Raw genomic sequence first — 72089 nt, 5'->3', positions numbered from 1 at the left:
TTCAGAGAGTCCAGGTGGTTGAGTATCAGATTGTTCCATCTCATTTCCCTTTGAAGTTGCTGTAGGTGATCCAGAAGTCTGTTTTTGAGGCTTGTTTACATGTCTTCTCATTTTCACTGGGGGTGGGGGTGGGGGTGGGGGTGGGGGGTGCATGGGTGGGTGCTTCTGGGGCCCTGTACAGCTCACCTTCTCTTCCCTAGGAGCTTGGGATGGCCACAGGGGAACTTCCTTCTGGGTTCTGGGACCGGGTCACCTTCTCTGCCCTAGGAGCTTGGGATGGTGGCAGGGGAGCTTCCTTCTGGGTGCTGGGACCAGCTCACCTTCTCTGCCCTAGGAGCTTGGGATGGCCCCAGTTCTTTTTTTATTTCTTATTTTGAGACAAGGTCTTGCTATGTCACTAAATATCCCAGGCTTGGCTCCAATGTATGTAAGATCCTCCTGTCTCACTTTTCCAGAATGCTGGAATTAAAAGCATGAGCCACTGTGCCTAGCTTGTTTTCAATTTTTCAACAGACACAGAATGGAAAATAACCAAGATCCCCACAGGAGAGCAGGTTGGGATAAGTTCTGTCCATCTCTGTTATCACTTTGGTGCTGACCAGTGCCATCTGTGTTTGCTCAGGGTTGCTACCATTGTGTGTGTAGCCTGCTTTTCTTCTCCCTGCTCATCAGCACAAATCACAAATTTAATTATGGCACTGTACAGTAAGCACACAGCAGCATAACTGTGACAATTTCTGCCAGACTTGTGAGCTCCTTCCTTGATTTGTTCACATCTACAAATGTTTGTAATGTGAGATCCACTGGTATCTGTGAAAGTTGGCAACTCAAATGTTAGTAGGTTGGGGCCTTCTTGTACAGATTTCCCACCAGGCTATCCCCCCAGGCACCTCCATTCAGCTCCTTGGTTTAGTGATCCAGTACTCCCATTTGAGCATTCACTCAAATCTTGCTTTTTCTGTTTTTGCTTTGGTTTGTTACTAAAGTTAGCACTGGTACTCATAATGCTATGCTCTTATCAAATGAAAAAGAAAACAAGGGGACTTAAACAGTTCTCAGCTTGAATGATTTCTTTCATGGCATCCTTTTCAAAATCCCATGCCTTCCAGCAGGTCTGGACAAAGTTGTGGAGTCATTTTCCCCTCAGGAGCCCACTTTTGCTTCCCTCATCTTGTTTTTTTACCCTTAAAAAGCCCATTTGACCAGATCACCAGGTCTCCCTGGGCACCATGAGGAATGCATATTCCTGGACCTTGCCCCTCTGGAATTGCCACCCTCCAGGTGATCCTGAGGTGCTCTAACCTCCTGCAGGGCAACTGGTGTCTGTGACTTGCTCCCTCTTTTTGCCTCTTGCTTGCTCAAGGTCCCTATCAGCCATTTACAACTTTGCAAAGACTCTTGCAGTAGATTTCCCTAAACATCCCTAAGTGAGGATTTTTGCACAGCTCTGGGAGTTCTATGGTCACATACTGCAGACTGGAGCTCAGGACATTCTTAGAGTAGGTGCAGGTAAGACCAGACTATGGAGGCCCACAAGAAGTGCCCCTTAACTCCCTGGAGGAGCTGCTCCTCAGAAAGGAGCCCCTCTATAGAATGCAGCCAGTCCAGGTGCCCTTCATGGGCACCCCAGCTCTCATAGGCATAGGCACTTTATTTCACTTGGCTGGATTTGATGTTGTAATAGGAATAGGGCCTGGGAGGTGCTCACAAAGATGTGAATTGCAGTTCCACAACCATCTGACATGATAGGCTGAGTTGTATGAGTAAAATTTTGTATTTATGTCATCCTGAGCCAGGAAAAGATTTTTACTGCTTTTGCTGGTTCAAGTCTTAAAATACCCTTGCCATGCTTGCCAGGCTGAAAGCTGTCCTGATTAGCTCTTTGTCCCCTCATCAGGCAAGGGTCTCTCTGAGTACTTTCTGAGCAGCAGTATCTGGAAGCTAACAAAAAGTGTTCTCACTACAGGAACGTGTCTGGCCAGACCGGAAAGGGACAAAAGTTAAGAGCAGAGGCTGCTTGCTCCTTGTGGGCTGGCAAGAACCCTGGGGTTTTCTCTGTCCCTGTGGCCCTACTCTGTGGGGTCCCGAGGGAGGCCATGGTACGGTGGGAAAAATGAAGGCCCACTGTGACCAGCAGGGAGGTATGAACATATTTAACCTCACTTGTAAATCTGGAAGAGCCCCTACTGAAGATAAGATACTCCTGCAAATTGTCAAGCAGGTCTGTGAAGGAGTGGGCCAGCATCTCTGGCCTTAGGGCCAGGGTCCCACCCTGGAGGACTGCTTGGCCTACTTGACGTACATTTGTTTGGGATCTACCTGATGTGGAGTCTTACCTTGCAGCAGGAAGAGCTTCCTAGAGAAGGTCCTGTGTTGGCCAAATTAAAAAGGTTAATCTTAGAAGATATTTTAGGCTTATGGGACACGTTTCAAAAGGTTCAAAAGGCTCAGCCAGGGCCAGGGATTTAGCTCACTGGCCCCATGTCTGCCTCACAACATTCACTCAGTGTGGTGGATAGTTTGTGCAGGTGTGAATGTGCATAGCTTCCTTCCCACAAGTCCACTGTCAACACTTGTTTTGAATACAGTTTTGCTCATCAGGTCATCTGGAGCTGCTCCATCCTTTTGTTGGTTTGACAGTATTCTATTTTATACCTGCATAATTTAGCAAGTCCTTGATTGATGGAGAAATAGGTTGGTCCAAGTATTTTTCTTTTCTAATTCATTAATTATTAAGATTAGAATTGCTAAAAAAACCAATGAAATAAAATTTAAAAAAAAGATTAGAATTGCTGAAACAACTTTTGATAGACTTTCTGTGTCCTCCATAGGGATGGTATCTTCTTCTGCTGGGGCTGTTAGTGAGTCTATTCCTCTACATTTTTGCCATCACATAGTAATTTTGTTTTCTGATTTTTTATTTTTGCCATCCCTCTAAGTTATGTTAATAAAAGTTGGTATTTCATTGCTAACTTAATATTTATTTGCAAATAATGAGGTTGTTTATCTTTGTATATGTCTATAAGCCATTCTTTTTTGGTGAATGACCTGCGTTATAATTGACTGAAGATTCTTGTACACCTGAGGTTTTCAGATGGTTTCTTGATTTGCCTTTTACCTTTTGACCTTATATGTCATTCTTTTGGTCTTTCAGAAATTTCTTTAATCTTTTAATCATACAAATGTGTTCTTTCTAGGGCTGGGGATTTAGCTCAGTGGCATTGCGTCTGCCTCATAAGTGCAAGGTCCTGAGTTCAATCCCCGGTACCCCCACCCCACCCCAAAATCACAAATGTGTTCTTTCCTTTTACAGCTTCTAGATTTTATGTCCTACATTATAAGGACTTCCCCTCCATTGCTACTTACACAACATCCATATTTTCCTTCAGTCTTTTTCTGGTCTCATCTTTTGCTTAAGTATTCTACCCCACTGAGATTTTTTTTGGGTGTAACATATGAGTCAGAGTCCTGCTGCCCATCCCTGGGCTGTCCAGGTGTGTGAATCCAATTGTTGGAGGGTGTTATGACTTGTATCTAGATGTTCCCTCAAATCCTCTTGTGCTCATAGGTAGGGCTTTTTGGAGCTGGCTGGATCTAGAGTGTGAGATACTGGGATTAAAGGTGTGTGGTACTAAATTAGTCCACTGATTGGAAGCCCTATAGTTCTGGGTGTGGACGAATGGATTTACTGAAGACAGAAGCCCCACTCTGGATGTGGGTGGGACTACCCAAAGGGCTTGCAGCCTATATGGAATAAAAGGGAAAAGCAGGCTTGCTGCTTGCTGCCTTCTGCCTACCTTGTCATGGACTGTTTCTTCTCTATGATGCCCCTCTGTCATACCAACCTGCCTTGGAGCCAGTTGCCCATGGACTGACATCTCTATAGACTGTGAGCTAAAATAAACTTTTCCTCCTTTAACTTGTAGGTGTTGGGTATTTGGTCCCAGCAAGGAGAAAGCAACTAAGACAGAGGGTCAGTTCTCCCTCCACTGCCTTTGTTATACTCACCCTAGCATGGGCTTGGAGAAGGTTTGGATTAGTCAGGCCCGGAGCAGCCAGCATGACAAAGGCACTTGTGGTATAGCAGAACTCTGGTGTTATGTGAGGGAATTAAGAAGTTGAAGCTCAAAGTTTTGCTCTATACTAAAGGGACTAATCTTGGAATTTATTCTAATGTATTCAAATCAGATTGGTCTTTCAGAAAATCATACAAGTTTCAGTGTGGGCAAAGAATCCTGTATCACTGGTGCTTTGTACAAATTTCTTAAGTCTCTCCCTGTCTCCAAGAACAAAATCATAAAGTATAATGTTAGTAAATTTTCCATTGCTGTTACCAGTAGCCAAAAAAAAAAAAATCAATTTAGAGGAAGAAAGATTTATTTTGGCTCATGGTTTCAGAGGTTTCAGTTTATGGTTAGCTGGTTCCACTGCTTTTAGGCAATGGTGAGGCCTAACCCCATGGTGGAGGGTATGGCAAAGGAAAGCTGCTCATCCCATGGCAGCTAGGAAGCAGAGACAGGGAGAAACCAGAGGAAGGGGTCTGGGAACAGATAGATATATACTTCAAAGGCCCATCCCCAGTGACCTATTTCCTACTATTGGGGCCCACCTCCTAATAGCTCATTTGGCTATGAACTCATTGATACATTATCCATTGATGAGGTCAGAGCCCTCATTAATCTAATCACTTCTCTACGCCCTACTTCTGAACACTGCTGCAATGGGGATCAAGCCCTCATTCATGAGTCTTTGGAGAAACACTTCATATTTAAGGCATAACAGGTGTGAAATAATGTGGCTATGGAGGTGGAGGAGAACATGGGGACATAACCTACAGAGGTGTTGGGAGGGGTTCAGCATGAGGGTAGAAATTGGGTCAGACTGAATTTTGTGAGGCCCAGTAAGGTTGGACAGATCCAGTACAGGAAACTTAGAGCTTTTCCTGTCAAAGTGTCTCGTTTTCTTGAAATAGGCAGATCCTTTCTTTCTCAAATTGCAAAGCATAATGTTAATAGAATGAAAAATCTGTAAGGCACCCATACACACTTCAGCCTTCTGTCACTGCCTCTCTGAATGTTGTCATGGTGGTAGCATTTGGAAATACTTTGGACAGATTGCTGTTTCTTGTTCTTTTTTAAAATGGATGAAGACATAATCATTGAATTTACCAGTTTTTTTCCTCAGCTAATATTTTTGGAATGGTTTTATATAATCTTTACTGAATATTTTGTATATTGACTCTTTTAACCCTGTTTACAGCTTGGTTTGACTTAAGAAGAGTATAACATACACACTGGGTTTTTGTTTGACTTTGCTTGAGAGTGGTTTGATAAATAAAGGAAAAGGAATGGTTATATAAAAATCGAACATGGAATCACAGCTTTAGGTTGGGTGGAGGTCCTAATCCATCCATATGGGTGACTGAGCCCAAAATTCATTCATTGGAGAATAAAAAATATGTATGCCATAAGAAAGCATCTCGTTACATTTCTAGTAAATAAAAGTGAGCAAAATATGTTGTGGAAATGAACATTTTAAAGTGGTTTTAAAATATGGGTATCAAGAAATATAGTGGCATGTTAAGTAATCTGGAATAGCTTTTCTATGAACATAATAATATAGGAAAGATGTAACTCCCAACCTGCTAGATGTCAGATGTGCTGAGTTCATGTTCCCTGAAATTGAAGAATGAATTCCAAAGGACAAAGGAAGTTAAGAGTAGGAAAGGTTTATTAAGGAATACGACTAGCTCCTGAAGGATAGGAGGGGTCCTGAGTGGGTTGTCACAGCAGCCCTTTGTCAGGGGTAATTTACACAGCAAAGTTACAAAATGGGTACAACATAGGTCAAATTATAATCAACCAGTAAGATTACAAGTATAGCCACTTAGCTAATATTGATCCAATAGGGAAGGGGGGAATGTAGCAAGGGTATATGGTTGACATCATTAACCTTGGCTTATCTATGACTTCTAAAACAGGAACTTTTTTGAGAAGGGATGACTCCACCTGTTCCACCCATTTGGGTGTCTGATGCATATTTAGACTTAATGGACTGGATGGTACTAGTTACAGTAAAGTCCCAAGTTCTGCTTATCCCTTAGGGAAGTATGCAAGTCTGGCCTTTGTGACTTTATCTTGCTTTCTTGCCTTCTTCAGGAGCACCTCCAGCTACAATTCTGATATCTTTATTTTCAATGACTTTCTTGAGAAACCCTCTCTGAATTTATATTAATTTCTATCTAATTCAGCTGCCTATAATAGTAAGGTTAGGAAGAATTATTAAAATCTCCAAAGAGGGTTTGGGATTTAGCTCAGTGGTTCCACCCACTGCCTCCCAAGCACAAGGTCCAGAGTTCGATCCCTGGTACCAAAAAAAAAAAAAAAATCTCCAAATAAATGTCATATTTTGAAACCAAACTTTCTTTTCAGAGGGCCTCCATTCTGTATTAAGTAAAAAATTATTTGCCAAGCTTGGGCATGGTGGCACACATCTGTAAACCTAGCACTCTGGGTGGCTGAAGCAGGAAGATCAAAGTTTGAGCCCAATCTGGGCAGTTTAATGAGATATGCTCTCAAAATTAAAAATAAAAAAGAGGGACTGGGGATTTAGCTCAGTGGTTCTGCTGCCTGCCTTGCAAGCACAAGGTCCCAAGTTTGATCCCTCGTACCAAAAAATAAAATAAAAAATAAAATAAAAAAAGGACCAGGGTTATAGCTCAGTGTGATATAGTCCTAGACTAAATCCCAACTCAAAAAGTTAGCTAAGACAGATAATTCTAAGGAAGATATTTTTGTAGCTGTGCTCAGAATATTTGTGGAACATTAACTGATATAAAGTGGATTTTTATGTTAGATGTTGGAATATAGCATAATTATTCCTTACCACAAATTATAATGTTTCTCACTGGCATTACATTGAGCCAACCCCACTATTGTATTAAATATAAAAACCTTAAATACTTCAAGAAGGTAGTTCTGGAAATGATAAAATTTATAAGACTAAGTCTTAGGTTGTCATAAGTATTACAATACAAAGTCTTAAATTTAAATGAAAAAGCAAGAACTTTGTGTTAGGGCAAACCGAGGCATAACCAAGACCACCAGAGCAGGCAAAAATGAACCAAGTGAGGTTTCATTTTCAGCCTGGGTCCAGGCTAGTCAAAGGCAACAAAGCTGTTGACCCTGGGGGCTTGGGTGATGGGACACTTTATAGGGGAATTTGGGTAGGGGAGGGGTAGTGCCAGAAGGTGTGGAAATTTTTGTCCTAGAGTGGAGGAAGCCTTTTGTTCTGGTGGGGAGGAAGTCTGGTGGTCTCCAGGGGTATTTGGACCCACAGATGTTGCTGAGTGGGGCTGGCTGCTTATCTTGAACCCAAACACAGGCCTTGGCTTCCTGTTACCCTTTGCCCCTTGCAGGATGTGTAACTCCATTGCCTGGGAAGTTCTTCTCTTCTGCCTGGGTTGGGGTCTGACAGTTTGGACTGTGAGCTTTGTGAATGCATTGCCCATAGCCAGAAAAGGCTGAGGGCTGGTAGCTTTGACTTCATGGCTTGAGGTGCTGCAACATGGATGGAAGCACAGGTACACATTGCTGTCCCTGATGTGCTGGGGCTTCCTCTGCTGATGGTTTCAGGTGGTCATGACAAGATTGGGCTCATGGGTGAGCTATGTATGCCCACTAGCCCAGGCCAGTTACAAACACCCTTTACTATCCCAGAGGTATGGTTTTGGTTGCTGGAAGATTTGAAGTTCATTCTATAGATTGAGATGTTTAGAGAAAAAAAGTAGACCCTGGTGTTGTGCCCAGATCGTGAGGTCCCCAAAGACCACCAAGGAGCCGATTCTGATGCAAACACATGAGGGTCGTTTATTCAAGCTCGAGCAGGGACTCTCATCTGACACCGACGCAGCGGGTCAGGATTGAGAGCCCCGACTCTAAAACACCAGGGGTTTTTATAGAGGTTACAGCAAGGGGCGGGGTTTCAAAAAGGCGCAGGGTTTCAAATCACATGCAAATCACACGATTGGCTAGCATTTAGCAAATTTTGAAAGTTTAAACCTAATTGGTTGGGCCTTGCGCGCTGAACTGCAAACAGCTGCTCAAGTCATCAAAAAGAACATCTGGGATACTGGGGTATTGGGGTAACTACTGATTAGCTGTTGCCGGCCATCGAGAAGAGCATCTGGGACATTGAGGCAGCTACTGATTAGCTGTTGCTAGGCTAGTTGCTAGGGAACTGCTGAACATTATCACAGGCAGGTGGCCAAAGTGCATCTTGTGGTTTTTCTTGGAACTAGAATTTATGTCCAGGCCACCTTTACTCTAAAAAGGGGCCAAAATTTTAAAATAGAGTCACTCAGGTCTCACATTCCCCCCTTCTCATGAGACTATTGAGGCCCAATCATGGGTCTCGGAGGGTTAACTCTATTGGGTTTTCTGATATAAGTTGATACTGTGACCTGAGAGCCAATATTTGCACTGCACTGACACGTTCTTTAATGAATGAAGCCAATTTGTTAAGTAAGCAAGGTCCAAATATCAAGAGAAGCAGCAAAATAAGCAGAGGACCAAACAGAGTAGAAATCAGGGCGGTCAGCCATGGTGAGGAGTTAAATAGTGACTCAAACCATCCCCGGGCCAGTTCGCGTTCACGTTTTCATTCAGCTAGGCCCTCTCTGACTTTTGCCATGGACTCTTTGACCGCACTTGAATGATCTATATAGAAAGAACATTCTTCCCCCAGGGCGGCACAGAGCCCTCCCTGTTGTAGGAAGACCAAGTCTAAGCCCCTTTTATTTTGAAGCACTACCTCTGTCAGGGAGGACAGTGACTCCTGTAAGTGAGAGATCGAACTCTCGAGTCTCTCAATGTCTAAATCAATGGCTGTTCTTAAATCATTATAATGCTTGTTTTGCAAAATCAAGGAGGAGACCCCCTGCCCCAGCTCCGGCTAGGCCTAGACCTAAGAGCACTGTCAAAGTGATGGCTGTTATGGGCTCCCGTTTAATCCTAGTTGGGGCTTTACCTAAGTATGGGGCATAAATATCTTCTTCAGGGTGATAGATCAGCCTGGGAACTAATTGTACTAATATACAAAAGTCACTAATCTGGTTGAGCACTGTTTTATGTGCACAAGGGGTGAGCCCCATGCAGCAGGCCCACCATCCATGGGGGCGGGGGCGGGTATAACGTATCTTCTAGAATCAGGCCAGAGAGTCTGGCTACAAAGGTGTTGGTGAGTAGTCGGGATGTTACCAATACAAGTGCCGCTCCCAACTATGGATTGTAGAGTCAGTCTACCTGTCCCCTTCTGTTGCCACCTGCATTGACTAGCATTTTCTGATTTAGTAAGGTTTCCAGGGAAAGCTATTCCTTCATAGTAGGGGGGCTTGATATCATAGCATAGCCAACAAGATTGAGTAAGATCAGGTCGAGAGGCATTTAGGGTTTTAAAAGTCTGGACCATAAGCTCCCAGAGAGGGTCGTTTGGGACCTGGACCTGGTTTTGTCTACTCTGGGCAGTAGGCAGAAGGGGCAGAGTAGTGGTAGGAGGCAGAGGAGTAGTAGTAGTAGTCGTGGTAGTAGTTGGGGGAGGAGGCAGGGTAGTAGAAGGAGGCTTTAGCGCTGGGAAGATTGGTACAGGTAGGGGCCCAATAGGGCAAGACCATAGTGGCTTTTCTATTAGCCAGAGGGTGAATAAGAGCTCGGGGTCATTGCTTGGTGTCTTAAGGTGGAGACCCCAGGTCCTGCCTGTTTCCCACCCAGAGGCCTGTTGGAGTGAATTCTAGCCGTATCAGGGAGTTTCCGGGAACCCGAGCCAAGGAAATAAGGTCCGGTCCCTTTTTTGGTTTCCACAATTCTCTCCACTGTGTAGCTGGATTTCCTATGACCATGGTCTCACAGCCCCAACTGGCACAGAAGTAAGTCTCGGGACCCCCACGTGTGGCGGTTCTCCCACCCCCTGGGCACACATAAAATATCCTCCAAAGGCAACCCGGGTATACATCTGCCGACTTTTGGGTATGTGTCCAAGAATCCTCGGCCAGTTGACAGAGATCAAATGTTAAGCTCTCAGGGAACCAGGGGACTCTAGGTCCCACGGTTGAGGCCAAAGTCAAGTGGAGCCCAGTCTCAGTATTGATAATTACCCAAGTCCGATTGAAGGGGACATGGGGATTTGTAGCTGTCGCTTGGGCGCAGCAGGTTATGGCGACCGCCCAAATCAGGAGCGTTTGAATCTGAGTTTGAGGGGGTTGTTGTTGTCTCTGGATACCTGCCATGATGGGATAAAGTCTTTTAAAACGGCATGTGGCTCTGTGGGGTGAACGTGAGTGTAATGTATCCAAGAGGCTATCCCGTCGACTTTGAGAGTGGTGGGCGTGGTCAGGACAGTAACATAGGGTCCCTTCCAACGAGGTTCGAGGTTTTTCTGTTGATATCTCAGGATGAAGACCCAGTCCCCTGGCCAGTAGCGATGGGGCTCGGGGGGTGGCCCGGACTCGTACAGGGCTTTCAGTTTAGGCCAGATGTTCTCATGAACATGCTGGAGGCTTTTTAAAGAGGACAACAATTTTTGGTCATCAAATTCAACAAGTACATTTGATTGGAGGTTGGGGATGATGGGAGGGGGTATTCCAAACATAATCTCAAAGGGATTCAGTCTCATCTTATAGGGTGAATTGCATACCCTATAGAGGGCAAAGGGGAGGAGAGCCACCCAGTCACTGCCAGTCTCTAAGGCTAATTAGTTAAGGTCTCTTTTAGGATCCTGTTCATTCTCTCTACCTGTCCTGAACTTTGGGGCCTATATGTGCAATGCAATTTCCAATTTGCCCCCAGAACTTGGGCTAAACCCTGACTCACCTTGGAGATGAAAGCAGGTCCATTGTCTGACCCTAGCATTATTGGGAAACCATACCTTGGCAAGATGTCTTCTAGCAGTTTTTTTTGTCACAATCTGTGCTGTCTCATGTTTGGTAGGAAAAGCTTCTGTCCATCCTGAGAAAGTGTGTACAAAGACTAGCAAGTATTTGTAACCATATTTTCCAGATCTTACCTCAGTAAAGTCTAATTCCCAGTGTGCACCAGGTCGGTCTCCTTTCAACCTGTTACCAGGGTTAGCCTTATTTGAAGTAGCATTGGTCAGTTGGCAGGCCTTGCAAGTAGCAACAATACGCTCAATTTTGGAGTTGGCATCTCAAATCTTGATTTCAGGATGTCTTAGGAGGTCCTGCATCTTGTGGACACCCATGTGGGTGGATTGGTGCATTTTGGAAAGAACCTGTTTTCCCAAGGCCTCAAGCAGAATGATTTTACAGTCAGATGATGTCTACCATCCTTTGAGGCACTGGGTCATGGGCAGTTGTTTTATCCAATTTAAGTCTGCCTCGGTGTACTGAGGTTTTCCTGGCAGAGCAGTGCCCCCCAGGTCAGGCAGTTGAGTGGTCAGCGTCAGATCAGCCTCTAGGGCTATTTTTCAAGCTGTCTGGTCAGCCAAATTATTTCCTCGGGCAATTGGAGTATTGTTCTTTTGGTGCCCGGGACAGTGGACAATAGCCAATTTCTTTGGTAGCCATAGGGCCGCCAGTAGGGCAAGAATTTCCTCTTTGTTTTTAATAGTCTTTCCTTCAGCCATTAACAGTCCTCTTTCCCTGTATATGGCCCCATGTATGTGAGTGGTGGCAAAAGCATACCTGCTGTCTGTGTACACATTTAGCTTTTGGCCCTTTCCCAGAGTCAGTGCCTTAGTTAGCGCTATGAGCTCTGCTCTCTGTGCTGACGTTCCAGTGGGCAAGGGCTCAGCCCAAACGACCTCAGTTTCAGTGACCACAGCCTCCCCTGCATACCTTTGGCCATTCTGGACAAAACTGCTCCCATAGGTGTACCAGGTGTCTTCAGCATCTGGCCACAGTTGGTCCTTTAGGTCCTCTCGGGTCCCGTGTACCTGAGCCAAGATGCCAGCACAGTCATGCAGCGGGGCTTCCAGGTCTGGGTCAGGCAGTAATGTGGCCAGGTTTAGGGTGGCCGGGGTCTGGAAGACAACTCGGGTCGGGTTTAAGAGCAGGCCCTGATAGTGGGTGAGGTAGGCATTGCTGAGCCATCTATCTGGAGGCTGTTTTAGAACCCTTTCAATGGTGTGGGGGGTGGTCACATACAGTTCTTGGCCTAAGGCCAACTTATCAGCATCTTTGACCATCAGAGCCATTGCAGCGATCATCCTCAGGCATGGGGGCCATCCAGCCGCAACAGGATCAAGTTTCTTGGACAAGTATGCTACTGGTCGGCGCCATGAGCCCAGATGTTGGACTAGGATGCTCTTGGCAACTCCTTTGCTCTCATCAATGTAAAGGTGGAAGGGCTTAGTAATATCGGGCAAGCCCAAGGTTGGTGCTGACAACAAGGCAGCCTTAATTTGATCAAAGGATTTTTGTAGTTTATCTGTCCATTGAAAGGCCTGATTGTCTCTAGTTGCCTCATAAAGGGGCCTCGCAAGCTCTGCGAACTCCAGTATCCATAAGCGGCAGAAGCCAGCTGATCCCAGGAATTCTCTAACCTTCCGAGGGGAATCTGGTATGGATATCTTAAGAACTGTCTCTTTTCTAGCGTCTGACAGCCATCTTTGCCCCTTTTTAAGCATATACCCCAGGTAGGTTACCTCGGGTTTGCAGATTTGGGCCTTTCTGGCAGACGCCCAGTATCCCAGTTCCCCTATGACTGTTAAGAGTTTCTTGGTTCCATCTAGGCAGTCTTCCTGCGTTTCAGCTGCTATAAGGAGGTCATCTACATATTGTAACAGAGTCAATTGGGGGTTTCGGAGGCAGAACTCACCCAGGTCTTCATGTAGGGCCTCTTCAAAGATGGTGGGAGAATTTTTGAACCCCTGAGGTAATCGGGTCCAGGTCAACTGTCCATTGAGGCCTTGTTTGGGGTCACTCCATTCAAATGCAAAAATATGTTGGCTTTTGGGTGCCAGCGGAAGGCTAAAGAAGGCATCCTTGAGATCCAAGACCATGTACCATTGATGGCTCGGGGGAAGTGAGCTCAGAAGGGTGTATGGATTAGGAACCGTAGGGTGGATATCTGCGACCCTTTTGTTTACCTCATTGAGGTCCTGTACTGGTCAACAGTCATCTGAGTGGGGTTTCCGCACCGACAACAAGGGGGTGTTCCAGGCCGATTGACAGGGCCTTAGAATACCCTGAGCAAGGAACCTCCTGATGTGTGGAGTTATTCCTTTGCGGGCCTCTAAGGTCATGAGATATTGGCTAACTCATGCAGGGTCTGCTCCCGACTTTATCTCTATGAACACAGGTGTCCTGTGTGCGGCCAGCCCCATGCCCCCAGTCTCAGCCCATGCTCACGGGAACATGGCAAGCCATTGTTCCACATCAGGATCAGGAGGGGGCTGTCTCTGATGTAACAGATACTTGTCCTCAAGGCTCATAGTTAACACTTGGATGGGCTTTCCCTCTTGATTAAGGACCTCCATGCCCCTGGGCTGAAAATGGATTTGGGCTCCTAGTTTAGTGAGCAAGTCTCTCCCAAGTAAAGGGTAGGGGAAATCTGGTATAATCATAAATGAGTGGGTTACCCGGCCCACTCCCAAGTCTACTGTTCTTTGGGTAGTCCATGAATATTTTTTCATGCCTGTGGCTCCTTGGACCCAGGAGGTTTTGTCAGATATGTGGCCATGTGGTTTAAGCAGGACTGAATGTTGAGCACCAGTATCTACCAGGAACTCAATGGGCTCCCCCTCCACTTTAAGGGTTACCCTGGGCTCGGGGAGGGGCGCCGAGCCCCATCCCCCCTAATCACTTAGTTCGTCCATGGCCAGGACAGAGGCCTTTGAGTGGTTTTTCTGCTGTTTTTTGGGGCACTCCTTAGCCCAGTGGCCTTCCTCTTTGCAGTAAGCACATTGATTTTTCCCCAACTGGGGGCATTCCCTGCATTCCCCCTTACCTGCTCCTTCTGCTGCAATTTTTTTCAGGTGACGTTCATGTTCCCTCGTCTCTCCCGCTGTGGCGGCCAGAAGGATCCAAGCCAGGTTTCGGGTCTGGCAGTTGTCAGTTCTCACCTGTCTTTCCTCTGTGGTTTCCCGGTTGTTATACACTCTCTCTGCCACTGCCACTAAGTCCTGAATACTCTTTTCCCCTAGTATGTCTACTTTCTGTAAATTTCTCTTAATATCTAGCACTGCCTGGTTGACAAAATGTGTTATTACAGCTGCCTTTGTCTCATTTGTTTCTGGGTCCATAGGAGTATACCTATGGAATGCTTCCTGAATTCGTTCTAGGAAGGCAGCAGGGCTTTTGTTTGGCCCCTGTTGTACATCCCCTATCTTAGCCAAATTGGTGGGCTTTCGAGCCGCTGCTTTGAGGCCTCCCAATAGAGCCTGGTGATAGACCTGGAGCCTCTCCTTACCTTCTGCTGTGTTGAAGTCCCAATTGGGCCGGGACAAAGGAAAAGAAGTGTCAATAGTGTCAACATTAGCGGTGGGTTGACCATTGCCACCAGGAACCAATTTCCTGGCTTCATTTTGGATTCTCTCTTGCTCCTCTGTGGTAAACAGGATCTGGAGGAGCTGCTGACAATCATCCCAAGTGGGCTGATGAGTAAACAAAACAGTTTCTAGTAGGTTAATCAAATCCCTAGGGTTATCAGAGAATTTGGTGTGTTGAGTACGCCAGTTATAAAGGTCACTGGTAGCGAAGGGCCAGTAATGATGAGGCTGGTTACCATGCTCATCAGGGGGCCCTATTGCTCTCAGCAGGAAAACAGTAGAGTCCGCCGGCCCTGCCAGCGAGATGGCATGCTGGTGGCGAGTGTTCTGGGTGGGGCCATCCCCGCTGCCGGCACCCGGTGCAGGCCCTTCCTCCCCAGCTCTGGCTGGGACCGGGAACTCTCTCCCCACCTGTTGTTGCAGGGGAGTAGAGAGAGTGTTGTAAGGGGGTGGGGAAAGGAGATCTTCCTTGGTTCCTCCTTGGAGGACTGGGTAAAGCGGCACGGTTTTGGTCCACCTTTTCCCATCACGCTCTCTGGGAGTCTTCTCACAGGCTGTCAGGATTACCTCCGGCTGCTGTTTCTGTGGAGGCAGAAAGGGCTTGACCCATGGGGGTGGGTCACAGATTAGACTCTCCCAAGTGACAATGTAGGGGACCTGATCAGGATGTCCGGTGTCGGGACAGAAAACAGCTACATGGACCCTCCGTGTGATCTGTAAATCAAAAGTTCCCTCAGGGAGCCATCCCTTCTCAAAGGAAGGCCACTCCGAGCTACACAGGGTGACAAGTCTAGACTTTTTTATTTCTAAATTTAGACTATGAGCGCGCTCTCTAACCTCTCTAAAGTGGTCCGTCATGAGAGACGGGGGGTAGTCACAGTCTGTCCCATTGTCTCAGTCCAAGTCACCACAATAAACAGACAAACAAACACAACAGCAGAACAAAAAGCAAGACAAAACTGTCCTCTGCCCGATCGGAGGCAACACCGAAAATGGGACGACAGCCTCACACCGTACCGCGGGAGCAACCCGCACCGTCCCCCTAGGAGTCTCACAGACTCGTACTCATGGGGCACTTCTGTCCCCTCCAGACTCATGGGGCACTTCTGTCTCCCCCAGAAAGATCCAGAACGTCTTCCAGGAATCCCAGGTTGGTGGCCCTCGCAGCGCGTTTGCCTAGACCGTCTGCCGACCTATTCAGAATGGGCCCCCCGGGATTGCAGACAAACAAGGAGACACCAGACACTCACCGGCCAGTGTCGACCCTCCAGTACGGAGATCCTGGGGTCTTGGGGATCCCGGATGAGCCCTCAAATGTTGTGCCCAGATCGTGAGGTCCCCAAAGACCACCAAGGAGCCAATTCCAATGCAAACACATGAGGGTCGTTTATTCAAGCTGGAGCAGGGACTCTCATCTGACACCGACGCAGCAGGTCAGGATTGAGAGCCCCGACTCTAAAACACCAGGGGTTTTTATAGAGGTTACAGCAAGGGGCGGGGTTTCAAAAAGGCACAGGGTTTCAAATCACACGCAAATCACACGATTGGCTAGCATTTAGCAAATTTTGAAAGTTTAAACCTAATTGGTTGGGCCTTGCGCGCTGAACTGCAAACAGCTGCTCAAGTCATCAAAAAGAACATCTGGGATACTGGGGTATTGGGGTAACTACTGATTAGCTGTTGCCGGCCATCAAGAAGAGTATCTGGGACATTGAGGCAGCTACTGATTAGCTGTTGCTAGGCTAGTTGCTAGGGAACTGCTGAACATTATCACAGGCAGGTGGCCAAAGTGCATCTTGTGGTTTTTCTTGGAACTAGAATTTATGTCCAGGCCACCTTACTCTAAGATGGGGCCAAATTTTAAAATGGAGTCACTCAGGTCTCACACCTGGCTGTGGGGAGTTTGTGAATTCAGTAATGGGGATCCCATCTACAGATTCATTAGGGCATTTTCTTGGGCTGGCCATAAAGTCATGAGGTATGCATCTCATTAAGTATCTTGTGCTCAAAAGTTAAAGTGTTGGCATTACTCTCTGCTGTAGTAGCCCTACATGCTTATCAACCTTTCTTTGTTCTGAACAAAGCCCCATACAAAGCAGAGCCCAGAGTTGTTTTGTGTCAAACCTCTGGCCATAGCCACCTCTGTCTGAGGTGTACTTCTGATATAGGGGGAAGAGATGCAACTCTCAAACCTACTAGATATCTGAAATGCAAGTTTGTGTTCTCTAAAATCAAAGAATGAATTCTAGGAACAACGAAGGTTAAGAGTAGATAAAATTTACTAAAAGAAAGAAAGCTTCTGTCTATGAGAGACAGAAGGAGGACCAGAAAGTGGGTTGACCACCCACCCCACTTTTCAGAGATGTTTTATACAGCAAAGCCATGTGGTGAAGTGGGTACAAAATGGATAAAACTATAAGCCCAATGGAAACAATGGAACAAAGTGGACATGATGTGGGACAAAACCAAACCAACCAATAAGATTACAAGTACAGTCACACAGGTAATATTGATTAAATGGGAATCCACTGGGGAAACAAGTCATGTAGCAAGCCTAAAAGGAACTGAACAAAGATTTTCGGTGGAAAGGGGTGGGTCAGGGATCTTTCTTGGAAGATCTTTGTCTCCCACCCCAGTGACTGATAACTATGTAGAATATCAATCATTACTATCATGCTATTCATCCTACATAGGTGTGGTAGTTTCTCTCCTTTTACAATTCTAGGCTTCAGTGAATATGTCTTGTTTGTCCTCCTTGTTGGCTCCTTGACTGTCCTCCATGTTGGATCCTCCTAGGCTGGCCTTGTCTAACTGCCTACAAGACATCTAATTAATTTACCTATTTGCAATACTTCTTCATGTGTGCCAGACGTGTGCAATCTGTTCTATGGTGTGTAGGGAACAGGGAAAGGGCACGTGACTAGGACCTCTGCAATAAGTCCTAGTCTCCTGTGAGCCACAGCAGCACAAGGCAAATTACAGGAAAGGTAGAAAAATGAGACTTTGAGAGGAAGCTGAGCTTCGGGTCTGATCAGTGCTGCTCTGGGCAGCAAAGACGAAAGCCCCCAGTTTACTGCACCTTTTATTCAGTACATCGGGAGAAACAAATGTAACAAATGACTTGCAGAGAGTTCAGTACATCAGCATAAACAAAGTGTAACAATCCAAGAACAATGAGGAACTGAGTAGATGAAGATTTTGTTCCTCCCAGGATGTCTTCAGCTGGTGTAATCTTGTCCTGGAGCATCACAGCATCACCTGGTCATTGAGGTCTCAGTTGTGACTGGGGGCCAAAATGGAATTATGTCTCAAAATGCCATAGCTGGCCTGTAAGCAGGAGAACTAGGCCTAATCAAATGGTATTTCCCTAAAATTATGTAGCATTGCTCCCGACAATGGTGGAGCTGCCTTTCTTAACCCTCAGCGCCTATCCTGGGACTGCCATGGGGAGTGGCTTGTCAGAAATGTGGTCCCTCAGCTTAGGCCTGGCCTCTCTTTTGCCTGTCCCTGCCAGTGTTGCTACCTTCTCATGATTGCTGTAATCCAGCCTTTCAAGAAAGATGGAGGAAACCCTCAGAGAGGGATTTGAGTTGCTGTTTTAAGCATGAAGATTGTATGTCTCCTGAGGGCTGAGAATGAAATGGTAGCCCTAAGTAACATTTCTGACTTTGGAGGATGTCTGCTGCCTTTTGCTACAAATGTGTGGGAGGCACTGGGGATGATATTAGCCTTGTTTTTTTTCTTTATTCCATGCTGGGGATAGAACCCAGGGGCTCAGGTATGCTAGGCAAGTGCGTTACCACTGAGCCACACCTGCAATCTGATAATGTTCTTTATTTTGAAGTATTCCTCAAATTTGTAGAGTTGCTGAAAGTATTCCCAATAGAGAATCATGTTGTAAAATTTCTAAATGAAAACTTGTTTCATTTGAATCACCAAAAGTAGACCCTGATCAGAGTTGTTGTGTACCTAGTATTGTAGACAACTAAGTTAATTAGATATGTTGTAGGCAGTTAGAAAGGGCCAGACCCTGGAGGGAGTCAATACAGAAGATAATTGAGGCCTGTTTGCTGAAGGCCAGGATTCAAAAAGAGGATTGACACCCTCATACTTCCCCTAGGGATGAATAGAGGTGATTGATATTCTAAATAGGTATCAATCACCTTGGTGGGGACCAAAACCTTCCCAGCCCATTTCTTCCTGGAAATCCTTGCTTGGTCCATACGTGCTTGCTACATGACTTGCTTCCCCATTTGATCCCCTTTTAATCGATATTACTTAAGCGACTATACTTGTAATCTGATTGGTTGATTATGGTTTTGTCCCATCTCATACCCTCCTTGTGATTTTCCACTGGATTTTACTATTTGACTATAGTTTTGTCCTACTTTGTACTCACCTCACCTTGTGGCTTTGCTCCATAAAAACTCCCTGAGAAGCCAGGTCCCGGGCAATCCATGTTCTGGGTGTCCCTTCCTGTCCCTCTCAGGCAGGAGCTGTCTTTCTCTCAAATATTCCCTACTCTTAACCTACGTTGTTCCTAGAATTCATTCTTTGATTTTAGAGAACAAGAATTTGGTGTTTCGGATATCTAGCAGGTTGGGAATTAACACATTTCCCTTATTTGGACTATTTGGAGGTCCACATATCATATGCCCTATATCACTAGGACATCACCATCAGCACTGTCAGGGACACACTGGTGGCCATCATGGCTTCCTATCAGAGCTCCTGAGGGGAAGCATCTTATACTACCTACTTTACTCTCCCAGTGCTTGAGGTTAGCTCTGGGGACAGATGTGGCCTTGGCCTCGGGCACTTTTGCTTCCAGAACAACACTGCCCTCTGCTGGTGGATACTCTGCAGCTCCTTCATGTCTTGAGAGGAAGCCAAAAGCCCTTCCACTTCAGCGTGGATTCAGGCCTCCAGCCTGACCTTCACATGACCCAGGCCCATTCTTCACATACCAAAGCTTTGTAATAAGAATTACAATAAAATCACTCCAGGTGAATCATCACCCTTGGATATCTGTCTCAGTTTGTTCAGGCTGCTATAACAAATTAGGTAATTTGTAAACAGAAATTTCTTTCTCAGAGCTCTACATGAAGCCCAGTGTTGTGGTGGTGATATAGGAAATAATACTGGAGATGAAATATGAAATATTATATCTCCCAACCTGTTAGCTGTCTGATACACTGAGCTCATGTTCTCTAAAAATCAAAGATTGAATTCCAGGAACAATGGAGGTTAAGGGTGTCAGGTAAAAGCCGAAGACCAAGACCAGTCCAGGCCACAACAAGCCTTTATTAGGGGAATAGATCTGCCGGGCTGTCTCTGAACAAAGGAGAGACAAAAGCAATATGGTCGGATAAGGGAGAGTCTTTTATAGAGACTGGGGTGGGGTTTGTAGGGGCTGAGGTGGGGTTGAATGAGGTAGTGACTACGGAATGGAGGAGCTGGTGATGTCACTAGGTGGTAGGAGGTGAACGAGTATTAGGTTACTCTCTAGGTGGGAACAGGGGCATGCTGGGAAGAATGGTTTGTTCTTTGGTGGGAGCAACCATCTTGGCATGATGTCACACAGGGGAGGGGGCAAGGGATGATAAGAAGAGGGCAGCTACTATACATAATAGCTGCTGAGGTAGTGGGAGACCTATCAAAGGGTAGGAAGATATTTATTGATAGGACAGCTCCTGAGGGGCAGGAGGTGGATCTGAGTAGTTAGCTTCACAGAGGAGTTTTAGAGAGTGAAACCCACGTGGGTACGATGTGGGCCACGGCCATGATCAACTAATAAAGTTACGAGTACAGTCACTTAGGTAGTGGTGGTCCAGTTGGGAAACAAGTCACGTAATGAGTGTGGATGGAAAGAACAAAGACTTCTCTTAGGAAATGGTAGGTCCAGAGGTCTCTGTTCACCCACCAGGTGGCTGATGTCTATCTAAACTTCATTAGGCCCAGTGTTTGTTCTTTGAGAAAGTATGCAGGTCTGGTCATCTTGTCTTTTTCTTGAGGCCTGGTTTCCTACTGATGTGTCTCCATCTGCAGCTGCGGTGTGCTTCACCTTTGTCCTGTCTCTTTCTTGAGGACCTAGCCCTATCTGACTGCCTATAATATTTTTACCTAATTCATCTGTCTATAATAGTGGGGTGGCATGTATATACTGCTCTTCATCTGGAACATGCAACTACCAGCATTTTAAACTTTCAGCTTCAATAATGAATTAAAGAGACAGATTTTAAAATAAAGGAAGATAGTTTATTTGGAAAAGAATGGGAAAAGGGAAGATAGCTACTCTGGAAAAGGTGATATATATATAAATATATATAGGCATCAGAAAGGAATACTTGTGGGTTTCTGTCCTCAGCTCCTTTTTATTTAGGACTAGTGATTTCTCCCATCCCCATGTGTGCACCTAGAAGTTGTTACCATCTGATTGGCTCTCTAGCTATCTTTGATCTTAACCTGGGCACCTCTGCCTATATTTTTTTGGGCTGTTTGATTCCTTCCTGCCCTTTTGCGATGGATAAGCATGGGGAGGAGAAGCCTCATAGAAGGGCAATTTAGAGTTACAAATTAAGTAAAGGGGACATGTGTATCTGGTGCAGAGTTATAATGATGCCAAAGTGAGAATATACAAATAAGTATATATGTATAGGTGTGGGTGTGTTTTATATATTGAATAAGAGTGCTTAGGTGGCTGCCCTTGTCTTGTTTGTATTTTAAATAATTAATTAATTTATTTATTTTGGTACCAGGGATCTAACTTGGGAGCTTACGCTTTCCAGGCAGGCGACGGAAACACTGAGCTAAATCTGGGGCCCTCTTTGTATTTTATAGGGTGGGGCTGGTTACCCTGGCCTTTCATGATCCTGGGTACATCACTATTTTGCCTATCATCTCTTTCTGCCAAATTCTTACATTAATTGTGTTACCTGGTGCCTTTCTGGGTCTGGTTTCTCTCTCTCTTTTTTTTCATTAAGTTTATTGGTACATTTTAGGTATACGACACAGTTACATTCATCATTGGGAACTTGTACCTTTACATGATATATCTTTTTTTTTTTTTTTTTTGGTACCGGGGATTGAACTCGGGTCCTTGTGCTTGCACAGCAGGCGGCGAAACCACTGAGCTAAATCCCCACCCCAATATATCTTGGTTCTTATTTTTTCCCCATTCCCCTGCCCTCCCTTCAACCTGGTTTCTCTCTCTTTGTCTGTCTTTCTCATTACTGGAGTCTAACTACAGAGGCAAAAGCTGCCTTTAGTAAGATTTCCTATTAATTTTTTAAATAAAGCTTAATAAGATCCTACTTTATTCTTTTCCTGCCTGTGAATCCCCAGCCCTACACCAAGATTGAGGCACCAGCAGATTTAAGTGTCTGGTGAGGGCCAGCATTCATTTCCAAGATGTCATCTTGCTGCTGTGTTCTCCAAGGGAACAAATGCTGCATTCTTATATGGTAGAAGGCAAGAGGGCAGCAAGGGATCTAGATGGTTCCCTCCAGTCCTTTCCCCAAGTAGCTCATCCTACCTGTGAGGGCTCTGGCTTCGTTACTTGTTCACCTGTTCACACTGGTGATTGTTCCAACACATGAATTTGGGGCCATTCAAACTACAGCAGCAGCTTTTTACTTACAGAATGAATTCAGGAAAAAAAATTCCATGATTTTGACACTACTTTTGAAATATTCCAATATGTTTTTTCAATATGGCTCTTAGAGAAAACCAGAGTTTACCTTTTCATAGAGTTTTCAGGAGTAGTCCAGGGAGTGGAGAAAAGAGGAGCAAGTGCTCACTACTTCATTGGTAAAAAGCTTGTTAGCACATTTTTACTTTCTATTTATAAGCAAAATATCCCCAGTAAAGTAAGGCTACCAGGAGCCCCAAATGGCAAGATTCTGCTTCTTTGAATTTGCTTGTTCTCTTGATTGTAGCCTGCCTGGCTCTGGAAAGGGCTTGTTCCCTGCGTGCTGCAGTCTGGTTTTAGTAGTTACTCACCATGGAGGGTGACTTTCCTTCTCTGTGTCTCTAAGCTGTGAGTGTTCTGCCTATTGTTAGCTTTTCTCATGGAGCCCTCACTACTATTCTCTAAAACACCTAACAGTCTGGGAAGCTTCTCCTCCCCCTCTTTTCAGGAATGACTCAATACTTTCTTTTAAAGGGGACAAGGCACAAGTACAGCATAATTATATCTTTCTCCTTTCTAGTCTGTTCACATGGGACTTCTTTGCTACCTTGCATCCTAAAGAGCCAGATCCTTTAGTACTATTGAAAGGATAAGAAATCACAGAACATGTAAAATATTACACATTAAAAAGATGGATTTTTTAAAAAATATGGAACTTCTTTAAGCTTCTTAGAGAAATTTATTACAGATCTCTAAGAGAAACCCCATAAGGATCCCCTTCAAGGCCAAGGGACCTTCAGGATTGTCCAGATAACTCACAGGTGGTCAGAGGCAGAGATAGCAATGGAACATGAATGGGATAATTTGAAAGGAGCGCCAGTGATTGAAACTTTCTCTACAGTAGTAAGGGCAGGGGAAGGAAAGGGGCTACATGAAGATTGGAAGCTTGCTGTAGGGAGGCAGGAACCTTGCAGTGCTGTTGGGGAGGGGTTCAGTGTCCTTTGACTGCAGGACTGGCAAGGAGTTTCTGTGTTCAGAGTCCCAAGAACACAGGTTGAGCTTTCATAAATTGACTTAGTCAAAGGCAAGTGGAAAAGAGCCCAGTTCTCTGTTCCCAACCCAAATGGCATTATTCCGGTTGCCAAACAACAACACAAACTGATACTACCTCTCCAGGCATTTAACTGGAGAGTTAAGGTGGTGACTTGGAAAGAGCAAGTTCCTAAGAGTTGGAACAGGGACCTCTGGATAGATTATGATGAAGATGAGAACCTTGATACTCCCAGTTCCTGGACTGTTAGTATCCAATGCTGTTGTCCACCCTCTGAGGAATTGGCTGCCCTCCCCTGGAGACTTGGTGATGTTCAGTTAGCTTGCTGATGATAGTTAGCTTGAAAGAGCATGATGACCTTTTCAACTGAATGGTCAGCAAATGCAACAAAATCTTCATTGAAAATGGCAAATAATTCCACAAAAAGGTAATTTTTATTTTGGTTTTACTTTATTATTTGGGTGAAATGTTCAGAATTGAAGTATCTGAAAGATTGCATATTTGGGGCTAGGGTTGTGTCTCAGTGGCAGAGTGCTTGTGCAAGGCCCTAGGTTCAATTCTCAGTATAGCAAAAAGAAAACAAAGCAAGTAAGCAAACAAACAAAAAACAAACTCAAACCCAAACAAACAAAAATATAGTTTATTAGGAACTAATAGACAATGAAAAGGGATTAAAAAGAATTAAAAAATATAGGTGAAAGATTGGCTCAGTTCTAAAGTCATTCTCTTGTAAGCAGCGTATGGTTGGATCATGTTTTTAGAATCCATCTGCCATTATGAAATTTTGTTTTATTCTTTCATAGAAAAATAAGTAAATAAAAATTCTAGTAAAAAAAAAGTCCTCCTGCCAGTCTCTGCCTTTTAATTGGTGAGTTTTATCCATTTACATTTAAAGTGGTATTGGTAATGAAAAACTTGTTTCTGCCATGCTATTTTCTATATTTCCTTTTTTTTGTTCATTAATTTTTCCAATATTGCCTCCTTTGTCTTTTGACTGATTTTGATTTCCCCTTAATTTCCCTTTCTGTGTGCTGTAAGTTATTTTCTTAGGAGTTACTATGGGGGTTAGAATTAAATTCTAAATTTATAAATTAAATTAAGTGCCAATTTAGTTTTACTTGATACAGACAGCTTTAACAGCATACATTGGCTGGGGATTTAGCTCAGTGGTTCCACCGCCTGGCTTGCAAGCACAAGATCCTGAGTTCAATCCCCGGTACCTAAAAACAGCATATATTAAGTCTGGTCCTATCCAGCTTTATTCTCCCTTTATATTGTTACTAGTTACTTTATGTGTATGTGCTCATTAGCATAGTTTTTATTTTTATTTTTTTAGCATAGTTTTTAATATTATTTTATGCACTTATCTCATAAATCATATAGGAAATGCACATCAGAGTTACAACTCAGCTACACAATAATACTAATTTTTATGTTTTATGTTCAGTTTTTTTTTTTTTTGGTACCAGGGATCGAACTTGGGAACTTGTGCTTGCAAGGCAGGCAGTGGAACCACTGAGCTAAATCCCCAGCCCTATGTTATATATTTAGTTTTATCAGAATTATTTCTTTGTATAGAATTGAGATATTATCTAGGTTTCTTTCATTTTATCCTGTATTTCCTTTAGCATTTTATCCTGTATTTTCTTTAGTGTTTCTAGTAGGTCTCCTAGTGATGAATTCTGTTTCCTTTTGTTTATTTAGCCATCTCTTAAATTCTTCATTATTAAAGAATAGTTTTACTAGGTATAAAATTCCTACTTGAAGCTGGGCATGATGTTACACACCTGTAACTCTAGCTGGGAGGCTGAGGTAGGAGAATGCCAAGTTCAAGGCAACTAATGGAGACCTTTGTCTAAGTATAAAAAAAAAAAAAGGATTGGAAATGGTGCTCAGTGTTAGACTACCTCTGGGTTTTATCCCCAGTAGTGTAAAAAAAATACTACTTGACAATACTCTGTTTCAATAATTTAAATATATCATCCTATTGCCTTCTGGCCTCAGTGGTTTCTGATGAGAAAATACCTGTTAATCTTATTAAGAGTCCCTCATATGTTACAAATTGCTTCTCTCACTGTTTTCAAGATTTTATTTTTGGCTTTAAAAAAAAATCTTTTTCAGCCATCATTTTCTGCCCTTTTCCTTTCTCTTCTTCTGAGACTTTCATAATGACCATTAATAATGGCAAACTTGATGATGGTGTCTTGTAGATTTCTTAGACTCTGTTCATTTCTATTTCTTTTTCTTTCTGCTCTTCAAATTGGTAATTTCAGTTGCTCTGTATTCAAGTTCATTGATCCTTTTGTCTCCTCAAATCTGCTGCTGGGCCTTTCTAATGAATATTTTTCACCTATTGTACTTTTTTGGCTCTAGAGTTTCTGTATGGTTCCTTTTTTTTACTTTCTTTCTTTTTATTGATAATCCTTGCACTTCTCGTGATTATCCTTAGTTCTTTGCCCATGGTTTCCTTCAGCACCTTTAGCACTTTTTCCTTTTTTTTTTTTTTTTTTTGGTATTAGAGATCGAACTCGGGACCTTGCGTTAGTGAGGCAGGTGGCGGCACCACTGAGCTAAATCCCTGGCCCTTAATACAATTAACTCACTGTCTCTGTCTAGTAATGCAATGTCTTCCTTTCCTCAGGAATGTTTGCTGCTGATTTATTTGCCCCTGTGAATGGGCCATTTTTTTTGTATATTTTGTAAATTTTTATTGAGAAATAGAAAATTTGGATATTGTAATGTGGCAACTCTGAAAACCAGATCCCATCTCTCTCAGAGATTTGTGATGTTTCTTGTTGAGAAGTGCAGTTGTCTGTATAGTGACTTTTAGAAGAAAAAAACATATGGTAAGCCATAAAACAATTCTCAATGATTTCTGAATTCATACAAAGCATTCTTCTGACCACAATAAAATGAAGCTTTGGTAGTGAATAAAACAGAAAAATTCACAAACACATGTAAAGAAAACAACACATTTCTAAACTATCCAAAGAAGAAATCACTAAGAAAATTAGAGAGGCAAATGAATGAGAATAAAATCACAGCATCCAAAACTTATGGGTTGCAATCGAAGTACTGGTCAGAGGGAAAGTTAAATCTATAAATGCTATATTAAAAAAGAAAAAAGCTTTTCTGTAACAACTTATGAACTATGAAAAGAAGAGCAAACTAATCCCGAAGCCAACAGAAGGAACACAATAATAAAGGTTACAAAGAAATTAATAGCATTAAGTATAAAAAAAATAGAATCCACAAAACCAAAAGTGAGGTGTTTTTTTGTTGTTGTTCTGTTTTTTGGTACTGGGGATCTCACTCAAGACCTTGCACTTGCAAGGCAGGCACGGTGCCACTGAGCTAAATCCTCAGCCCTTATTTTTTTTCAAAAAAGTGAATTTTTTGAGATCAACAAAATTGACAAATCTTTATGTAGACTAAGAAAAAAGGAGGAAATATACACAAACTATAATCAGAAGTGAAAGAGGGACATTTCTATCCACTTGACAGATATTAAAAGAACTAGAAAAGACTGTTTGAACAATATTTGACAACACTCTAGATGATTTAGATGAAATCGACAGATTCCTAAAAACACACAAATTACCAATACTGAATAAAGATGACATAGAACCCCTATAACAAGATGAGTAAACCCTATAACAAGAGGAGATTGAATCAATTATCAAAAGAAAAGCTCCATTTTAATAAGACACAACATGAATCCTACCAAACTTTTGCAAGAATAAAGAAGGGAACCCTTCTTAACACATCCTGTGAGGTTAGCATTACCTGAGACCAAAGCTAGACAAAGACATCACTAAAAACTACAGGCCAACATCTCTTATTAATATAGTGTATTAGCTTCCTAGGGTTGAAGTAACCAAATACCACAAACTGGGTAGTTTTAAACAACATAAATTTATTATCTAATACTTCATGAGGCCAGAACTCAAAAGTCAAGGTGTTGGTGAGGTTTTCTCTCTTGGAAGGCTGTAGAATTATCTTTCCTTACCTTTTCCTAACTTGTAGTGGTTTGCCAAAAATCTTTGGTATTCCTTAGCTTGCTCTGTATAACTCCAATATCTGCTTTCATCTTCATGCAATGGTCTCCATATTGTGTCTATCTTCACATTGCTGTCTTGTTATAAAAACAAGAGTCTTAATGGTTTATGGGCTCACCCAACAGTCATAATGGCTTAGGGGCTCCATTATGACATCATATTAAGAATATTTGCAGGTCAGGGATTTAGCTCAGTGGTTCTGGTGCCTGCCTCACAAATGCAAGGTCCCCAGTTCAATCCCTGGTACAAAAAAAAAAAAAAAAAAAAAAAAAAAAAGAACATCTGCAATGTGTCTATATCTACATAAGGCTACATTCACAGGTATCTGGGATTAAGGCTTTAGAATCTTCTTTTTCAGAGGGTAAATCAGTCTATAACATACAGATACAAAAATGATCTCAGCACTACTAATACTACCAAACTGAATCAAAAAACACATCAAAGGATTATACCTCATGACCAGGTAAGATTTATCCAAAGTATGTGAGGGTGATTTAACATGAGAAAACTAATGTGATCTATCCTATTAGCAAAATGAAGGGAAAAAACCCAATATAATCCTCTCAGTATAAACAAGGAAAGCATTTGGCAAAATTCAACACTTTTTCTTTTTTTTCAGCATTCTTCAGGTAAAAGAAAAAAACACTCAGTAAAGTAGAAATAGAAGGGAACTTCTCTAACATAGGACATTTATGAAAAACCCACAGCTAATATATAATGACAAAAGACTAGAAACTTCCCCCAAGGATCAGTAACAGGGCAAACACCAATTCACTGTGGCTATTCAGCATTGGACTAGTTGTAACCTGAACAATTAGGCAAGAAAAACAAACTATCCAAATTGAGAAGATAGACTTGTATAATGAAAACAACAAAATATTGCTTAAATAAATAGGAAGGTATCTCATGTTCATGGGCTGGAATATTTGATGTATTTAAGATGACAATTTATTTGATGAGATCCCTATCAAAAATCCAGTGATCTCTTTTTTGTAGAGATGAAAGAGATGACAATCAAATTCATATAGAATTGCAAGAGACCTTCAAATAGTAAAAACAATGTTGAAAAAGAAAAACAATTGGATTACCCTACTTCTCTGTTTCAAAACTAACCAGAAAATTCAAAATGTGGTAATGTGTTACTGCCATGGGATAGACATATGGATTAAAGAAACAGAACCAAAAGTCCAGAATTAAACCACTACATTTATGGCCAGTTGGTTTTTGACAAGGGCCTGAAGAACAATCTCTTCTATAAAAGATGCTATCACAACTGAATATCCACATACAAGGGAATAAAATTGGGTGTCTACCTCACCCTATATTCAGAAGTTAACTCAAAATAGAACAAGCATCTAAATATAAGAGCTAAAACAAAACAACTCTTAGAAGAAAATACTGGGGTGAATCTTTATGATCTTGTATTTGATTTTGGATTCTTAGCTTAGACACCAAAACATAGGCAACAAAATAAAAATAATCAGGCTTCATTAAATTAAAGTCTTTTATGCATCAAAGGACATTGCTAAGCTGGGGATGGTGGCATACACCTGTAATTCCAGCCCTCTGGGAGGCTGAGGCAGGAAGATCTCAAGTTCAAGCCCAACCAGGGAAACTTAGTGACTTAATGAGACTCTGTCTTTATAAAAAGGGGTGCTGGGGATGTAGCTCAGTGCAAAGGTCCTAGGTTCAATCTTAAGTATCAACTAACTAAATAAATAAATAAGAAAGAGACAAAAACAATTGGAGAAAATATTTGCAAGTCATATACTGGTAAATGATTAGAATAATGTGTTTAGAATATATAAACAATTCTTACAAATCAACAAGAAAAATAACACAATTTAAGAATGAGCCAAGAATCTGAGTAGACAGAAGATATGTAAGTAGCCAATAACCACATGAAAAAATGCCCAACATCTCTGGTCCTTAAGGAAATGCAAATCAAAACTGCTATGGGTCCTAGGGCGGAGAAGCTGAGCTGGTCCCAGCACCCGGAAAGAAGCTCTCCAGCTGCCATCCCATGCTCCTAGGGCAGAGAAGGTGAGCCGGTCCCAGCACTCAGAAGGATGCTCCCCTGCCACCATCCCACGCTCCTAGGGCAGAGAAGGTGAGCCCCGCAGGCACCAGAAGCACCCCCCCCCACGGAAATGAGAAGACACATAAACAAGCCTCAAAAACAGACTTCCGGATCACCTACAACAATTCCAAAGGGAAACGAGATGGAACAACCTGATACTCAACCACCTGGACTCTCTGAACTGGCAACAAAAGAGGATCTGGGAAAAATGAAATCAGAAATAATTACTCAGATAACAGCAAAGATTATGCTCATGATGCAAGACATGATTAATAAATCTAGATAGGACACTGATAAAAAAAATAGAGGATCTGAGCAACATGATGGAATCCCAACACAGAAAACAAATGGAATCCATAAAACAGATGCAAACAGATTTCCAGGAGATTAAAAACTCCAATGAAAGTCTGTGCAGCAGAATGAACCAATGTGAGTATAGAATTTCAGATATAGAAGATAAGATTGCAATTAGTGACCAGGAAAAGAAAAATTGCTTTAACATTGTAAGGGAACATGAGAAATCAATCCAGCAGCTGCTAGACGATGCAAAGAAGAATAACATAAGACTGATTGGAGTCAATGCAGAAAGAGGAGAGAGTGCAGATGACATAAAAAAACTGTTCACAGAAGTGATGGCAGAAAACTTCCCAAGGAGGGGAAAAGAACTTGAGATACAGATAAGTGAGGCATATAGGACTCCAAATAGCCTTGATCAAAAAAAATCTACACATGGGCATATAATAGTCAGGATTCCAAAAATCCAATAGAAGAACAAAATTCTACAAGCAGTGAGAGAAAAGAAACAAATCACACACAAAGGAAAGCCCATCAGAATCACAAGACTTCACCGCACCAACTCTCAAGGCAAGAAGAGCTCGGAGTGATGTATTTCAAGCCCTGAAGGAAAACAGCCTCCAAACCAGATTGGTGTACCCTGCAAAACTATCTTTCAAAATTGATGGAGAAATAAGATACTTTCATGATAAAGAGTACCTCAGGAACTTCATGAATACCAAACCGGCACTCCAAAACATTTTAGACAATACCCTAGGAAAAGACAATGAGGATCACAACCCCAGGAAACCCAGCAGAATGAATCCATTGGGCATGACAAATTAAACGCAAAGTGGGAGAATCCAACAAAAAGAAAAAGTCATGACAAGGCTTTTAAAACTTTTAACTTCATCTCCCTAATGAGTGTATAATTCAATCTTGTTATTGTACTGATTAGTATTTTTCTGATTCTGGAGTTGCACACCTTTCCTTGTGCTATACTGGCTATTTATCATCTTCTTATGTCTACTTTTTAATTGGGTTGTCTATTAACGAGCTCTAAGAATTCTTTATATGTTCTGGTCATAGGTTATATGCATTGTAAATAGGATTTAGCTCAGTGGTTCCGGCGCCTGCCTTGCAAGCGCAAGGTAGTTTGATCCCTGTAAATAAAAATGTAAATATGATCTGTTTAAGGACTACTTTTCATTTTAATGATGTCATTTAAAGTTCTAAATTTTTTTTTTTGATGGAACTTAGGACCTTGCACTTGTTGAGCTAAATTTTAAAGTTCTAAATTTTGATGGAATCTCATTTATCAATTTTTTTCTTTTATACATCATGTCTTTTGTTCCTAGGTAGTTCTTGCCTACCCTGAATTCATAAACATTTTCCCTTATAATCTTTTCTTAAAGTTTTACACATTTAGGCTTTCATATTTAGGTTCATAGATCCTTTCAAGTTATTTTCATGTATGAAAAAAAGGGTTGAGGTTAATTTTTTATATACGGATACCAGGTGTTCTAGTGCTGTTTGCTGAAAACACTATCTCTTCCTCGGCTCTTGAATTCAGTTTATATTCTATAAAATGCTAATGTTAAATAATCTTTCAAAACTCAGTGGACCATATATGTGTGGTTCTATTTCTAGATTCTCTGTTTTATTCCAATGATCTATATGTCTTTCCTTACACCAACACTGCCTTGATTACTGTAGCTTTAGAAGAAGTCTTAAAATTCGGTACTAAACGTCTTCCAACAATGTTTTTTTTTTAAACTTTTCTAGGTCCTTTGTACTACTACATAACTTTTAAATTTCAATATCCAATTCTTCATTTATAGCAAGTATACCCAGACCTGAATTTTTATATATACCTTGTGTTTTCTAATCCTGTTAAATTCCAATACAAGTTCTAAGGGCTCCTAGAGATTTCTTAGTATTTTCTCTGTAGATGATCATTTCATCTACATATAAAGATTTTACTTCTACCTTGCCAATCCTATCCTAATTGTGTCATTTTATTGCCAGACTATTTTGGTTGGGCCTAGGTTTCAAAGTTTAATGGACAGATAAAGAGTAAGCATATCTGCCCTTGTTCCCCACCTTAAGGTGAAAGCATTGTATTTTCTCCATTCATATAAGGCGTTCTCACTAGAAGTATGGAGTACATGTCTTTAATCTGTTGAGAAGGTTCTGTTCTACTTCTAGTCTCCTGATAGCTTTTACCATGAACAGCTGTAGAATTTAGTCCAATACTTTTTCTCCAACTAGTGACAGGATCATATAGCTTTTTCCTTTCCTCTGTTAAAATGATGATTTTTGGGGGTGGATCTTCCAATGCTGAACCAACACTGCCATCCCTATAACATAACCACTTTCTGCATCCTGCCAGATCTGACTTCTAATAGTTTGTTTTGTTAAACAAATTTCTATCTATGTTCATATTATCTTTATCCAGTTTTAAGATTAGCACAATGTTGAGTTCCTAAAACGAGGGGAGAAATGTTCCTTCTTTTTTCTGCTTTAATTGTTTGATATAATTTATCAGTTAAAATGTATATGATCCTGCTCTTGTCATATAGGTAGGTTTTCAAGCTAGGAATTTACTTTCTTTAATAGGTGCCATTCAAATTTTATACTTCCTCCAGAGTTAGTTTCGTTAATTTGTCTTCCAAGGTACTTCTTAGAAGTTGTCAAATTTATTTCAAAACAGATTTTTGAAATATGCTTTCTATATCCTTTTAAATTCTGTAAAATCTGTAGTAATGTCTCCTAGATCTTGATATTGTGATTTAAAAAATCTATAATTGATATTTTGTAATAGGAAGAAAAGGTCTAAAGGAGCATGGGAGGTAGGACAGGTAGGGGAAAGGAAAAAAGGGAAAAGAAAAAATATGAGAAAAGGAAAAAATGGAAACAAAGTCTTTGCAAATAGGGAAGGGTGGAGGGGGTGAAGGGAGGGCAGGGGAATGGGGAAAAAAATAAGAACCAAGATACTCATGTAATGGTACAAGATTCCAATGATGTATGTAACTGTATTTTATACCTAAAATGTACCAATAAACTTAATGGGGAAAAAAAACTGCTATGGGAGGGCCGGGGATTTAGCTCAGTGGTTCCGGCACCTGCCTTGCAAGCATAAGGTCCCAAGTTTAATCCCAGGTACCAAAAACAAACAAACAAACAAACAAAAAACTGCTATGGGATACTATTACATACCCACTAGGATGATAATGATAAAGTAACTGAAAAACAGCAAATGTGCAGATTGTGGGGAAATAAGAACATTTATACACTGCTGGTAGAATGTAAAATAGTGCATTCACTGTGGAAAATTCTTAGGCAGTTCCTTAACATGATTTTTAAAAAAGTTAAACACATGGGGCCTGGGATTTAGCTCAGTGGTTCCACCACCTGCCTCACAAAGCACAAGGTCCTGAGTTCGATCCCTGGTACCCAAAAAAAAAGTTAAACACATAATTACCACTGATCGAGCATTTCCACTTCTATGTGTGTACACACACACACACACACACACATACACACACGGAGTTGATCCTTGAATAACAGAGGATTGAAATGCAAGGGTCAGTTGTATGCAGATTTTAAAATTTTTTTGCAGATTTGTCACAGTTTGATAAAGCTCACATAGTCTAGAAATTTAAAAAGAATAGTTAGATATATCATGAATGTATTAAATATATGTGGGTAAGAGTTTATTACCAGAAAGTATATATAAATCTGTTATAAAAGGTAAAATATACAACCACCAACCACATGCAATGTCATTTGCAGCCTAGAGAAATGTAAACAAATATCTAGAAGCATCTTCTCCATCCCTGCATAAAGTAATACTGCACTACTGTGATAATTTTGTGTCTGCCACCTGTTGCCATCCTGGCAGGGTCAGGGGTTGCAAATGTGTGCCTCTATCACCACTTCAAGCAGCTTGTCCTTCAGTGAGTGGCATACCCTAGCAAAAAGGGATTTCATGTTCCATTCTTGTGCTGGTTAGGGTGCAGTGTCAACTTGGTTGGCTTGGGATCTGCCCCCCCGGGACTGGTGGAGCACATCTTTGGATGTGTCTGGATGGGTCTCACACCTTCCTCTCTGGCACTGTTTCCCTGCTCTGTTTCCTGCCCACCAAGAACTAAGCATCTTTGCTCTATGATGTTTTTGCCTTTGATCTAGCTGACCATAGACTAAAATGTCTGAAACCTTCAGCCTCTCTTCCTTTAAATTGTGGACATCAGATATTGTGTCCCAACAACATAAATGTTAATACAATTCTATATATAAAACATATATTATTCTAAATGTGCTAATAAGTTCTTCATTGGCTTTCTGTCAATAGCAGGCTGTTACTAGTTAAGTTGGGGGGGTGTTAAAAGTTACATGTGGAGTTTGATGTTCAGTGTGAGCAGAGAGGAAATGCAAGAGAGCCCTGGGTAGCAGCCATCCCCTACCCAGTCACCATTATCTCCATTGTACCCTACCTATCACCACTACACTCCAGGCAGTCACCATCAAAGACACACACACACACACACACACACACACACGTTTTTCACCATTATACCCTGCATGTCATCATTGTACCTCAGACAGTCACCATCACCCCGCACCACCCCCTGTCCCTATTATACTAACGGGTCACCATCACATCCCCATCACCATCACATCCCTTATCATGATCATAGCCTACCCATCCCTTGACCCCTGGCAGTCACCATCCCATGCCACAAATCCATCACCGCCACCATGAGCATGGTAGCTGAGATCCCATAGCCTCTGTGTTCAACACTCCCCACACCTGGCCACACCATGGGTAGAGGTGCAGGGGCAGTGGCCAGATGACTTCATATTGGTGCACATGCCATAGAGACAAGATCATTATACTAGAACAGTTTTGGGCATAGTAAAGTATTTCAGTGTAAGACATAGCCATAGACAAGGTTCCATTGATGGGAAGTCAGCAAGGAAGATGTATTTGTACAGACTGCCAAGAAGAGCCCAGGAAGTTCCTATATCATACGGGAGATGGAGGCACTGTGGAGCTTGCTATTAAAGAGAGTGTGCGAAAGCAAATGTGTCAGCCTGGGATGGGGGTGGGCTTTCCAGGCAGTAAATATGCAGAGACACCATCTACTTTGTTGGGGTCCTCCACACAATCTTGGGCAGAATTACCAGAATAGAGATGGTGTAGAAAGGAATGAGGGACTGGCAGATGCTCCTGAAGGCCAGGCCAATCCTGTACTCTTCCAGCAGGCCAACATCCCTACCTCACCTGTGGAGACCCTATGCATTCAGCTTCAACATTCTATCCCTCCTATGCTGGAGTGCCAGAGAGTGCTGACAGCCAGGGTGCTGGAGGACATGGTCTCAGGACAGTCTCTTCTTTGACCTTGTGGTTCCTCACACAGTATGGATGTTGCTGCTGAGTGCAAGTGTACACTTCCCAGCTAGCTGATTCACTTTTGTGAATTTCTGAGAGTCTCTCCTTTCACATTTCTGTTCACTGCTGCAACACTGGAGTCCTCAATTTCTGCCCCTGCCAAAGAAAGAAGCCTCTTGACTATGCTCCTTCTATTAGGGAATTTCCTACATCTTGCTTAGAGTTAGGAAGACTCCTAACTCTAGAGAACCCTAACCTGACTGTGTTTGGTGATGGATATATCTCAAAACCAAAACTGGAGGTCACTGGCAGGATATATTATGCATCACTTTAGCTCTCTTTTAACATGCGACTCTATCAGAGGTATAGCAGCCCCTCTGTCCCCACACCAAGCAGGATATAGTGCTCTCACCAGAGCTGGTGATGTCAGAGAGTGGAGAGTAAAAACATACTCAGGCATAGGTAAGTACCCTGTGATATTGTGAGGTACATTTCTTCTTTGTGTTTCCTGGTATCTTTTTGTTATACTGAAGTGACTGGTGGCAGACAGTCTCCATGTAGCTTCAGATGGACACTGGTCCCTGGAAGAACCAAGGCAGAATTAGAATTGGAACTTTCAACCCTAAGCCTCCAGGAGGAAAAAGGGTAGGAGGTTGAGTTGATCACCAGTGACCAATGATGTAATCAATTATGCCTAAATAATGAAGCTTCCACAAAAACCCAGAAGCACTCTGAGTTCAGAGAGCCTCCTGATGGCTGAATATAGTAGGTGGAGGTCCCTGGAGAGCAGTGCTCCCTCCCCTTCTCACTCACATTCCTTACTTGCACTGTGCATCTCTTCCATCTGGTGTTCACTAGCATCCTTTGCATATTCCTTATATGAGCCAGTAAACATATTTCCCTGAGTTCTGACAGCCACTCTAGCAAGTTAACCAAACCCCAAGAGGCTTCTGACCCCCCCAGAAGCGTGCGTCTGAAGCATGAGTGAATCAACGAGGGTCTTGTGATTAGCATTAGAGGTGGGAACAGCCTTGGGGACTGCACTTTCCAACTGTAGGATCCAACACTACCTACAAGTAGATAGTGGAAGACTTGAATTGGACTAGAGAACATCCAGCTGTGTCCACTGAAGAACTGATTGGCTGTTGGTGGGATTGTCCCCACATGCTTCCTGGTGACTACAGATCACAGATGTCTTCTGTGTATATGCTTTTTTCCCCTCCTATATTGTCAGAATGTCACTTTGAGATATTCTGGAAATTAAAGGTAGTTTGTCTCTTCTGTGGCCATTCCCATCCCAAGCAGATACACTCCTACTTCCTGCAGAGATGGCTGTTGTAATGGTTGAGGCCTGTGGAAAATAGACATCATGAAAGCAGAAGGAAATGCTCTAGATAGCAAGCATATGCCCACTAGTTTTAACAAAGGTTGTGATCCAACTGTGACAGTTAATCTTGTTTATCACTTTGATAGGCTTGAAAGACGTCTGGGAGATTAGTAAAGCACATTTCTGGGTGTGTCTGTATGGGTCATGGGGGAGTGTCCTTAAGGAATACACCTGGTCCCTGGACTCTCTCTTGGGCTGTTATCTGTTCTTTGCTTCCAGCACCATGACATGAGCAGCTTTCCTCTTCCATGCTCTTCTGCCATGATGTTTCTACCTTGGTGCTAGCTAATTAGTCACTGAAACCTCTGAAATCATGAGCCAAAGTAAACCTCTCATTCTTTCGAGTGACAAGTATTTTGTCCCAGCAATAGGAAAGCTGACTAATATAATATCTAAACCCCTAAAGAATAAATCCCAGGCTGGGGATATAGCAATTATCTGGCATGTACAAGGCCCTGGGTTTGATCCCCAACTCTGAAAAAATAAATTGAACAACAACAACAATAGTGATGAAAAGAATGAATCTCTGGAGGGATTCACAGAGGCCAGAAGAGGATATTCATTGCCAGTCTTGGTTTGAAGCAAGACCACTAAAGATTCTAGTTCCCTTCATTCAGTTTATTTCTGGCACTTTCAGAAGACTGAAATCATTTCTAATGGATATCAGTTAAATCTCAATGAAACTACTTATCAAGTCTTTAAGCCAGTATTGGTAGGAGAACTTTAAATACACAGATGAGCTGGAGATTTAGCTCAGTGGCTCTGCCACTTGCCTCACAAGCACAAGGTCCCGAGTTCGATCTCTGGTACCGAAAAAATAAATAAAAAATAAAAAACAAACAAAAAATAAAAACAGATGAGATTAAAAACAAAAAACAAAACAGATGAGTTTATTTTTATGTCCACAACATAATCACACCGAAATCTATGAAAGCAGAACATGGCCAGGATCGACCCTCAAGAACCCTTTGAACACCTCTAGATGGATTTTATCTAGCTGGCTCCCTCCATAGGATTTAAATATGTTTTAGTGTGTTTTTTCAGGATGGATATCCGTTTTTTCATAAATTTTATTTTATCCCATTCCCCACCAAGCCCTCTCCCCTCCCTATGTACAAAAGCTTTGTTTCCATTTTTTCCTTCTATTTTCACTTTTTTTCTTGTTGCTTCCTTCCTTTCTCCCTCCCTCCTCCCTTGTTCCCCTTCCCATTTGAACACTTTCTTCCCATTTCCCAATACAGGATAGATAGCCTTGAACAAAACCTACACCTCTTACAATTACTGGAAAGCTACTTGATTCTGTTTCCTACCTGAAACATCCCAACTTTTATATCAAATGATTAAGAACATAATTTATAGAATTGTTGTAAAAGAACCCTTTAAGATATTAACTTTTACTCAAAACCCATACTGTTTTTATCACCCACAAATTCTGGAAATCTTGAAAGAACCAACACATCCCTAAACTAAAAATGGAAAATTTTCAGAAACCTTTGAGCTCCTTTGGTCAAAGTTATTCCAATGAGCCCTTATGAATGCAAAGTTCTCCCTCTCAAGGACACACCAGTCCTCCTATGAACCAACACTATGGACTGAATGTGTCTCCTAAAATTCATGTCAAAATCCTAATGTGATGGCATTAAGAATGAGGCCTTTGGGAGGTGATTAGGTCATGAAGGTGGAGCCCAGATGAATGAAATTAGTGCCCTTATAAAACAGGCCTGAGGGAGACACATCACCCCTCGATGTGAGATTACAGGGAATAGATGGCCTTCTATTATGAGGTGAGTTCTTACCCAACACCGCACCTGCCAGTACTTTCATCTTGGACTTCCATCCTTTAGAACTGTGAGAAGTTTCTGTTATTTATAAGCCATCCAGTCTATGCTCTTTTGTTATATAGCCTAAATCGACTGAAGCAACTTATAATGGGACAACCTGAGCATTTAAGGATCTCATCTGTTCTGCTGCATACAGATTGGCAAAATATTGCCAAGGATTCCAGTATTATATGGGCCTATTACCAAGTGAAAGGGGCCTTGAACAGCACTTTCCTATGCAGGCTTGTTGTGTTCCTCAACCTGAAGATTTTGTCTATTGGAAGAAACATTTGAGAACTCTGCTCTTAGATTTCAGTAGAGGACCTTATCTTTTGTTAACAAGAACAGAAGTGAAACTGCAAAGAGTTACATTTCACAACTTAGGCTCATGGTTCACAACTAAAGAAGCAATTCAGAATTCTCCACAATTGTAATATTGTCCAACAGGGAACCTCAAACTTCAGTCTTAGAGGTAGCCCCACTGAGGAAGTGGGTGACTGACCCAGGGCTCAGGAACAAGCTCATGCAGTGGAAAGCTTTTACCCAAGAACTTGGCCCAAGATCCTGTTTTGCCTTTTCATCATTGCCTGTAATCACTCTTCTAATTTCCTGTAGGCTTCTGATTGTTGACCACTTATAGTGGCCCCCCCTTTTTTTCTTTTCTTTCTTCTTTATAATAGAGGAAATACCATCACATTTTGGAGTGTGTGTGTGTCTGTGTGTTGGTCAGAAAGATCTTCCAGGAAGAGAGGGCAGCATAACTCAGCTTTGAGTGGCAGTGGAATACAAATTAGCTCCAGTAGTGGGGCAGACCTTCCATGAGCAAGTGTTGGGTAGTGTTCGCAGGATCAGGAGATGGGAACTGGCCAAGTAGGAAGAATTTTCTACCCTGATGCCCAAGTGAGCTTGATCCTTTGAGGGTGTGACAGTTAAAGTAGATTAACAACTTGATTGGCTTAGGAACCACCCAGGGGATTAGTAAAAATTCTGGGTTTATCTGAGGTCATAGAGGTATGGCCATAGGATCTATATCTGGTCCTTTGGCCGTTCCTCTCTGGCACTTCCCCCAGTTCTGGTTCCTGACCACCATGAACTAAGGAGCTTTGCCCCACTACACCCTTCTGCCATGGTGTTTCTGCCTTGGAGCCAGGTGACCCTGGACTGAAACCTTTAAAACTGTGAGTCAGATAAATCTCTTCAAGTGTAGGTGTTAGGTATTGTGTCCCAGTGGCAGGAAACTAAGTAGAGGGATGGGAAATGGTTGAAGGCAAGAAGGGCATGACATGATCAGCTATGCTTTGTGATGGATTACTAAAGTGGCTGACTGGGGAATATACCTAGGATTGAGCAGGAGATAACTGGAACACACAGTAGTGAGGCTGAATATGAGGGATCATATTTGGAGAATCAGAAGTGGGACAAGTGAAGGGTAGGAAAGCATACAGGTTATGGTGAGAGAGGCTGCTGAGGAGGCATGATGGGCCCCGACTGGAATCTTCTGAATCCAAAGTGCCTGTGGGACACTGAAGCAGAGCTGCTCAGTTGGCAGTCAGAAAAATAAACCTAGAAGAGGTGGTGGTATTGGTTTGGAATTGAAAGAATGAGGCTTGAATTTGTGGTTGAGATTAATGAGGAACAACATGCAGAATAAAAATGAAAGGAAGGGCATTTCCAATTTCTAGTAGTATGCCTAGCAACAGGAGGTGGGCAATGAGCATATATTGAATGATGAAGGAAAGCACACCACAAAGCAGAATTCAGAGAATACTAGCCTTTGGGGATGCACGAGGAAGGTGTGGGAACGATGACAGGCTGGAGAAGATTAAAGAGTAAGTTTGTGGAGTTGAGGGGGAAAGTTTTAGGAAAGGGGAAGTGCCAGATGGAAAGATGGGCCCAGACAGATGGGTAATAAAACCTGTTCTTGGGCTCAACAACTGAGAGATCACTGATGATCAAGGAGTTTCTTCAGAGTGGTGCTGGGGTATGAGGGCACGAGGTGAGGATGAGGAGGGAAGGGAAGGTGAGAAGATGGACACAGAGTTTATTGTTTGCAGGGATGGAAAGAAAAGAGAATGAGGCATTTGGGAACATCTCGGTCTGCATGGAGGGGAGACCGGAAGGCTTCAGCTATACTTTTCATCCCACCCGTAATTCTTAAAGAAGATGTATAGGGACATCGTTCTCACTGCTGTAATTCATAATCAAATTAAATAATAATTCACAAGCAAATAGAAAGAGCAAACTCTTTCAATTATGACTTGTTATTCTGAAGGAAATTAAAGCAAATCGTGGTCAGGTAATATCAGCCCAGCATTTAACACAATGTAAAGATTGATGTGTAATATATTGTGTATTATGTTTTTAGTTATTGGGATACACTGAGCAGAAGGCACCCGCAGAGAAAAAAGATGCAATTTAGGAGAACGGATGACACACAAAGAGGTTCTGGACAGGACAGGGGCTAAGCATCAGCCTGGATAGACAGTCCTGTGAGCTTAGACATGAAGCTGACTGCTGGTGAGGAGATGGGTGTGCATGTAGTCCTGGGAGGTCAAGAGGCAAGTCTAGGTTTGGTTTTCTGGAAGAATTGGCTTTTTGTGACAGAATAGTGGGGCAGGGCAGGGGCTGTCCAGGAACTGCTTAACTGGGACAGCTGTGGAAGAGCCATTAAGGGGCCCAGGATAGAACAGAGGCCTGATAAAAATGGGACTGAAACAGTTTAAATGTAGGTTTTTGAATTTTCCCCCTCATTAAACCATAGGCTTACTGAGGTCCATCTCCGATCTGCACTGGACTCCAGCCCCTTCCACACATGAGGGGCACTCCATGAGAAGGGCATGGTGATACAATGAGTGGAGATCCACAACCACTTTGAAAGCTCTTCCTGCTACACAACTTCTCAAAAATCTGGGCAAAAGTGAACTTTTAGGTCATTTAAGAGTTTATGCAAATACATGCCATTAATCCCCTTCCTACACATGTAGACGTTACTTAAAAATCAGAATTCTCAAGAAAAAGTATTACACAAATTTTCTTAGGGAAAGAATGATGACGTTAGAAAGACCCTACCCAGTTGGTTCACCAAGATACGTTCATCATGTGCATATTAGTCCAAATTCTGAGAGCCAAAGTCCTATTCTCCAATAGGAAAGCCATATTCTCAGAGTTGGCTTTCTATTGGCTCTGAGGTGTGGGCGGGGCCACACTCCTGGAACTGCCACTAGCTCCACCCCATCCCATGCAAATGAAGTAAAGCCTGGCGAACACACGTGACTGGTCATATGGTCGACGATGCATTCTTCCCACCCCTTTAGTGACGTCATCACCAACCAAAACTCTCTCGGGAGCCTGCCTAGAGGTAAGAGGTTAGCAGGACTGTCCACTGGGCCAGGAGGGCCCAGGGGAGGGGGCTCCAGCAGGCCCCACCCCCTTCCAGAGCCTTGACTCTGAGGGGGTCCAGGGACCCAAAGGGGCCCGTGGGAAGCGACTAGGGGCCCCTAAGCACACACTGCGCTCATTGGCTGGTTGCGCCGGCATGCAAATGAGGGGACGTCACTTCCTGAGCCAGCTGAGCGCCATCTTCCCTTTCTGGCGCGCGGGAGGAGGGACGGGGACGGGGCGCGGGGCGCGGGGCGGGGGTCCCGCCGCGCAGAGCGGACGACGCAGCGGCGCTGCGAGCGGCTGCGGGACGCGGCGCTTCTCGCGCCCAGCGGTAGGTATAGCCCGGCCCGGTCCTCGCGGCGACCCCCCCCCCCCCGGTCCCCTTGTGGCCCGCGCTGCGGCCAGCCCCGCCGTCCACCCTGCAGTCCGCCCCACCTTCTCCACCGCGGTCCGCCCTGCGTCCACCCTGCCATCCTCCCCGCCGGCCGGCCGCCCCGCCGTGGAGCCTTAGGAATCCGGGACGTTCGCAGAGCGCTGCTCGCGGCCCCGACGCCCCGCTTGCCCCTCCCGCCGGTCACGTGGGAGCGGGGCCGCCCCGGGGGAGGGGGTGGGGCGGGGTCCGGGGAATGTGTGAAAAGGGGACAGGGCTAAGGGGACGTGGAGGACGGAGGAAGGAGGCTGGAGAGCGGAGACGGGGTTGGTTGGGAGAGGACATTAGAGAGGAGAACGCGGGAGGGCGAAGGTGGGGAGATGCGGGCACGACGGCGCTGGCGGGCTGGTCACTCTGTCAGATACCCGGGGCCACCCTGAAGCGGCTCCTTGGCGGGCGGTCCTCTGGGTCCTCGGGTGAGGGGATGCGGGCAGGATTGCCCGCCACACCTGAAGCGCCGTTTTCCTCGAAGGAAAGGTCTGCGGAACAGCTGAGGGCAAATCTCTGTCACTTCACCGTGGATATTGATCTGAATGTTGAAGGTTGATAAGCACAGGCTGATGACTTTAAAATTGAAGTTTGGATCCGCCATTGCTGACTGCCTTCCAATATATGCCGTTTACGAAATTTCTACAAACATTTGGCCTAGGGACAGCAGAAATTGGAACTGAGTTATTGATGGTTTCAGAGTAACACGTAACTATTTTAAGTGTCTTCTTTTGAATCTGAGTGGAGGATTTACCGAGCGCTGTTAAAACTCATTATATGTAAATAGAATGGGCGGTTTCTGCTTGTGGAGCTGGTGAGGAAACCCAGCTGTTTGGGGAGGGTGGGGGAAGCATGCACGCCGAGTACAGCGCTGGTTCGTAGAGATATGAAGGTTGTTGGAGGTGCACACACAATTCATCAAAGGGGGCTTTGAGTCTGGTAAGAGGACAGTGTGTAAAAAATAGGAGTTGTGAAAGTCATGTATTCAGCTTGAGTTGGAAGTCATGTCAAATATGTCACCTTACCCGGAGATACTAGTGGGGAGCTAGCCACATTACTGGTTTTTAAATATTTTTGGTAGAGATGGGATCTGTGAACACATCAGTGAGCCAGTGGTCCTTAAGCACAGACTTGGCAGACCTTTGGTTAGAAAGGATAAGCAGGAAGGAGTAAGGAGGAAAGAAGTTCATTCTTGAGAGCTGGGAGGAAGGTGAGGGCTGGATGAAGACATCTCTTATAGGAATGAAACATTGGTTATGGGGCATGATGACAGTTATGGCAAGAATTGTAACTGAAGAGATCCTGAAAGTTTTGGGATACCTTTTAAATTTGAACAAAACTGGAAGTATGATTGCTGACACTTTGAGGAGGTAAATCTCTAGCATTCTACTCTCCCCTACACGCACTGGCTGTTAAAGACCTATTAGAACAGTGTGATACATAAGAGGATGCAGGTGGATGAAGGTCACATGATTAGGAAGAGATCTGGTGATTGGAACCCAGACCTGAATCTTGCTTTCATATATGGCGCAAATATTCTGTATTCTTAGTTGCTTTAAAAGGAATCCTCATATCCTATTAATTGGGACATTGCATTTAGTTTTTTGGTGTTAGATACATAGTACCTTAATCCTCACAGCAGCCCATGAAGTAGGTTGTGCTCTTGATTTTACAAATGAGGCAACTGAGATTCAGATTAAGTAATTTGCCTAAGATTACAGAGCTAAGAAGTTAGGGGACAGTTCTGCTGAGGTAGCTCTAGAACCTGGTGGTGCATGCCTGTAATCCCAGTACTCAGGAGGCTGAGACAGGATTGCCATGAGTTCGAGGCTAGCTTGGGCTATATAGTGAGTTCAAGGACAACTTGAACTGCCGAGTGAGACCTGCATAATGCAGTATCTTTAATTAGTTAGGATACCAAAACAACGAAAGAAACTCTGAATACCTCCTTGGGGGTTGTGTTTTGTGTACATCAGCGGAATTTTGTGGTGGTTCAGTTTCTACCTGGAACTGAGGCACAGAGACAGGGAGGTGGGGCTGGCTGCATTAAAATTAACATTAACATTAACATTTATTTCATAGTGGTGAAATATAGGTCTCACTGAACACATGTGCAGAGAAAACAAACTGAAAACAGCATGCCATTTCTTACCTAGTCAGTCCACTGGGCATTTTGTAGGGAATCTTGTGTCTTAGAAAGAATCAAAACAAAGAGGTAGTAACAGTAAGGGTGCATGAGTGTTCCTTGAAAGGATCGCTTGGAGATTGTGAATCTTCTGTCATTACCTATGTTTTGTCTTACTGCTCTCCTCACTAGATTTTCTTAAAGCAGATACTGAACTGCTAAAAAGGGGCTATCCCTTTTTTTAAATGAAAGATTTCCATGCTTATTTTTGGTGGAATAACAATGATAAGGGTGTGGGGATACTACATTTGGGAGTCAACTTCAAGAAAGAGCAAAGATGCACAGTTCCTTAGCTCTAGTTCCAAGCTGTGAACAAGTAACTACAGAATCTGTTTGAAGCTTGCTAGATTGCTGACACCTCATTTCTGAAAATCACAGTCCCTAAACACTCTTGGTTCTCAAAGTGCACCAGTGCTCATGGTCTCTGCTTCTTAGACCTTGTAACCAGAGAACCTCTTGCTGTGAGTTGAGACTTTCCTCCAAGCAGTAAATTTAGCTTCTCTGAGATGGGTGGATGAGGATCCTTACTTTGGATAATCTAGTTTAACAGCCAGCTTTTGGAAAAAGGAACCCCAGAATATAGAAGGTAATGGAGCTTGAAGGAGGAAGTAGAAGCAAGAATGATAGAGTGAGTGGACATCTGACCAAATTTTTCTTGTACCTTGTTTTGGCCAAAGCAGCCAGTCTCGGCTCTAATGTGACCTTGTGCAAGAATTTTTGAAACAGGTTGTAAGGTTCATGATCATGAGGCTTTTCTGTTAGAGTATATCCTTGGGAAGGCTGAAACCCAGTTCAGTGACTATTATTTTTTTAATGTTAATAGGTTTTACTTCATTTCCTTTGACTTTTATGTTCCTACTTCTACAATGCTAATGGATCCTTAAAGCTCTAAGATACACTTTCCATCTAGGTTAACTTGTCTGAAGAGAAACTAAAACCTACTCTAGATTGGCTCAGAACAGTGTTCTTACTCAAAAATTCATCCCTCCTATGTTAATTCTCTCTGCCTCCCCTCCATCCTATTTAATTCCAGCCTACCTTTTAGTTTTACTTAACATTTTCTAAATATATTCAGAAATTCCCTCCTTTACATCAGTGAGTTTTTTTTTTTTTTTTTTGGACGTCGGTGAATTTTTGATGTGATCTGTTTGCATGGAATGTGTTGGGCTCCAGCCCTACATACAGCCTTTCTCTCTTTTGACCTTCCAAAACATTGTATGCTTTACATACCTATAGTTCTGAGCCTGTTTTATATCTTATTCATTTAGTGAACATTTGCTGTGTATTCTAATATGATTCCCACCCTAAAGGAGTGAAGTCCAGTAGGGGAAATAGCTAAATAGGTGCTTGGAACAGAGTGAAGGGGGGTATAGGGAAGGAATTATGCGCTAGTGACTGGGCTAAATGCGGGGGGGGGGGGGCGTGTTCTTCAGTGGGGCTGCAAATGTTAGGAAGGAAATTGGTGACCCAGAATTCCTTCCTAAAGGTTGGGAGATTCTGCCAGATTGTCCTCTTAATGTATAGAAATTGTGAATTTTTACCTACTCTTACTACTGTTGGTTATCAATGAAATAAGTTATTTTGGTATAGTAACCAAAATGTTTACCACTTGAATTTGACTAGCAGATTTTTTTAGCTTTTATAGTTTATGCAAAATAAGAAAATTTGTTTTGAAATAGTTGTAGGTTTATGGAAAAGTCACAAATATAGTACAAAGAACTTTTCTTTCCCTGAATGGTTAGAGAGTAAGTTGCTAAACAAGGCCTCATATCACTCAAAATGTTGTGTTTTCTACAGACAAGAACGTTCTCCTATATATCCATAACAGAGCCATCAAGATCAGCAAATCACTATACCACCTAATCTCAGACCCCTTTGAAATTTTACCTTTCTCCTTTCTCTCTGTTTCTTTCCTTTCTTTTTCTTTTCTCTTTCTCTCCCCTCCCTTCCCTTATTCCCCTCCCTCTTTTTCTCCCTCTCTGCCTTCTTCCTGTATTGGGAATTGAACCCAGGGCCTTTGCACTGAGCTTCATCCCCAGCCCATTTTTATTTTGAGAGGATCTCAGTGAATTGCTAAATTGCCCCGGGTGGGCTCACACTTGGAATAGGTGTTTACCACCCACCTGGCTGTCAGTCTTTCTAATAACGTCATTTGTAGGAAAATGATCTAGTTTAGAATTGCATGTTGTGTTATCTTTTTGTTGTTGTTGTTGTTATACTATATATTTTTTGGGGGGGGTTACCAGGGATTGAATTCGGGACCTTGTGCTTGTGAGGCAAGCACCAGAATCACTGAGCTAAATCCCCGGCCCTATACTATATTGTTTTAAAATCTTTAAATTTTATTGTTTAGTTATCTTTATTTTCCTTCAATCTGCAATAATTCCTTAGTTCTTCCTCTAAGGGGTGTGTGTGGGTTTTTTGGTTTGTTTTTGGTGGTGCTGAGATTGAACTCAGCAGCCCATGCATGTGAGGTGAGCAGTGTACCACTTGAGCTACATCTTAAGCCCCGTGATATATATATTTTTTTGGGGGTACTGGGGATTGAACTCAGGACCTTGTACTTGTGAGGCAGGCAGCGGCACCACTGAGCTAAATCCCTAAAAAAAAAAAAATATATATATATATATATATATGTTTTTTGTTTTTTTGGTACCAGTGATTGAACTCCGGTCCTTGCGGTTGCGAGGCAGGAGGCAGAACCACTAAGCTAAATCCCCGGCCCGTGTTACATTTTTAAAAGTGTATAATTCATTGATTTTTGTTACAGAGTTGTGCAGTGCTCACCATATTCTAAGAATATCTCCAGCTCCCCAAAGGCCTGTCCATTTGCTTATCTGTTCTTGCCTGTCAACTACTAATCTGTCTCTTTATCTATAGATATTCTTCTGAACATTTTATGTAATTAAAACTATGGGAACTCTTGTACTAGATTCTTTCACTCTGCATTATGTTTTAAGATTAGGTGCATACATTACCACTTTGTTACTGTTTACTGCCAAATAATATTCCATTGTATAGATATACCACATTTGTTTATCCGTTTTATGGACATTTGGATTGTGTCCATGTTTCTGAGATTTGGCTTTTATGAATTATTTACTATATGTGATCTTGACATTTCTGAATATTATGGGCTAGCTACTTTGTACAATGTTTCTTTCTTTTTTTTTTTGGTACTGGGGATCAAATCTTGTGCTTGTGAGGCAGGCGGCGGAACCACTGAGCTAAATCCCCAGCCCCTGTACAATGTTTCTTAATTTAGGCTTGTCTGCCAGACTTGGTCTTTTCCCTTAGTCATTAAGTATATCCTTTTCTTCATCACACTTTCAGTTTATATCAGTGTAGACTTGAACTTATATTTTAGTGGACTGCATTTCACTGAACTATTGCTGAATATAAACCACCCCAAAACTTAGACTAGAATATTTTATTCAAAAGGTTCATTAGTTCTGTGGGTCAGGAATTCAGATAGGGAACTGGGAGATGGCTTATCTTTCTGCATTGTGGAGAGACTGGCAGCTAACAGTGACTTGGCAGCTGGACCAGAAACCTCTCAGGATGTCTTCACTCTGTGCTGAGGGTGATGTGGAACCCCTCCAGTGATCTCTGTTTTGTTCATATGCTTTCTTAGAAATATGGTCTCTAGATTCCAAGTCTGGCCTTCCTGAGATGTGTGGTATTTTCCCTTGACACTATTGGTTAGGCAGCTATAAAGTTCTGTTCGGCATTCGAGGGGAGGAGGGAGTTTAGATTTTTTTTTTCTGGGAGGAATATCAGGTTCCTGTTGTAAGAAGAGCACGAGTGATAGGGGACACTTATGTGTGTCTTTGGGGAACTGCGTATGCTACAGATTACTGGCCATATTTCAGAGGTGCCCAGATTGCTCTGGCTTTGGCCTTATGGGAGCCTCCAAGCTGATTACTTTTGTCCTTTTGACACGTCTCATCATTTTCTGAGCAACCGTCTTACTTCCTGGCATAAAAGCCCATCTTGCTTTTATTGTGTTACAGCCCAAGTTTTTTTTGAGAATTTATTTTTTTTGAGAGAGGGTCTCACTATGTAATTCAGGCTGGCCTTGAACTCGCTGTATAGTCCAGGCTGGCCTCAAACTCGGGAGAATCCTCCTGCCTCAGTCTCCTGAGTGCTGGGATTTCAGGTGTGTATCACCACGCCCGGCTCAGCCCAAGTTCTTTTTAAATCTATCATTTTTTTTTTTTTGGTACCAGGGATCAAACTCAGATCCTTTCGCTTGCGAGGCAGGTGGCAGAACCACTGAGTTAATCCCCAGCCCAAGTTTTTTTTAATAGAAAGTAGTATTTAGAAATTGAGATGGGGGCACTATGTGTGTGCCACCTGCTACGGATGTGTAACTGCTTTTAGGCTGTCTCCTGGCTGTGTATACACACACTTCTTACAATGCTTTTTTTGGGGTGGTGGTAGTACTGGGAATTGAACCCAGGGCATTCACACTGAGCTACATACATCCTCATCCCTTGGCCCTTTTAGAATTTTTTATTTTAGTGCTTTCTTCGGTAGCACATATGCTAAAATTTTTTATTTTGGAATAGGGTCTTGCCAAGTCCCGAAGTTGCCCAGGTTGGGCTTGAGCTTGCCATCTTCCTGCCTCAGCCTCCCAGAATGATGGGATTACAAGCATGCACCACCACATTCGGAGATTTTTGTATCTGTATATTACAAGTGATCACATCATGTCAGTGTCTCCTAATCTGGTCAAGTACCACATGGTTTATTTTTATTTTATTCCTTTGTAGCTGTATTAAAAATAGCTTTACTGAGATATAATTTATATAACATAAGATTCATCCATTTATAACATACAGTTTAATGGCTATTAGCATAGTCACATACTTGTGCAAATGTCACTATAGTTGATTTTTAAACATTGTCTCTGTTTCAGAAAGAAACCCTTTTCCCGCCCCAGTTCTCTCTGGTCCCAGGCAACCACCGGTGTACTTTCTGTCTGTAGATGTATTTGTTCTGTACACTTTATATGCATGGAATCATACAACAGATAGGTTTTTGTGTCTAGCCTCTTTGAACAGAATGTTTTCAAGGGTCATCCACATAATAACATATACCATTGCCTCATTTCTTTTTATGGCTCAAAATATGGATAATAACAGATTTATTTTTATTTTTTTGGTACCGGTGATCGAACTCAGGACCTTGCACCTGCGAGGCAGGTGCAGTGCCACTGAGCTAAATCCTGGCCCGGATAATAATCAGATTTTATTTGTCTGATCACTTGATGGACATTTGTTTACATACTTTTTTGAGTATAGTGAGTAATGCTGCCCTAAACAGCCTTGCTCAAGTTTTTGTGTGGATACATTTTTCATTTATTTTGGACGGAATTGCTGGTTAAAATGGTACCTATATGCTTGGTCTTTTGAGGGATTATCAGATGGTTTTCCAGCTTGGCTGCATTATTTACCTTACTACTGGCAATGTATGAGTTTTTGTTTTTCTGTATTCTTGTCTGTACATGTCAACCCCTCCCCAGCTTTAAAAAATTATAGTCATCCTTGTAGATGTGAGGCACTATCTCCTTGTGGTTTTGAGTTTATTGATACTGAGCATCTTTTATGTTCTTAATGGCCATTTGTGTATCTACTTGGGAAAAGTGTTCAGATCCTTTACCCATTGTAAAGAAAAGCAGGGAAAAGAAAAAATACGAAAAAAGGAAAATAATGGAAACAAAGTCTTTGTAAATAAGGAAGGGTGGAGGGGGTGAAGGAAGGGCAGGGGAATGGGGAAAAAATAAGAACCAAGATACATCATGTAAAGGTACAAGATCCCAGTGATGAATGTAACTGTGTTGTATACCTAAAAGGTACCAATAAATTTAATGAAAAAAAATTGGGTTCTTTTAAAAAATTTTTAAAAATTTCTTCATGTATTCTGGATATAAGTTGCTTATCAGGAATATGATTTGGAAATACTTTTTTCCTATTTTGTGGAAGTTTTGCGTTTGTGGTGGTGACTTTGGAAGCTTAATGCTTTAATAGTTTTAAATTTTGATGAAGTCCAATAATTTATTGTTTTTCTTTTATTGTTGGTGCTTTTTGGTGTCATATCTAAGAATCTGTTGCTGAATCTAAGGCCATGGAGATTTATGGTTACATTTTCTTGTTAGGGTTTTTAAAATTTAGCTCCTCCATGTGTAACCTACTTTGAGCTTGGTGTATGGTGTAAGGAAGGAGTCCAGCTTCATTCTTTTGAATGTGGTTATTCTTTCCTAGCACTTTTGTTGGAAGTTATACTCCTACTGTTTTCCAGCCTTGTTTAAAAAGTACATTTTTGTATACGTATATATATTTATGTTAAAGTTTTGGTTTTTTTCCTTTTAAGGAAAATTTCAAAAATGTTTCAAATTCCTGTGGAAAATCTTGACAACATCAGAAAAGTGCGGAAAAGGGTGAAAGGCATTCTTATGAGTATTGGACTTGACAGCTGCCAGGAGTTTCTGAAGGTAAGAGGGTATAAATAACAGATTAAGAAAGTGATAATAGAAATGCTAGTTTGGGCTTGTGGAGTGAGGTTTGAAAAGTTTTTAAAGAATGGATAAGATTTCTCAAAATAGGAATTGCTAGGGCTGGGGATTTAGCTCAGTGCCTGCCTGGCAAGCACAAGGTCCTGAGTTTGATTCCTGGTACCAAAAAAACAAAGTAGAATTTGCTAATACTTTAGATGGCTGTGTGAAAGCATCTTCAACACTTATTTATGCCCTTCTAATGATGAACTATTTAAGTTGTTCAAGTTTTTAAAACTACTTTTAGGAGACAATTTTTATGGTCATTAATTATAAAAATACAGTATTTGCTTTTGATGTTTGAGGGCAGTGTGTTGAATTTATTGTTATACTGCAAAAGAAGACTGCAACTTAATGTCCCAGTATTGCTTGAGTGATCAATAAATAGCCATTCACATGTAATATGATAGTTTTTTTTCTATTGATTTATAAACTTATGTATGTAGTCTTACAAAAGTTTGAAAATTAAAGTCACAGTCACACACTTGATTTTTTTCTTATAATTTCATCCATATAACATTGAAAATATGTCATTGGCAAATAGTTTAAAAATGTTAAATAAGCATTAGTGTCTGTGTTTAAGCCATTGATAATTTGATGTGTGTTTTATTTGTGCCTATAGAAATAGGAACAGTATTTGCTTTGAAGTTTTAAAGCTGGTAAGGAATTTGGTTCAGAATATTTAGGAAGAGCTCAGTTTCTTAATCTTCAGATTTTAGACTTTTTTTTTGGTACCGGGGATTGAACTCGGGTCCTTGCACTTGTGCAGCAGATGGTGAAACCGTCTTAGTTCCCTGGCCCAGATTTTAGACTTTTAACTAGATTTTTACTTACAAAAAGGCAGTTAGGGCGCCAGGGATTTAGCTCAGAGGCACCGTGCCTGCCTTGTAAGCGCAAGGTCCTGAGTTCGATCCCTGGTACCAAAAAAAAAGGCAGTTACATATTGAAAGACTGATTACCAAGGTTCCTATCAATGGCCAGAGTTATTAATCTTTGCTCTCAGGTAGATAAATACTATTAATTTCTTTTTTTATTTTTACTTTTGGTACCAGGGATTGAACTCAGGACCTTGCGCTTGTGAGGCAGGTGTGGTGCCACTGAGCTACATCCCTGGCCCAAATACTATTCATTTCTGAAGAGTGGGAGATCTTCATTGTAACATGCTGCCTTTTCCTTTGTACTCTTTGCTCTTGTACCTTCCTTTGCTTTTTTCAGAGCATTTATACTACCTGATATTATTTGTTGGTTATCTGCCTCCTCTGTTTGAATGTAGGGAGGGGGGCAAAGACCTCATTGTCTTGTTATCCACTGTTTTGCTTGCAGTCAGAGTAGATTTTGACACCTGGATGCTTCACAGATATTTTTTTCTGTGAATGAATAAAAATGAAATTCAAGTAGAGAAACATTTTATTTTTTTTCTAAGTTTTTTTATTGGTACATTTTAGGTATACAATTCGTTTACATTTATCATTGGGTGTTTGTACCTGTACATGATGTATCTTGGTTCTTATTTTTTGCCCATTCCCTGTGCGCCCTTCACCCCCTCCACCCTTCCCTATTTACATAGACATCATTTCCACTTTTTTTCTTTTCTCATGGTTTTTCCTTTCCCTCTTTTCCTGTCCCCTTCCCCTCCCTTCACCCCTTCGTCTTTGGACCTTTTTTCCTATTTTGAATTATCAGTTATTCATTTTAATCATTTTAACCCTTGTGTACACTATCAGTTTCTCACACTAGTGAAACTATTTGGTATTTACACATGTGTGTCCTATTTATTTCACTTAAGAGTATGGCCTCAATATGCATCCATTTAGCTATAAATGACTCTAGTGTTTTGTTCTTTATGGCTGAGTAGTACTCCATTTTATAAAAAAACCACATCTTCTTTATCCAGTCTCCAGTTGATGGGCATTTGGGCTGTTTCCAAGTTTTAGCTATCACAAACTGTGCTGCTGTGAACATGGGTGCACATATATCACTGTGGTATGATTCTTTTAATTCTTTGGGGAAGATCCCTAGCAGGGGAATAGCTGGGTCAAATGGGACCTCCAGTCCTAGTTCTTTGAGGTATCTCCATACTGATTTCCACAGTGGTCACACAAGTTAGAGAAACATTTTAAATAACAAAGCATGACTGAAACTTCACTTGGGAAGTATAAAGACAGGAGGGATCCTGAAAGTGGAAGTTTTGATTAGAGCCTGTTGTTCAGGAATAGTCCAAAAAGAAGAAAACTTTTGGAGATAATGGATGTGGAAAGATAGCAGGGTAATTATTTGGAGACAAGATTGAGAATAGGAAATATGCTGAGTGGGTTGAGGGTGGGTATAAGTCCATCAAGGACAGAGTAGTTTGATTGAGGGATGTAGAGAACGTGGACTTGAGCATCTGAGAACACAGGTGTGTATAGGCTATGGAAGTTTTAAGTAGTGATATGTAGGTAGCTTCTAGAACTGTGCTTGCCTCAATAGGGGAGTCTAGAACTGTGCTTGCCTCAGTAGGGGATGATCTAGAAGTGGACTCTGTAGATGTGGTATCGTCTTCCTAGAATTAGATTGAGCATATTCTTTTGATCACTAGCGGGTTACACAGAGGCTTTTTGTTTTAACCCTAGACCTTACCTAGTGATGTGACCTTGGACAAATGAATTAACCCTAAGGCATCAGTGTCCTCATAATCTCAGAGAAGGAACATGGAGAATTGATGCCTGGATTCTTGTCCCTGTTAGGGTGATGATTGTCTGCAGAAGCTGAGACAAATGTGGGACAGTCATTGCAGAGGAGGCTGAAAGATCACGTTTAGTGGGAAAGCTGCTGTGGCACTTCTGGAGGAGTTGAGAGATGAACATTTATGTTTAAAGTCTGTTTTGTAAATAGGTGGTATTCTCCAGTGGGAAAAATTGGAGAGGTTGTTCCAGGAATACGAATTTAGAGCCATGACCTGGTTGATTAACATCTGTCAGACCAGGGTGAGTGACTTCAGTTGTTTGAAATGCTCTGTTTGGAAGTTATAACTGAAATTTACAGAAAAGTTTCAAGAATAAAAACAGTATGAAGGACATTCATTACTCTTTACCCAGATTCATGGCTGTGACTGTGTTATCCTGTTTGCTTTGATATTTCCCCTTGCTGTGAACTCTGTGTGTGTTTATTACAAAGTAAGTTGTATACCTTATGGTTTTTTTTACCTAAATAACAGTGTGTGTATGTGTGTGTGTGTGTGTATGTATATATGTATTTTGGTACCAGGGATCGAACTCAGGTCCTTCTGCTTATGAGACAGGCAGTGGCACCACTGAACTAAATCCCCAGCCCAGTAGTGTATATTTTCTAAGGGTATGTATAGTTTTTTTAAAGCTACAGTTTATCAGCTTACATGAATATACCACCAATAGCATATTTTTATCTCATCACGACCAGCATTGTATTCCCCTTTAATAAGGGATTCAGTCTAGAGTTAGGTATTGGATTTGCTTGTCATGCTTCTTTAGCCTTCATTTAATGTGAATCAGTTGTTAAAAGTAGAATTCTATTCTGTGATTGGTTTCATCCCCTCAGTCCCCTTTTGTAGTGCTAATGATTCAACCCAGGGCCCCAGTCATGCTAGGCAAGCATGCCACTATGCTACACACCTAGCCCTTGTTTTATATAAAATATCAGTTTTAGGTAATATGTCAGTAAGAGTTTTTCATTCTCAAGTGCTCAGTTTTTGACTTGACTGGAACTGAACATACTTGTTAACATTAGATCCTTTGTAACCCTGAGGCTGCTCATTCATCTGAGTATGTTCAGGCGGTTCACTGACAGAAGTACTGACACACTTCAGGGGGGAAAATTGAGAAATTTCAGTCCCTTAAAGACATTAACTATTGGGTTAAATATGACTCATTTTGGGGGGCATACTTTTACTAATTTGTAGTTTTGCCTCATGAAAACTTTTGAAAATTTAAGCATTGTAAAACTGCATTATAAGTGAGAAAACAGACACAAACGTGAAAATAAACTTAATAAACCATTACTTCAGAATACCCATTATTAACATGTGATGTATCTATAGATTTTTTAAAAATAGGATATATTTACGTTTTTTTTTTAGTAAACGGGGTTTACTGTGTAAGAAGACAGTTGTACTTGCTTTTTCTTTTCCTTCTCTCAGAACCTTGTATTATGAACTTTTATCAGGTCTAACTTATGTGTCCTTAATGTACCTTAGCAGTTTACTGACTGGCTTGTACCATGGGGAACTTACAGAAAAGTTGCTGAGACCTTCTGAAATAAGAGAGTACTTATTCATTGCCCTTAAAGTGACTCTGCATTTCAGATTTTACAGTGAGATGTTACTCTGCCTTCTCATCCGATTTCCACAGCATATGTGACTACACTCTCATAGCAAGAATTAAACTTTAGATAGGAGGCTCTGGGGTTCTTGTCAACAGCTGGCTGAGAAGTGAGCCTTAAAGTAGATCTAAACCTTGCTATAGTATAGAATCTCATGAAGTTAAAATTAACAGCTGGGTATGGTGGCACAGACCTATAATACCAGCAAGTTTGAGGCCAGTTTAGTAAGTTAGCAAGACTCTTATCTCAAAGTAAAAAAAAATAAAAAGGCCTGGAGATGTAGCTCAGTGCTCTGGGTTTCATATCCAATACCACCAAAACAAACCAGCTAACAAAAATTATTTAAACAGTTAAAACTAAGGCTGGCTGCCTGCACAGTTTGTAGGGAACTATGCAAAATGAACATGTTGGGCATTGATTAGCTTCCATGGCACTTGGTACCTAGATCTGGGGTGGGCCTGAGGCCCCTTTTGAGTTGTCAGCCAACACACCGTGCTGCCAACGCAGGACAGGGATGGTTGCCACCTTGTCCCACCTTTGGGTTGTCACCTGTTTATTTATCTGTCCATCCCCCTATCTGAGCCAGATTAGTACATAGGGCAGTGTGGAATCTGACCTGCTGTCAACTTGGTCACTATCCTGGGTGGAAAATGAAAGTAAGGGGTTGGTGGCAGGGTAAGGACTAGAGGGGAAACTGAGAGGGATAGGGAGAGGGAGAGAGCAGAATCAGAATGGTGTCTGGGAAGGTTGGATGAGGGACCATGCATGCTGAGGGTCCAAGCTTGTGGCACACGCCCCATGCTCCATCAGACTCCACTTACATGAGCTAGAAATGGAGAGCTAAATTTATTCAGAATTTCAAGATGGTAATGACTGAGCGAGCATTAACCCCAGCATTTACATTATAAGCCCTGGGTGTCAGCATTGGTCCCTTGCCAATGAAGCCAAATACAATATATAACAAAATTTGCCATTTTAACGAACCAACCTACCTCCTGCCTTCCCTCTCTCTGTCTTTTGAGATGGGCTCTTGCTATGTTGCCTAAGCTGGCCTCAAGCTCCTAGGCTTAAGTGTTCCTCTTGCCTCAGCTTCCTGAATATCTGGGACTACGGACATGCACCACTGCACCTGGCTTTTATTTTAGCCATTTTAAGTTTAAAATTTAGTAGCATTAATTATATTCACAGTGTTTTAGAGCCATCACCATTGTCTATTTCTACAAGTTATTGTTATCTCAAGTAGAAACTGTAACCATTAAGCACTAAGTTCCCATCTCCCTGCCGGCCTAGTTCTAGGTAACTTCTGATATACCTGTCTCAGGATTTGCCTACCAGCGATACTCTGTATAAAGTAGAATCATAATATATTGATCCTTTTGTGTCTGGCTTCTATCACTTAGCATAATGTTTTTAAGCTTCATCTATGGTGTAGTTAAGTATCAAAACCTTTGTTATGGCTCAATAATGCTCCATTGTCTGATTATACCACATCATGATACCATTTCAACTGTTGTTGGGCATTTGGATTAATTCTTCCTTTTGGCTGTGTACTTTTGTGTTCAGATATTTTTTTAAGTCTCTGTTTTCAGTTATTTAGAGTGTATACTTAGGAGTAGAATGTTGGCTCAGACAGTAATCCTGTTTAGCTTTTTTTTTAGGAACAGCTGTACTTTTCTGTGTGAAGGTGTACCATTTTACATTCCTGTCAGCGATGTGCAAGAATTCCAGTTTATCCATATCATACTCAACCCTTGTTATTTATTTCCATTCTTAAGCTTCCTCCCTTCTTTCTTTTTAACTGTCTTCTTTTCCTTTTTTTCTCTTTTCCCCTTCCTTTTTGTTATCCGTGCAGGTGTGAAGTGGTATCTGATAGTGATTTTGAATTGTATATTCTTAAAGACAGGTGATACATAGCATTTTTTCATGTGCCTTCTGGCCATTTATATATCTTTGAAGAAATATATATTCAAATGTTTCGCTTGTTTTTAAATTGGGTTTATCTTTTTTTAAGTATAAAAAGATCTATTTAATGACAGATTTTGGCGGGGGTAAATTTTTAAAATGTAAAATAAATATTTGATTATATATTCTATGATGGGTTTTAAAAATATTTCAGCTTATTAAATAATGAGAAAACATGATAAGAGACCATCTCAAAACTCAAACTTTAAGATAAAAACCAAAGAAGCAGACTCTTCCCTTGCCTCAACTTCAGAAGAATCCCAAGAGGAAAACACATTTTAAAAATGTTTAAAGTATTTTATTATTAATGATATACTTTTATTTTTTATTTTTTTCAATTTTTATTTTTTAGTAGTACATGTTGTAATACACAATGATTATATATATATTACTTATGAGAAGTTCATACATGTGCATGACACATTTGAATTTTTTTAACCCATCCCCCTTTCACTGCTTTTGTCTCTTGGTCCCGTTTTGATTTGCAAAAGATTTATGTCCCTATTTCCTAGTATCTCTTTTATTTTGCTCTTTATTTATATTTTAGGTTTCTCATAAAAGAGAAATCAAATGATACTTAAACTTGTGTGTCTAATTTATTTCACTTAACATTATGGTCTCAAGGTGTATCCATTGTTCTCCAAATAACCCAAACCTATCCTTCTTTATGGCAGAGTAGTACTCCATTGTGTTTAAATACCATTTTCTTTTTCTTTTTTTTTTTTGGTATCAGGGATCGAACTCGGGTTCTTGTGCTTGCACAGCAGGTGGTGAAACCACTGAGCTAAATCCCCGGCCCTAAATACCATATTTTCTTTATCCATTCATCAGTGGACATATTGACCACTTCTAAGATGTAGCTATTATGAATTGTGCTTCTATAAACATGGGTTTTAATTTTTTGAGTAGTTTGTATACTGATTTCTGTAATAGTTGTGCTAGTTTACATTCCTACTGACAATATAGAAGGATTCTTTTTTCCCTGGAGCCTTTCCAGCATTTGTTATTAGTTGAGTTCTTGATGGTAGCCATTATTTCTGGAGTAAGATGGAATCTCAGTGTTGTTTTAATTCACACTTCTTTAATGGCCAGAGATACTGAACATTTTTTCATGTATTTATTGACCATATGTACTTCTTATTCTGAGAATTATCTGTTCATTTCAGTTGCCCTTTTTGATTGGGTCTTTTATTTTGGGAGAGGGTCTAATTTTTTTGAGTCCTTTACATATTCTAGATATTAGGCCCCAGTTTGAGGAATAGCTGGCAAATTGTTTTCATATTCTGTGGGTTGTCTGATTCATTCTGTTGGTCATTTTCTTTGCTTTGTAGAAGCTTTTTAATTTTATGACCCCCTTTGTTGATTCTTGTTGTTATCTCTTGTGCAGTTTGGAATTCAGAAAGTCTTTGCCTGTGCATATTTTTCAAGAGTTTTACCTATTTTATCTTCCAGCAGATTGTTTCTGTTTTAATTCATTAATGTGTATTCTGGTGGTGTTGGGTGAAACACTATGTAGATATCTATTAAGTACATTTACTCCAAGATTTGGTTCAACTCCAGTATTTCCTTGTTGATTTTTTGTGTAGTTGGTCTATTTGTAACAGTAGGGTATTGAGGTCCCTCCTATAATTGTGTTGGTGTTTATTATCTTATCCTTTATGTACATTAGTGTTTGTTTTATGAAGTTGGGTGCACTGGTGTTTATAATTGTTATTTCTTCCTGTTGGATTATTACTTTAACCAATATGTAGTGACCTTCTTTGTCTCTTCTGATCAGTTTTGGCTTGAAGTCTACTTTGTCTGAAATTAGGATAGCTACTCCTTTTTCTGGGTTCGTATTGCATGGAATATTGTTTTTCATTCTTTTTTTTTCCCCTGTGAATTTCTTTTTGGATTAAATGGGTTTCTTGTATATAGCATATATCATTGGCTTTTCTTTCTTTGTCCATTCTGCCAGTCTGTGGCGTTGATAGGGGAATTGAGACCATTCACATTGAGAGTTATTACTTATTGTATGAACTATTCCTGTCATTGCTTTATTTTCCTGTTGCTGACTCCCTTCCCCTGCTTTTTTTTTTGGTACCGGGGATCCAACTCAGGTCCTTGTGCTTGCGGGGCTGGCGGTGGAACCACTGAGCTAACTCCCAGACTTCCTGGTGCTTTTATCATGACCTGTGGCCCAAGAGTGAGCATCTGTCTGTCGTGTTTGTACCTTTCCCAGGTTCTCACATTAGTGCCATAGGCTGTCTGGTACTCCTTCATGGGATTGTGTGTACTTTAAAGGTCATGACTTGTCCCTTCATTGTGCCCACTTCTTGACATAGTTTGCAGTTTTTCTGTTTTGTTTTGTTTTGTTTTGTTTTGCTGTACTGCGGATTGAACTCAGGACCTTGCACTTGCAAGGTAGGCACGTTGCCACTGAGCTAAATCTCCTGCCCAGCAGTTTTATATTAATGAAGTATGCCACAAAGATAAGAAGCTTTTGCAAAGTGTGTTGTACATCTGTGCTTTCCATACATTTTGGGACACGTAGAAGGCAAAGTAGATTTTTTTTTCCAACTCCCCCCCCCAAAAAAAGTATCATAAGCCACCTGAACAAAGTGTGACTTCTAGAGAGACATGTAAAGTTGGTTCCCACATAACTTCTCCTTTAGTGACTGATGTTCACTCTTTGAAACACTTTTATTTGAAACTCCGTGGTACTGGTATGCTCTGCTGCACACTCTCATGGGACCTCCCTGCCCTGCCCTGCCCTGCCCTCCCCTCCCCTCCCCTCCCCTCCCCTCCCTTGCCCTGCCCTCCCCTCCCCTCCCCTCCCCTGCCCTCTTTTACTCTGCCCTCCCTCCCTTGTCTTACTGGCCGGCCACACCCGGTAGACCAGCTGGGCTCCAGCTCTACACTTTATGCTGCTACACTTTCTGACATAACTTTTCATAGCACTTACCACTAATGGAAGCCAGTATTTGCTTGTAAATTTTTTCTCCTAAATTATCTTTCTTAATTGTGAAACTGAGGTTGAAATCTGTCTTACTGAGGTTGGGTCCCCAGAGTCTAGCATTGAGCATTTGAGGCTTAAGTTATTGTAGAGGACAAAAAGATGAGGAATATATTTTGCCTTCCTTCATCTCTTCCAACCCCTTCCCCCCACCGTTTGGTGCCCTGTCAGCTGCAATTAGATGGGGTCCCTGCTCCCCCCTTCCCCACCTTTCCAGTCTTCTTGGTTCATGTGCCTCTTTCCCCTCTCCAGCATTCTGCCCTATTCCTTGGAGGCTTTTTCACACAGTGTTTCCCAAACAACCTTTTTGAGCTCATTTTTTTCACAGCTACTGATAGGTTTCCCTTACCCCTTTCTCTTTTTTTTCTGGCTGTGCTAAGGATCAAACCTAGGGCCTCTGTCATGCTAGACAAGTTCTTTACTACTGAGCTACATCCCCACCCAGTCCTTTAAATTTTAAATTTTGAGACAGGGTCTGCCCCAGGCTGGCTTCAAACTTGAGATCCCTCTGCCTCAGCCCCCTGAGTTGCTGGGATTATGAGCGTATGCCGCTATGCCCAGCTCCCTCACAATGTGTTCTGTCTTTTTTCTTGGAGGAAGTAACTTTTTGAGTGGAAAATGACTGTTCTGAGCATCAAACCTTCTGTATGTTCTAGATTTTGGTTGATCCTGCTGTGAAAGGTATAGTGTAAGATAAAAATACACTTTCATTTTTAAAGACAAATGGACTAAATAAATAGTGGCAAGGTACAGTTTGTTTTTTTTTGGCTACCAGGGATTGAACTCGGGACCTTGCACTTTCGAGGCAGGCAGTGAAACCACTGAGCTAAATCCCCAGCCCCCATGGTACAGTTTTAAACAGACTGTTTAGGATAAAATTTTTTGTAAAGTTCTTTGGTTTTTTTTTTTTTTATTAAGATAGGGTCTTGCTGTATAGTCTAGGCTGGTCTTGAACTCACTGTGTAGCCCAGGCTGTTCTCAAATTTGGGGCAGCCTCAGCCTCCCAAGTGCTGGGATTACAGGCGTGTGCCACCATGTCTGGCTTCAAAATCTCTTGTACTTTGAGGCACTTTGCTGTTTCTGTGTGTGTACTCACAAAGCTACCTGAGTTTTGAGAATCCTTACCTATATTTGGGCTTAGTTTGCATATACAAAAATGTAGATAATTTCTTGTTTGAAGTTTCACCTGGTTATTTCTTATGAAACTGTAATTTTAACTTGGGTCATTTCAACTTTTCCTCAGCTCTTACACTCTCGTGGGTACTCACTCTGTCAAAATTTGCTAATGTTTTTACTTTCATGTCTTTGTCCATGTAGATTTCTTATGTGTCAATCTCATTAGGTTCTAATAAATATTTATGTTCTAAATTTGTATATTGATTTTTCCCCTCTGTTTTTAAAAGGACCTTAAAGGCTTTGATCCAGGAGAGAAGTACTTTTATAACACATCGTGGGGAGATGTTTCTCTCTGGGAACCTTCTGGAAAGAAAGTGGTATGTATCTTTCTATTTGATTTTCATTAGGGGTGAGGAACATCATCACAGTTATTGATGGTGAATGAGTGGAAAAGAGGCATGAAGTAACCATTCCTGGAGGTAAGAGAAAAACATAACTTAATGTTTGATCATCCAGGATTATTAATGCTTTCAGAGTTCTCTGAATACAGAGTTGGTCTAGTGATACAGTGAAACTACTGTTTCTTCTTCATTCTAAAAAGCCACTGAACTTTTGATTTAATAACTGTTTTGAGTAAAAAATAATGCTTCTGGGTGTGGTGGCATAAGCCTGTGATTCCAGCACTCTAGGAGGCTGAGGCAGGATTGAAAATTGAAGCTCAGCTTCAGCAATTTAGCAAGACCCCATCTCAAAACAAAAAATTAAAAAAGGGCTGAGAATGTAGCTCAATTTGAAGGCCCTGGGTTCAGTCCTCAGTCTGTTTATATATAGATATTCCTCACTTAATGACCTACCTCTTTAATGACTGTTCAGACTTAATGACCAAGGTACGATGTTCAGACTTGTGATCTCCATTCAGGCTTATGATGCAGGAACATGAATGATACTGAGGCCTTTGGTGGCTTCTTTTACTTCGGTATCATAAACTCCTCGTTTAATGACTGAGTTACTATCCTGTGACTAGGTTGTTAAATGAATTAGTCACTAAATGTGTACATTACAATATTCAGAACAAAGAAATGGTCAAAGAAAACTCCAACTTCATGACTTTGCTTTTATTTGCTGGACTTTTACCATGCAGTACTATAATGTATAATAACAAAACTACAGTAGTCAGCAAAAATTACAGTACTGTATAAACTGTACCATACAAAAAAAGACATTGAAGCTCTATGAATAAGATGTACAGAATTGTACAAAAAAAAGACAGATCATAAGTATGAGCAGCAGGTTGTAAGTCCGAAAAGTTGTTAACCAGGTAGGTCATTAAAATGAGGAATATCAGTATTTGATTCTGTGTGCAAAAACTCCACAGATTCCTCGGTGAGTATACTGCCTACAGGACTGTATGGACAGTACTGTATATTTGCAACACTACCGTACAGTGTGTTTTTTCTGATGTCCAACCCAGGTGGGTACCTGTAGTGTGACAATGTGCATTACAGTACTTCTTTTTTATAAGCAGTAGTGTTGTTAGATCTGGGTACCTTATTCTGTATTGCACTATTGTGTACCCCTTAGTACGAGATACCATCAAAACGGAAAAGCGTCTATTCACCAGGAGAAAGTAGCAAGGAACAAAAGAAGGTTATCTTGACATGAAAATGAAGATCGTAATCGACTATGAAGCTGGCAAAAAAAGTTAAAGCAGTAGCACAGGACTTGAATCTGGGGTATTCAACCATTTCAACAATCCTGGAGGATAAAGACAATAAAAGAGGCAGCGAAAATATCAACAGTTTTAAACCATAGTTACTAGGTAACGGAAAAGGCTCACTCATGACACGGAAAAATTGATCTGATTTGATGACTAGATACAAAAAAGAATACTATTGAGTTTTTTAGTATTTCAAACCAAGGCATTCAGTATATTCAAGACTTTGAAGGGATATGAAGGTAAAGAATTGATGGAAAATTTTACAAGTCATAGATGGTTTCAGCGGGTTTGTTGGAAATTCAGCCTGCCTAATCAGTGTTAGTGGTGAGGTAGAAGCAGCAGAAAAATTTGACTAATTTGATAAAATCATTGAGAAAAGTGGCTACTGTCCAGAACAAATCTTTAGTATGGACAAAACTGGACTTTTCGGGAAGAAAATGCTAGAAAGTTTCTATGTACACAAAGAAGTTAAAACAATGTTCAACTTCAAGGCTTTCAAGGACAGAGTCACATTGTTGTTGGGAGGAAATGTTACTGGGTTCAAGTTGAAGCCTTTCTTTCTCAGTGATAACTCTGAGAACCCAGGTACATTGAAGCAGGTTAGTAAGCATGCACTGTCTCTTTACTATGGAGCAAACAATAAGGCATAGATGACAGTAGCCTTATTTGAAGATTGGTTCATCAGCTGCTTTATACCTTCAGTGAAGTTTTACCATCTGGAAAAGGGTATTCCTTTTTTTTTTTTTTTTTGGTACCAGGGATCGAACTCGGGTCCTTGTGCTTGCGAGGCAGGTGCCGGAACCACTGAGCTAAATCCCCGGCCTGGGTCTTCCTTTTAAAATTATCTTCCTGCTTGATAGTGCTCCAGGATACCCCCCGCATCTCGATGATTGTAATATACCCAGACAGAGGTAAAAGTAGTTGTGTCTGCCTAAAAACACAACTGCTATCCTACAGTTCATGAATGAGGGGGCTGTAGTTAACATTCAAAGTGTAGTATTTGTGCACAACTTTTTGCAAAGCTGTAGCAGCAACAGAAAACAGTGAAGTAACCCTTGGTGATTTCTGGAAATCATATACCATTTTAGACTACATTAAAAACATTGAAGGGCCGGGGGTTTAACTCAGTGGTTCCACCGCCTGGCTCGCAAGCGCAGGGTCTCAAGTTCGATGCCCGGTACCAAAAAAAAGAACATTGAATCATCTTGGGAAGGAGTGACAGAAAAGTATATGCAAGAAATATGGAAAAAATGCCCAAAACGTTTTGTGCATGACTTGGAGCATTTGACAAAGATGAACATGTCAGTGTCATAAATGAAACAACTGTGGAACTTGCTAACATGTTTAATTTGGAGGTTGAAGGGCAAGATATTGAGGAATTAGTAGAATATGCTAAGGGAGAGGTAGGTATAGAAGATTTAATAGAGTTAGAAGCATAGCAAGACTTAGAAGGGGAGGAGGAGGAGAAAGAGGGAAGAATTGAAGAAGTTCACTGCAAAGGGATTAGTGGATGTGTTCTCAAAAGTGAATGCAACTATGTTAGAACTAGAGGGTATAGGTATAGATCCAAATGTTGAATGGTTCATGAAAGTGGAACAGCCAATGAGTGAACTTTTACAATGCTATCATGAAGTTTATGAAGCAAAAAGGAAAATGACAAAGCAGATTACACAAATGGGATTCTTCTTTTTTTTTATTTTTTGGTTTTTTGAGACAGGATTTTACTATGTAGCCCAGGCTGACCTTGAACTCACAACGATCCTTCTGCCTCAGCCTTCCAAGTGCTGGGATCACAGGGATGTGCCACCATGCCCAGTGGGATTATTCTTGAAAGCTATACCCAGGACCCCTACTTAGTTTTTCCATTTCTACCTTGTCATCTCCCTTAACTGGGCCTTTTACTTCTGATCATAATTCTGATGATGATACCGACAGGACTTTGAAGGATTCAGTGACAAAAATGTTAGCTTGAATATCTTTTTTTTTTTTTAAATGCTGTTCTGTACATCTTGCTTATATAGCCTCAGTGTCTTATTTTTGTACAGTAAACTTGTTCATAGAGTACTGTAACTTTAGCTGATTGTACTGTATAATACAGTACTATAGTTTTATGTTGTTATACCTTATAGTACTACATGTAAGAGTTATACAAATAAAAGCAAAGTCATCAAGTTGGAATTTTCTTTGACCATTTCTTTGTTCTGAATATTGTAATGTATATACTGTATATATAGTTCCTCATCTAATGACCAATTCATTTAACGACTTAGTCTCAGGAATGGAACTCAATCATTAAACAAGGATTGCCTGTTTGAAGATCTTTAATGTCATGCATTTCATGCCTCATTGATTTTTCTCATCAGAATTCCTAAAATGTCCTATAATATTCAGTATATAGTAACTCTCTGCATGTGTGTGTGTGTGTGTGTGTGTGTGTGTGTGTGTGTGTGTGTTACTAGAGATTAAACCCCCAGGGTATTGCTAGGCAAGTACTTTACCCCTGAGCTATATCCTCACCTCTTACATGCTTTTCATATCAGAGTTCTTCAAAGTGGCTGCATGGTTTTGCTATCCCCACCATCATTGTGTTTATTGACTTTATCTGTTTCCCATTTTCATAGATGTGTAGCATTGCTTTGGTTTTAGTTTTCATTTTGCTAGTAACTAAAGATGTTGAACTGCTTCTCATGTGTCTTTTTGGCATCCAGATACCTAAAGTGCTCAATTCTTTTGCCTATTTTAAAAAAGAAAAAGTTGGACCATTTGTTTTCCTGTTGGGATTTGAACTAGTCCAAATGTGTTTTGGGTACCCGTTCTATGTTAGGTGGTTTGCAGGTATCACCTCAGCCTGTGACTTGTTTTTTTCCAGCTTCTAGTAGTCTTTCTAAGGAGTGGACACTCTTGTCCAGTTTTATTATCTTTGTTTTTGTAGATAATCTCTATAGTATCACATTTTAGAAAATTTGCCTCCCCCAGACGTTGATTCAATACTAGCAGATAATTAGTGTGCACTTGTTACGAACTTCCACTGGTTCTTCTGAGTGTCATTTTTGTTGCATATACAAATTTTCTTTGGTACTGGAGATTGAACTCAGGACCTTGCACTTGTGAGGCAGGTGTGGTGCCACTGAGCTAAATCCCTGGCCCCACAAGTTGTTTTTTTTTTTTTTTTGGTACCTGGGATCGAACTTGGTTCCTTGTGCTTGTGCAGCAGGCGACGAAACCATTGAGCTAAATCCTTGGCCCCCAACAAGTTTTAATACTGTATTTCATTGAGTTGAAGATGAACTATTTTTAATGAGCCATCAATAAAACTAGAATAATACTTAAACAGCATTGTACCACAAGCCATCAGTTCTACAGTTCTAAAATACATCTAGATTTTAGATATGTTAAAATATGAAAAAGTATGTCTCTTAGAATTATTGAAATGAATTCTCTTGAGGGGAGCTGGGGCTAGTGTGTGTGGTTGTGACCTTGCACGAGATCCTAACAGAAATTCTAGAACCTGGGTTTTGGCCAGTCCTGAGAAAACAGTTACATGGTGCTAAATGTGTGGATAAATTTTCTGATCTTGACTCGAGGGAAAACTGCATGAGTAGGAGAGGGTAACCACATCTTGAAGAGTAGGCGTGTGCGTGTGTGTGTGTGTGTGTGTGTGTGTGTGTGTGTGTGTATCTACAACTTTGTAGAGAGGATTGAAATCAACCATAGGTTGCTGCATGCCACGGCCCACTATGGTCATCCAGTGAAGTGTATCTAGTCTGTCTAGGTCTTGGCATCCTTGTTTGTGCAATGAGAGTAGGTGTCTTGTGGTTCACATGTGGTAGGCTGTTGTGTCAATGTCTGTTTTTAGTCCCTGAGCTTGTTGAATGCCCCAAAGTTCATTAAGTAATAATTCCATATGGTCAGTGCCATGTCAGTGGGCCTGTCCTTATTTCAGGACTTTTCATAATGTGTATTTAGGCACGGCTACCTTTTTTTTTTTAAACTGTTTATCAGTTTATTGGGCACTTGCATACACCAAGCATCATCTCTTTGCCTCTTCCTGTTTCTAGTAATGGAGAAGTTAAAAAACAGTAATGAAGAATCTAACAATTTGAAAGCTAGGTCAGTTGTAGATGAATTCTGAGTTTCACAGTTTGGGTTTAAAATGACTTTTGCACTGAGAAAAATGAGAGAAAGTGTGTGTGTGGGGAGTCACTTTCTCTTGCAGAAAGTTAAATATGTAAGTTTATTTTAGGGGATGCAGTTAATTCAAAGATAGGGCTAAGGGCTAAGATTTGTGGTTTTAGAGTATAGCTTGACAGGGATCAGAAAATGGAGTTTTGGGCCAGATTCTGAGTTTTTATGGCCAATAATCTAAGAAAGTTGGTATTTAAATGTTTAAATAAAGACAAAAAGAATACTTTTTGCAATATGTAAAAATTATGTGAAATTGGAGTCATTATCCTTAAATAAACTTTTGTTGGACCACAGTTATGCCCAGATACTGTCTGTTATTCACAGGTCCTTGTGTACCCACCACAGTGGCAGTGCAAAGGCTAGGTAGTTGCTATAGATACTGCATGCAAAGCCCCATAAAAAGCCTAAAGCATCATTGTCTGTCCCTTTGCAGAAAATGCCTCTTAAGTGCTGGCTTGGAAAAACACTGCTCCTTAAAGGGTGATAAGAGTCAGAGTATAGCACACAAGAGGAAGGAAGAGCATGGCACACATACACTGCAGGAAGATACCTTGGTAGCTTTCTTACTCTAAGACTTTCTTTTTTTTTGACAGAGATACCGAACAAAGCCATACTGTTGTAGTCTCTGCAAATACTCAACAAAAGTGCTTACTTCACTCAAAAATCATTTACATCGTTATCATGAAGATGAAGCTGACCAGGAGCTGGTGATCCCCTGTCCCAACTGTGCATTTGCCTCACAGCCCAAGGTGGTGGGAAAGCACTTCAGAATGTTCCACGCCCCTGTTCGGAAAGTCCAGAACTACACAGTGAATATTTTAGGTGAGACTAAATCTTCTAGGAGTGATGTGATCAGTTTCACATGTTTGAAATGTAACTTTTCAAATACTTTGTACTATAGCATGAAGAAGCATGTGCTGGTGGCCCATTTCCACTACTTAATTAACTCCTACTTTGGGCTGCGAACTGAGGAAATGGGGGAGCAGCTGAAAGCCAATGATGTGCTTCCTGTGGACAAGGTGCCCACATCTGACAGATATTACTGTAAAAAATGCAACGCCAATGCCAGCAGCCAGGACGCTTTAATGTATCATATCTTGACATCAGATGTGCACAGGGACTTGGAGAATAAGCTTAGGTCTGTGATTTCAGAACACATTAAGAGAACCGGACTTTTGAAACAAATGCATATTGCTCCAAAACCAGTGGCCCGATTGGCCATACCTCCAAACACCAGTGCTGCGGGCATTGCAACCCCTCCTCCTTGCTTTCATCTTGCTTTGCCACAGAACAGTCAGAGCTCATCTGTGGTACAGCCAGTGGTGCCAGGCACGTCCGGGACCCTTACCCATTCTTCATCTGCTGTTGCCCAGTCACATGTGGCTCTAGTCTCCAGTCCTTTGCCTGTGTGCCAGAGCAGCCTCACCCTGCAGCCCTCAGCTCCTCAGCCTGTCTTTCTCTCTCACAGGCTCCCACTTAATCAGCCTGTGAATCCTACTGTGCTGCCCCTGAGTCAGCCAGGTGGGCCTACAAATAAGTCTGTTGGAACAAGTGTCCTCCCCATGAATCAAGCTGTCCGGCCTGGAGTGTTACCCCTTACCCAGCCTGGGGGGCCCATAAGCCGACCTGTTAGGCCTGGTATCCTGCCTGCCAGTCCCTCTGTCACCCCTGGGGTTCTGCAGGCTGTCTCACCAAGTGTGATTTCTGTGGGTCGGGCGGCCCCATCAGGGGTCCTCCCTGCAGGCCAGATAACCCCTGCTGGGGTTATTCCTGGACAGACAGCAACTTCTGGGGTCCTCCCAGCTGGCCAGGTAGTCCAGTCAGGGGTTCTCCCTGTTGGTCAGACGGCCCCCTCTCGAGTTCTCCCGCCTGGCCAGACAGTGCCCTTAAGGGTTCTCCCTGCAAACCAGGTGGTCCCATCTGGACTGCTTTCTCCTAACCAGACAATGCCCTCAGGAGTCGTCCCTGTGAACCAGGGTGTGAATTCTGGTGTTCTGCAGCTCAGCCAGCCTGTTGCATCAGGAGTCCTTCCTGTAGGCCCACCAGTGAGGCCTGGTGTGTTACAACTCAGTCATTCTGTCAGCACCAGCATCCTGCCTGTGAGTCAGCCGGTAAGAGCAGGAACGTCACAGAACACCGCCTTCCTCACGTCAGGCTCTATTCTCAGGCAACTCATCCCTACTGGGAAACAGGTGAATGGGATCCCCACCTACACACTAGCTCCTGTGTCTGTGACCTTGCCTGTACCCCCTGTTGGTGGTGTTGCAACTGTCACCCCACCCCAGGTGCCTGTCCAGCTCCTGCCATCCGGTGCAGGTGGGCAGATGGCTAGTTCTCTGCCCAGCCTGCCCTCCCCACAGGTGCTAGTGAGTGCTGCCCAGAGTGTGTTTGTTCAGGCCACCTCACCTGTGGTGGACACAAATCAGGTGCTCAAACAGGCCAAGCAGTGGAAAACCTGCCGTGTTTGCAATGAGCTCTTCCCATCTAATGTCTACCAGGTTCATATGGAAGTGGCTCACAAGAATAGTGAGTCCAAGCTCTGCCGGGTTTGCAATGAACTCTTCCCCTCCAACGTCTATCAGGTTCACATGGAAGTGGCTCACAAGCACAGTGAGTCGAAGTCCAGTGAGAAACTTGAACCTGAAAAGCTGGCAGCCTGTGCACCTTTTCTGAAGTGGATGAGGGAGAAAACTGTCCGCTGCCTCTCCTGCAAGTGCTTGGTCTCAGAGGAAGAGCTGATGCACCACTTGCTCATGCATGGCTTGGGGTGCTTGTTCTGTCCATGTACTTTCCATGACATTCGGGGTCTCTTGGAGCACAGCAGAGCTAAGCACCTTGGGAAAAAGAGGCTGCCTATGGATTATAGTAACAGGGGTTTCCAGTTGGACCTTGATGCTAATGGCAACCTGCTGTTCCCCCATCTTGATTTTGTCACTATATTGCCAAGGGAGAAGCTTGGGGAGCGTGAGGTTTACCTGGCCATCCTTGCTGGGATCCACTCCAAGTCATTGGTGCCTGTGTATATTAAGGTGAGGCCTCAGCCAGAGAGCGTATCCAACAATCCCAGCAAACAGAAGCTGACCTGCCCTTTCTGTTTTGGCACCTTCGTGACAGCTGATGCCTATGAGCTACACCTGAAGGAGAGGCACCATGTCATGCCGACAGTCCACACAATGCTCAGGTCTCCAGCCTTCAAGTGCATCCACTGCTGTGGGGTCTACACTGGAAACATGACCCTGGCCGCCATTGCTGTTCATTTGCTGCGTTGTAGAAGTGCTCCCAAGGATAGCAGCTCAGACCTGCAAGTCCAGCCAGGTTTTATTGAGAGCAGCGATTTGGTATTAGTCAATGGGGAAGTGATTCCTGATTCTACCTTTCCTATAAAGAGAAAGCTGCCAGATGGCCATTTGGGGACAGAAGACCAAAGGGGTGGGGAGGAATCACCACTTGTTGTAAATTCGGAGGCAGCCCCAGGTCTGGAGAAAGGGACAAGTGCTGTGCCTTTGAAGAGACAAAGGAATGAAAGTAGGACAGAGGGACTGCTGGTTAATGATGATGCACTCCAGGTTTTAGTATTAGATCCTAAAAAATATGAAGGCCGTTCATATGAGGATAAAAAGCAGTTTCTTAGAGATTATTTCCATAAGAGACCATATCCTAGTAGAAAAGAAATAGAACTACTGTCTTCACTGTTATGGGTGTGGAAAATTGATGTGGCTTCATTTTTTGGAAAAAGAAGATATATTTGCATGAAAGCAATAAAAAACCACAAGCCCTCTGTACTTCTAGGCTTTGATATGTCTGAACTTAAAAATGTTAAACACAGATTGAACTTCGAGTATGGACCAGAAAACTTGTAAGTCTGTAGTGCTAGGCGATAGTTTTCAACTGAGGTTTTAAAGATGTTCTCCCTCGCTGTGTTAAGTTGTCAGTGTCAGTGTCTTTATGCTGCTCTACAGGAGTTTCAGGTGCTCAGAAGGACTTCTGTCAAGGCAGTGAATAGTTCTTCAGATTTATTGTTTCTTGCAGTTTGATTTGTAATTGTTATTCCCCTGTCATGTAAATTACATCTTTTGGTATTCCATGCACGCCTTTTTTTCTCACTAGTGTCACTATCAAATGATAAAAAACTGAAATTACAAATACTTGTTCTTTTAATTTTAGGAAATTTCAGCTTGTTTGAGAATACTTGATTAGTAGAAAATTAAAGTATTGCTCTTCCTTAGCTTTACAGGTAGTAGCTAATGACACATACATGTTTAGAGATACAAGTACAGTCCTGTGATGTGTATGGCTCCCTAAGGACACACTGCATTAACTCTTGCTGATTGTTGTTTGCGAGCTGTTTGCTTATGAAATTATAATTTTGGTTTATACTTTTTCAGTTTTGTCCTGATACCTTTTTCAAAAAACATCGTAACTCATAGGAAACCAGATATTTTCATTTATTAAAAATATCCTGAGTCAGAGGTCTGGTGTGCAGCTCATAATCACGTTATTTTATAAATAAAGTCATTACAGGAGCAGAAATAGTTTCCATCATACTTTCCCTTTTGATACAGTGACAAGTCATTTCTCCATTCAAAGGTAAGACAGTGAATCTATAGTGCCTTTAGAATACACATTGAGAAAACACACCTAGAACTCTTCTCCTAGCCTGAACTGCTTATAAACTAGTTGATGGGAAGGACTATGATACTCAGGAATGAAATCTCTACCCATATGTGTGGACACTAGCTGAAAAGGAACACAGATTTCAAGCATAAGGTGAAATCAGTAGACAAGAACTCAGTCTTCATGGTTGAGATTGCCAGGGGTAGACGTATTAGAACAGGGGAAATGGGTTTTCCTTTGGCCTAGTTGTCCAAGTGAATGAGATGTGTGATTGCTGAAGAATTTCTATTATATCACTGTTCTGTGGATGTCAGGCCTCATTTTTTCCATACAATATAAAATAAAGCACCAGAACCAGTAATGTAGAAGTCAGTTTAGATCCTCAGTTGTACTGCTGGTGATAGATGATGCAACGAGGAGCCTGTCCAG

At 41.8% G+C, this 72089-nt stretch overlaps 1 protein-coding gene across 3 annotated transcripts; it reads left to right on the top strand.

The window, feature by feature from the left end:
- The first annotated feature begins 41465 nt into the window (after window positions 1-41465).
- Adnp2 (ADNP homeobox 2) lies at window positions 41466-71515 on the top strand. 3 transcript variants are annotated; one of them, XM_004861898.4, is made up of 4 exons: window positions 41466-41554; window positions 50556-50676; window positions 61432-61521; window positions 67640-71515. In XM_004861898.4, exons 2-4 carry the CDS (start codon window positions 50569-50571, stop codon window positions 70904-70906), a joined length of 3465 nt encoding a protein of 1154 aa, XP_004861955.2. In that variant the 5' UTR covers window positions 41466-41554; window positions 50556-50568; the 3' UTR covers window positions 70907-71515. The 3 variants fall into 3 exon arrangements, with proteins under 3 accessions (XP_004861955.2, XP_004861954.2, XP_012933998.2); XM_004861897.4 differs by lacking the exon at window positions 41466-41554 and adding an exon at window positions 41771-41908; XM_013078544.3 differs by lacking the exon at window positions 41466-41554 and adding an exon at window positions 53611-53702.
- The last annotated feature ends 574 nt before the right edge of the window (window positions 71516-72089 follow it).

This window comes from Heterocephalus glaber, unplaced genomic scaffold (assembly GCF_053883595.1).
Source record: "Heterocephalus glaber isolate CG9 unplaced genomic scaffold, H.glaber_assembly_v1.0 deba00000331, whole genome shotgun sequence".
Classification (NCBI taxonomy): domain Eukaryota; kingdom Metazoa; phylum Chordata; class Mammalia; order Rodentia; family Bathyergidae; genus Heterocephalus; species Heterocephalus glaber.
This window is presented reverse-complemented; position numbering and strand designations above follow the sequence as displayed.

Bases quoted from the DNA above. Each gene is read 5' to 3' on its own strand.
- Adnp2 (XM_004861898.4), top strand. From the start codon at position 50,569: ATGTTTCAAATTCCTGTGGAAAATCTTGACAACATCAGAAAAGTGCGG. The intron at 50,677-61,431 runs GTAAGAGGGTAT...TGTTTTTAAAAG, and splicing joins GCTGCCAGGAGTTTCTGAAG to GACCTTAAAGGCTTTGATCC. The intron at 61,522-67,639 runs GTATGTATCTTT...TTTTTTTGACAG, and splicing joins AACCTTCTGGAAAGAAAGTG to AGATACCGAACAAAGCCATA.